At 37.3% G+C, this 72,089-nt stretch overlaps 1 pseudogene, besides 4 other annotated features; it reads right to left on the bottom strand.

The window, feature by feature from the left end:
- Positions 17,933-19,132: an enhancer, noted in NCBI's record as "MED14-independent group 3 enhancer chr1:199728370-199729569 (GRCh37/hg19 assembly coordinates)". NCBI's record gives its function as "activates an origin of replication core promoter dependent on BRD2, BRD4, P300/CBP and CDK7 cofactors, and independent of MED14, by STARR-seq in HCT116 cells {active_cell/tissue: HCT116}" and the evidence as "EXISTENCE:reporter gene assay evidence [ECO:0000049][PMID:35650434]".
- RIDAP1 (RIDA pseudogene 1) lies at positions 25,484-31,658 on the bottom strand (annotated as a pseudogene).
- Positions 29,129-29,304: a silencer, noted in NCBI's record as "fragment chr1:199718198-199718373 (GRCh37/hg19 assembly coordinates)". NCBI's record gives its function as "represses an EF-1alpha promoter that drives an FKBP-Casp9 reporter gene in an ReSE screen in K562 erythroleukemia cells {active_cell/tissue: K562}" and the evidence as "EXISTENCE:reporter gene assay evidence [ECO:0000049][PMID:32094911]".
- Positions 30,246-30,788: an enhancer, noted in NCBI's record as "H3K4me1 hESC enhancer chr1:199716714-199717256 (GRCh37/hg19 assembly coordinates)". NCBI's record gives its function as "activates a minimal SCP1, AML or CMV promoter by ChIP-STARR-seq in naive H9 embryonic stem cells {active_cell/tissue: H9 hESC(naive)}" and the evidence as "EXISTENCE:reporter gene assay evidence [ECO:0000049][PMID:30033119]".
- Positions 34,952-36,151: an enhancer, noted in NCBI's record as "CDK7 strongly-dependent group 2 enhancer chr1:199711351-199712550 (GRCh37/hg19 assembly coordinates)". NCBI's record gives its function as "activates an origin of replication core promoter dependent on BRD2, BRD4, P300/CBP, MED14 and CDK7 cofactors, with strong dependence on CDK7, by STARR-seq in HCT116 cells {active_cell/tissue: HCT116}" and the evidence as "EXISTENCE:reporter gene assay evidence [ECO:0000049][PMID:35650434]".

Raw genomic sequence — 72,089 nt, 5'->3', positions numbered from 1 at the left:
CTTTTGTGTTGGCACCTCCCTAGCTCTGTTTCTTTTCTTTTTTTTTTTTTGAGACGGAGTCTCACTGTCACCAGGCTGGAGTGCAGTGGCATGATCTCGGCTCACTGCAACCTCTGCCTCCTGGGTTCAAGCGATTCTCCTGCCTCAGTCTCCCAAGTAGCTGGGATTACAGGCGTGCACCACCACGCCCGGCTAATTTTTGTATTTTTAATAGAGACGGGGTTTTGCCATGTTGTCCAGGCTGGTCTTGAACTCCTGACCTCAGGTGATCTGCCTGCTTTGGCCTCCCAAAATGCTGGGATTACAGGTGTGAGCCACTGTGCCCAGCCCTTAGCTCTTTCTTAAGCAAACATTTCTCTGTAACGTGGAGTAGATCCATGAACAAATGTGGGCAATAACCTCTATCCATGCTTTACTAAGAGGCACAGAGATTTGTTCACCAAGTGGTCTCCACACAGCAGGAGGGCAGGAAGAGTTGCAGCAAATGTCTAGATAATGACAGGTACAGGCTGAGAGTGAAAAAGGAAAGGAACTGCCTTTTTTTATTTTTTATTTTTTTCAATTTGAATGATACATTTTTTTTCTGCTCTTGACTCTGCTTTGAAATAAAAATGTTTCATCTTTTTACTTGACTCCTGCCTGGTCTGGGATTATGAAGAAATTCTAATGACATGTAATTTTGCTTCTGTTGAGGTCAATTCTAGATGAAAATATAGCTTATTGATGCTGCCTGAATGACTTTTTCCCCTGGTTTTGGAAAATAATATAGTTTTAGATCTTTTCTTTTGAGTTGGGGGTCTCACTATGTTGCCCAGGCCAGTCTCAAACTTCTTGGCTCAAGAGATCTGCTAATCTCAGCCTCCCAAGTGGCTGGGACTATAGGGATATGCCATTGTGCCTGCCTAGACCCTTTATTCAAAGCTGATTATAGTTTGTGGGACTACTTTGAGATTTTTTTCAGAGTGGCAAGTAGAAAATTCCTTTAATACTGAAGCAGAAACACCATTGTGCTTACAATGGTGTTTCACACCTCTCAGCTTTGATATTCTATTTACTCTGGCTGGCTGCTCTTCCTTTTTTGTCCATTCAGCAAATTCCAACAGACACTTCAAACCCAGCTCAGAGGTGGATTCTTCTGACCATTTTCTTCTTCTCCCTCTTTAGATTGAGTTAGTTATTCTTTCATGCTACTTGTTTTTCATGTTTGTAATAATGCATTCTCCTTTTATTATAATTTATCTATTTATATTTCCAGCTATGCTGTAAGATTCATGAGTACAGAAACCCTGTCTTGGTTACTGTTGGATATTCAACATCTATTATAGCACAGACAGTGGCCAATAGTGATGGATGGAAGGATAGAAGGAAGAAAGGAAGTAAGAATGGAAGAGAGGAAGAAAGGAAGGAAGGGAGGAAGGGGGAAGGAAGGGAGGAAGGAAAGAAGGCAGGCAGGCAGGGAGGAAGGCAGGCAGGCAGGAAGGAAGGAAGAAAGGAAAGAAAGAAGGCAGACAGGCAGAACTTTCTAATCACATATGGCATCTTTGTGCAAAGCTACCACCTTGGAGAAAGATGCCCCTTCCTCTAGACCGATGGAGCCTTGGGCCAGGGTGCAGGTTTGGCTATTGGAAAAGTGGTTGGATTTCAGTCCCTGCTTTTTTTCTCTTAATGCCGAGAAAGAAAGGAATAAAGAGGGAGGAAGGAAGAGACAGATGGTGAGAGAGAGGGAGACAATAGTACTATCTTCACTCCTAGACTATGGACAAAGACTGTGTCTCTTTGAGTCCCTACAGCCTAGCAGAGTGCCTAGCACATAGTAGCACTTTACACATATTAACTAATTGAATTACTGATATTAAGAGATTGTGTCAGGTTGCTTTATATGTAGCAGGGAGCTGAAAGTGGAGAGAATCCCAAAGGAGGATAGTTGGAAAATGGAGAAAGATTTGCGTGGAAAATCCAGCCAGGACTGGAAGGCTGAGCTGAGTGGCCTCACAACACTGCAGTGAGTGCCAAGAATTGCTGTAGTTTTGTAGAAAACTGTTATTATTTTTTACAGGTTGTTTTCTAGAGACATAAATTACATTTTTAAAAATCAAAGACCATCCATAAAAAAATGGAGAATAAATTCTGAAAAGCAACTGGATGTGATGAAATATATGTAGGATATGAATTGGTTATCCTAAGAGGATGACATTCATTAGACTGGGTTCACATTTCAGATAGTTACTAACAGGAACTGGATTTATTGTTTAAGAATTTTAAGAGTATCTTTTTTTTTGGCCTGGATTATAATAATCTTTAAAAGCAAATAGAACTCATTTTGATAGAATAATCTGATCCTTTCAAAGTAATAATTAATCTATCACCTGGTTGCTAATCCCATTTCTGCTACATAATTGGACAATTTAACTCCTTTGGGAGTTGAGTTACTGAGCTCTAAAATAGGCATAAGAGTATCTACCTCAGATGTTGTTATATGGTCTAGATTAGATGATGTTGGTAGTATGCTTAGCAGAGCTTGGTATCAGAATCATTACCACAGCTTAATGACAAAATATTTTGTAAGTAACTTTTTTCATATGCTGTATATACTTTTGTTTTTGCTTACAGTGTTCATTTTCCTTTGAAGAAGCACATGTCCTCCATTCTCGGCTCACTGGAGCTGATATGTCCCTTGGCCACCATGGTGAACACATCACAAAGCCAACCTATTGGGAGTGAACACATCACAAAGCTAACCTATTGCGAGTGAACACAGTATCTGTCTGGGACTTGTGTGTGTGAAGTGTTCCCTTTAGCTGGAGCCACTGATGACCAATTTTTTTCACTTCATACAGTGGATCTGCCTTAGAAATTTGCCATTGCAAAGATAGCAGAACCAACTGTTGTAGAGAGAGATTGTAGGTGACATTGAGCACCTGGATCCAGTCCTGACTGAAGCTAGAGCTAGAGGCTAGAACCATCTTTGTACTTTTCAATCTGTGAACTCTAAGTTAGTTTTTTTTTATGATTTACAAATGAAAGATTTGTAAATTCTTTGTAAATTACCCTAATGAAATCACATTACTTGTGATTTCATTAGGGTAATTTATAATAGAGTATTAGCAGCAATTGACCCCACCCCACACAAATGCTTATTGATTACGGGACTGTTTGACTTCTCCCCGTTTAATGTCAATTAATAAATCTATCTTTAGCAAGTATCCTCTTTCTAGTTAAATTAGAGTTAGTATCCTTCACGAAAATAAAATTAAGCTATTATCAGTGATGATTTATCTAGAATAAGGTATTAACAATTAGATTGTGTAGCTTAAAAAAAAACACATTAAAACACATACTCGTGCTTACCAGACTTCTCCTGGGAAGCTGCTTTAGGGAAGGGACTGTGTCTTACTCACTTCAGTACATCTAGCTCTGGGCACAGTGCCTGCAATATCACAGGTGGTTACTGAACACTTGTTGATTTTAACTGACTTGCTTACCTCATAGGTGGAGGACAGGCCTGCCTGCCTGCCTGCCTTCCTTCCTTCCTTCCTTCCTTCCTTCCTTTTTTGAGGAAAATTTTAAAAATCTGAAAAAGTACAAAGCTTTATATAATAAGCATCTATATATCCACCTCACATTAACAATAATTAATGTTTTGCCCTGTTTGTTTCCAGCTTTAAGATATCTTCCTCCTTTGACCTCCTCCATCATTTTTGTCACACCCCCTCTTCTAGGCAACCACTGTCATCACTTTAGTATGTACCCTTCCTGCTTGTTTCCTATAACTTTACATACTCATACACATCTGCTAACAATATATGTCACTGCTTTATGTGTGTGTTTAATAAGCTACATTAATGGTATCTTGCTGTACACATTGTCCAACATGTATTTTTCAGTTAACACTGTGCTTTAGTGATCTATCCATTTTGATTCCTTTTAACTTAAGTATAATATTTAATTGAATTCACTACATTTCTTTATCTTTGGAATGGACACAATCACTTCTTTGTATGTAAAGACTTTTATAAAAATCTGGTTTTTCAAGCAAAGTCACTATACTGTGTTTAAAATTAATAATAAATGCAATTTAAATTTTCAAATAGAATCACTGGGAATTAATTAGAAAAAATTTAACGGAACTTCCGTATGGTCTTTTTTTTAAATCAAATGCAAGTTTTTAATTCTGCTTCTCTGATACATCTGTACTGAAACAGATATGTCTTTTCCTATTCTTTCTTTTAAAATGCTTGTCTTTGACTCATGAAAAAATGACATGACCATTTGCTGTAGCCTCATTGACCTCTTTGTTGTTTTATGAATGCTCAGGCACATCCCACCTCAGAGCCTTTGCTCCTGCTGTCCCCTCTGTCTGCCGTGCGTCCCCACATCTCCACATGGCACCCTGTTAAACTCCTAATGGAATCTATTCAAATGTCACTATCTGAGTGTGGCCTTTCTGACTCCTCCATTTAAAGTTGCACTCTTCTCTCATTGGCACTCCTGAATCCTCTTGTTTTGCTGTCTTTTTCTCTACAACATCTAATTACTTTCTCTCATACTATATATTCTAATTTTTAAATTTGTTTATTGTTTATCTTCTCAGTGAGGCTGAGGCTCCATGTAAGTAGAAATTTCATCTGTTTTATTTTTCCCATTGCTGTGTCCCCAGTGTCTAGAACAAGGAATGGCAAAAAAATGCTCGATAGTGTGTTGAATGGATAAATAAAAGGCAGGAAATATGAAAAATACAGAAAGTATGATGTAGAAGAAAGAAAAGCACTCTTAATTTTACATCTCATAAATAACAGTTTGTTAGATTGACTTTTAATGGTTTGAGCGATATATTTTTTACTTAGTTGAGATCATGTAACATATAAAAATTTTGGGCTGAGATGGGTGGATCACGAGGTCAGGAGATCAAGACCATCCTGGCGAACACGGTGAAACCCCGTCTCTACTAAAAATACAAAAAAAAAAAAAAGTTAGCTGGGTGTGGTGGCGGGCACCTGTAGTCCCAGCTACTCGGGAGGCTGAGGCAGGAGAACCCGGGGCAGGAGAACCCTGAGGCGTGAACCCGGGGGGCGGAGTTTGCAGTGAGCCGAGATCGCGCCACTGCATTCCAGCCTGGGTGACAGAGAGAGACTCCGTCTCAAAAAAAAAAAAATTTTTTTTTTGAACAAAGTATGGTTCTATTGTTTCAGCTGAATATTTTAAGCAATTCTTAAATTATCGAACTTTGTTGAAAGCATAATATTCTCTCATATGGATATACTATAGGCTAGATACTACCAATCTCTGTTGATTGGGATTTAAGCCATTTAAAATTTTGGATTTTGTCAATGACATGGTTATGAGTCTTGTTCATTAACTTTCACTTGTATATTTTAGTTTTAAAAACAATATATTTGTAGAACTACTGAATTTGAGTGAATGATATATATATTGCTAGGTATTTTCTCCCAAAGAGATTGTATCAGATTACTCTCCTATCCATGCTACATGAAAATATTCATTTAATTTCATTTTCATTATTTTCAAATAAAACTAATTTGCTATTTTGATAGGGAAAATGTAGTTTTCTTGTTTTATTTTGCCTTTCTTTGGCACATAAGTCAAATAAGAAGAGAAAAAATGTTTAGAAGATTGGAATAAAGAACTGATTTGTGGGCATACGGAGTATGAAGTGCCCATGAAATATCCAAGTAGAGGTGTTGAATAAGCAATAGGATACATGAACCTGAGCTTCAGAAGATAAATCTGCACTGTATATACACATTTAGAGCTATTGACATATGTATAATAAATAATGGCAAGAAAGTAGATTAGAAGGTCTAGAAAGAGAATGGAGAATGAGAAGAAGCCTTAGAACTGAATCTGGAGAAACTCCAACCGTTAAATTAATGAGAGAAAGCAAAGCAGTTTGAGGGGAAAAGGCCAAAGGGTTAGGAGAAAAGCTAAGAGGATGTGATGTCAAGAAATCCAAAAGAAGACTATTTAGAAGAGGAGGAAGTGGTCAACTATCAATTGCTGTTAAAAACGTTGGGAATCGTGAGCCCGTAGGATTTAACAACATAGAGGTCATTAGCCATCCAGAGGATGCTGTTGTGCCCCACCCAGATTCCCTTTACCAGGCAGTTGCATCTACGCTTCTGATACTTTGAATGTTGTTTGCTAAAGGCTCACAATGGCTATCTTTTCTAAAGAATCGTCCTCGTCCAAATGGGGGAAGTTGCATTCCCACCCCTACCTGCACAGTGTGCTGGTAAATGTTTAAAAACCAGCTTTCTGGGAAAAAATTATTTTGTATCTATCTATTTATTTCCTTCTTCCCTTCCCTTCCTTTCCCCTTCCTTTTCCCCTTCCCCTTCCCTTCTTCCTTTCTTTCCTTCTTCCCTTCTTCCCTTCCTTCTTCCTTTTATTATAAATGTTACTGGTATAAACGTTGTGTAGTATACAATTTACCAGTAATAACAAATTATCAAATACTTTATCGAAATTCTGTATAGCCAATTGATTTGCATAGAATGCTCTCCCCTTCTCCCAAACTCTTGTATTCATAGCTACTGATATATTCAATTGGTGAACAAACGCAGCTCTTACGCAAATCCTGGTTGATATTTTTGTTTATGTTAATGAGTAGTATAAAATGAAACAAGAAGATATATGTCAGAATTTTATTCATTCATTAATGATCTGAATAACTTTGCTGAACCAGATAATATTTTTAAATACCTACCAGAGTATTTCCTTAATTCTTTTTGTGCTATTCACAATGTAATTAGTTTAGTAACATTTTCTCCATCACCTTTTAAAGGCCAGATAGATGATCAATAAAACAATAAACCAAGCCCCAATTTGTAGTGTTTATCAATATTTATAGCATAAATATCCTCGTTATGTTTAATTTCAAGCTACCAACGTGATGTCACTAAATCTGGAGTTAGAGAAACTCACTGGTGCAGGACGCACCATTATATAGAATTTTTATCTATAGAATACAATAGATGTAATTAACCTCAAGAACATGAGTAAAATATAATAAAATAGGAAGTGATGAGTTTTGAGTATCTATTACCTATGTTTTTATATACTTTATTTAATTGTACATTTATGTACCTGTAATTTAATTACTAATAATGACTGTGTTTAACAGCCAGCTTGCACAATATTGAGAAATTTAAAAATTGGCTCTTGCTAGCTCTTGAAACAAGTCAGTTTTAGTATACTTCTCTTGTCCATTACATTCTCTCTGTTTTCTGCAGCCAATGCACGACATGTATAGATAGAAAAGTTTGCCTCTCTTGCTTCTGTAGGGCGATTCATAGAACTCCCTGTGGAGTTGGCTGAAGCTCGTCTCCAGTTGATAAGACATTCTTGCTTAGATTATTTTCTTCTCTGCCCTATTGTGTTTCTCTCACTCCTTTCTCTTGAGAGCATTCCATGAATAAATTATTTGCAGAAAAATACTCAACTCAGGCTCTACTTCTGGAGGGAATCCATCCAAGACATCATCTTATTAGGAATACTTTTGGCAGGGTAGAAATCTAACTGAGAGAGTGAGGAGTGAATCCTAAAGTGAAGACATGGAGACAGCTAGAGGACACAAATTATTTGAGAAGAGCAAAAACAGGTGAACGAGAAGCTCTGGAGAATGTGGTGGAACTACAAAGCTGATTGATGTTGCTGGACCATGAACACATAGAAGCTCTGTGAATGCAGGGACCCTTGTCTTTTTATTCTCTATTGAACAGCCAGTGCCAAAAATAGTGGACCTCCCAGAATAGTACTTATTAAATGAATAAATAAATAAATGAATAAATAACACATGGTCAGATGGAGTAACACAAGTTTATGTATTTTTGATCTAACATATTCAAAGTGAGTTTTTCAATGTAAAGCCAATTAAAACTGGGAGGAACCATCGTTCATATTTATCTATATATTTAGTTTTTTTGACATTCTTTATTTCTTTGTGTAAAGCTAAGTTTCCATCATGTGGCATTTTCTTTCTACCTGAACAACTTCCTTTAACATTTCTGACAATGCAGGTCTGCTGATATAAAATTTTCTCAGCTATTGCTTATCTGAATACATATTTATTTATTTATTTATTTTTGAGATGGACTTTTGTTCTTGTCGCCCAGGCTGGAGTGCAATGGCACGATCTTGGCTCACTGCAACCTCCACTTCCTGGGTTCTAGCGATTCTCCTGCTTCAGCTTTCTGAGTAGCTGGGATTACAGGCACCCGCCATCATGCCCAGCTAATTTTTGTATTTTTTAGTAGAGATGGGATTTCACCATGTTGGCCAGGCTGGTCTCAAACTCCTGACCTCAGGTAATCCACCCATCTCAGCCTCCCAAAGTGCTGGGATTATAAGCATGAGCTACAGTGCCCAGTCTACATCATTATTTAGCCTTTTTTTAATAATAGGAAAATATGTTTATGGTTTAATAAAAAAATTATACACTATTAAAATATGTTTCCATTATTGTTATTAAACCTATGAATGTGCAGAAAAAGATTTTACATAAAAATATAATTGTAGTAATCTTTAGATGAGAGGATTATAGCTAATTTTTTACTTGGTATTACTCATCCAAATTGTTTCATTTTTTCGTGTTCTTTATTGTTGTTTGGTTTTTGTTGTTGAGTTTTAGAAGTTATTTATATATTAATATTAATCTCTTGTGAAACATGTAATTTGCAAATATTTTTTTCTGTTCATTAGGTTGTTTTTTTCTCTTTCTTGATAGTACTCATTTATGCACAAAAGTTCTTAATTTTGATGAAGTCCAATGTATATATTGTTTTCTTTTGTTGCCTGTATTTTCGGTGTCAGATCCATGAAATTATTGCCAAATCCAGTGTCATAAAGATTTTCCCCATAGCCTTCATTTTTGAAAGTTATTTTTTTTTCTGGATATTGAATTCTAGGTTGTCTTCCACTACTGTAAATACATTGTTCCATTGTCCTATAGCTTGCATTATTTATAATGAGAAGAGTGAGATTATTTTTATCTTTGTTCTCCTATGTGTAATGTCTTTGTCTCTGCTTTTAAGATATTCTCTTATCACTGGCTTTCAGCAATTTGATTATGATATACCTTGGTGTGTTTGTTTGTTTGTTTACCCTGCTTGAGGTTCATTGAGATTTTTGAGCCTGTGGATTTATAGTATTCATCAAATTTGGAAACATTTCTTCCATTATTCCATCATACATTTTCTTTGTCTTTCCTTCCTTTTCTAATTATATACGGGCATACCCCAGGAGATATTGTGGGTTTGATTTATGACCACTGCAATAAAGCTGATATTCCAATAAAGCAAATCACACGAACTTTTTGGTTTCCCAGTGCATATAAAAGTTATGTTTACACTATAATATAGTCTATTAAGTGTATAATAGTATTATGTCTAAAAAATGATGTATATATCTTAATGAAAAAATACTTTATTGCTAAAATATGCTAAGAATTATCCAAGCCTTCAGAAAGTCATAATCTTTTTGCTGGTGGGGAGTCTTGCTTCAATGTTGATGGCAACTGACTGATCAGGGTAGTGGCTGCTGAAGGTTTGGGTGGCTGTGGCAGTTTTTAAAAATAAGACAAAAATGAAGTTTTCCACATTGTTGACTCTTTCTTTCACCGTAGATTTCTCTGTAGCATGCAATGCTGCTCGATAGTATTTTACTCATAGTAGAACTTCTTTCATTATTGGAGTCAATTCTCAAACCCTGCTGCTGCTTTATCAACTAAGTGTATGGAATCTTCTAAATCCTTTGTTGTTATTTCAACAGTGTTCACAGCCTTTTCGCCAGAAGTAGATTGCTTCACAAGAAACCCTAAGACACTTTGCTCCATAAGATACCATAAGAAGCCATTCCTCATCCATTCAAATTTTATCATTAGATTGCAGCAATTCAGTCTCATCTTCAGGCTCTACTTCTAGTTCTCTTGCTGTTTCCACCACATTTGCAGAGGCTTTCTCCACTGAGGTCTTGAACCCCTCAAAGTCATCCACGAGGATTGGAATCAACTTCTTTCAAACTCCCATTAATGTTGATCTTTTGATCGCCTATGAATCACAGATGTTCTTAATGACATCTAGAATGATGAATTCTTTCCAGAAGGTTTTCAATTAACTTTGCCTAGATCCATCAGAGAAATCACTATGGCAACTAATAGTCTTACAGCATGTATTTCCTAAATAATAAGATTTGATAGTTGAAATTACTCCTTGATTCATGGGTTACAGAATGGATTTTGTGTTAGCAGGCACGAAAACAACACTAATCTACATCAAAGCTCTTGGATGTCCAGGTGCATGGTTAATGAGCAGTACTATTTTGAAAGAATTCTTTTTTCTGAGAAGTAGGTCTCAACAGTTGGCTTAACATATTCAGTAAACCAAGCTGTAAACAGATGTGCTGTCATCCAGACTTTGTTGTTCCATTTATAGAGCACAGGCGGAGTAGATTTAGCATAGTTCTCAAGAGCCCTGGGATTTTCGGAATGGTAAATGAGCATTGGCTTCACTTTACATTCACCAGCTGCATTAGCCCTGAACAAGAGAGTCAGGTTGTCCTTTGAAGCTTTGAAGCCAAACATTGACTTCTCCTCTATAGTTGTGAAAGTCCTAGATGATGTCTTTCTTCAAGAGAAGGCTGTTTTGTTTATGTTAAAAATCTGTTGTTTAGTGTGGGCACCTTCATCAATTATCTTAGCTAGATCTTATGGATAACTTGCTGTAGCTTCTACATCAGCACTTGCTGCTTGTTTTATGTTATAGAGACACCTTCTTTCCTTAAACTTTATGAACCAACCTCTGCTAGCTTCAAACATTTCTTCTGCAGCTTCCTCACCTCTCTCAGCCTTCGCAGAATTGAAGAGAGTTACGGCCTTGCTCTGGATTAGGTTTTGGCTTAATGGGATTTTTTTTTTGGCTGGACTGATCATCTATCCAGACCACTCAAACTTTGTCCATCTCAGCAGTGAGGCTGTCTTGCTTTCTTACCATTCATGTGTTCACTGGAGTAGCACTTTTAATTTCCTTCAAGGACTTTTCCTTTGCATTCACAACTTGGCTAACTGGCACAATAGGCTTAGCTTTTGGCCTATCCTGGTTTTCAACATGCCTACCTCACTAAGCCTAATCATTTCTAGCTTTTGATTTAAAGTGGGAGATGTGGGGCTCTTCTTTTCAACTGAACATTTAGACATCGTTGTAGGGATATCAATTGGCCTAGTTTCAATACTGTTTTGTTTCAGGGAATAGGGAGGCCTAAAAAGAGAGAGAGAGGTGGAGAATAGCTTGTCTGCGAAACAGTCAGAACACACACATTTATCAGTTAAATTTGCTGTCTCATATGGGTACAGTTTGTGGTGCACAAACCACTTAGAAAAGTAACATAAAATAATCACTGATCACAAATCATAACATATATAATAATAATGAAAACATCTGAAATATTGTGAGATGTGTCAAAATGTGACATGGAGACAAGATGTGAGCACATGCCTTTGGAAAAATGACCCCAATAGACATACTTGACAAGGGGTTGCCACAGATCTTCAATTTGTAAAAAACATAATATTTGCAAAGCACAAAAAATGCAACAAAGTGAGTTATGCCTAAATACATTAGACCACTTAATATAATACTATTCCACAGGTTAATGAGGCTTAGTTAAGTATTTCTCTAGTGTTTTTTTTTTCTGTGACATAGTTTGAATAGAATTTACTGCTATATCTTTAAATTCATTAATCTTTTCTTCTGCAGTGTTTAACCTTCTGTTTAGTTTATGTAATTTTTCAATTTAGGTATTTTAATTTTCAGCACTTTAAGGTTTATTTAGTTCTCATATCTTCCATTTCTCTCTTAATTATATTCTTTTAAACATGTTGTTTTAAACATGTTTTCTTTTAAATCCTAGGACATATTTATAGTAGTTGCTTTAATGTCCCTGTCTGCTGATTTCATCATCTCTGTCATCTGAGGGTCTGCTTTTATTGACTGATATCTCTCCTGGTTATGGATTATAACTTTCTGTATCACTATATCTCTAGTTATTTTTTTAAATGCTGGACACAATAAATGTTGTTTATTTAGTACTTAATTTTGTGTCTTCTTTTAAAGAATGTTAAATTTTGCTTTGGCAGATTATCACAGTTCAGCTTGATTCTTTTGCTGTCTGGTTCTGTGCCCTTAAAACTCCAGCCACGTCAGCCTTTCTAAACTCTATTTTCTATCACCTCGACTCTGCAATACCACTTTGATCTGCTTGAGTTCCCCCTTTCTGTATTACAATTTGAAAAGAATACCTAGATAGAAATCTGGGGCAATCCTAGGGCTTATCATTTTTGTTTCTGTTCTCTCAGGGACACAGCCTTATGTTTTTTTGCTGTCCGGTGTCTGAAAACAGTTGTTTTGTGTATTTTGTCCAATTTTCTAATTTTTTTTTTTTTTACAGTGGAAAGGCAACTCCTGTTCCAGTTACTCCATCATGGCTTGAAGCAGAAAAGGAATTTTCAGTTTGGAAAATATAAATTACTTGAGAAGATCCTCAAACTGCCATGGTTAATCTGCATATTTCAGAGATATTTTAGGCATATAAATTATTGTTTTTGTTTTATACATTTCTGTGTCCACTTACTAGGGATTACATTGTCTTCCCATATGCATGTGGAATCAGGTATTCATTCCAGCTTCTTATCTTCCACCTTTCTTCCTTATTAGATTTTCTTGGGCTCTATGTTAATCCTCATATTTAGCTGCAATAAAAGTTCCCTTCTGTATTTGAATAGCATGTGAATATTATTCTACAAGCCTTACAACCTTTGTTTTGTAAACTCCTTTGCTACTGAAGTGTACTGCCATTTAGCACTCTACATATTTGTGAGCTCTTTCTGCATACTAGGTTTGATTGTCTTTAAGTTTTCACTTTATGCTACATTTTGTTCTTGGCCAATTGCCCTCTGAGGAGTCTTAAGTTTTGATTCCATCCATGATCAGAAGGCAGGAGCCTCAGCCTTTACTACTAATATTATTCTCTTTGAAGGTCTTTAAAGTATAATGGAAAAAACAAGAGCACTGGAGCTGGATAGATGTAAATTTAAATTATATATACATCACTTAATAGCTGTGTGACTTTTGGAGAATTATGCTCTAAACATCAGTTTTCTATTCTGTTAAATGGTATTTATTCTACCCACTTCATAAGGTTACTATGAATACATACTAGGTGTTTAGTAAATGCTAGTTCTTTTCTGCTTCCTCTGAAATTGTACATCTGGTTATGCCAACAGGTATACTTTCTCCAGCCTTATGGGCTAGTAGGTGCTTAGGTCTTCTCAGCTACTTTGATCATATATTGATTCTTATTCTTCTGCAAGTTTTAAAATTTCTCTGTGATTCCACTGAGTCAGTTAATATGGTGGACATAACAATTTACCCATTAAGTGAAGTGTATTTACCTTTCCAAAAGAAAAGTCACCTAAGTTTTAGGATCCCATTTGGAAGGTGGACCCCAGAAAACCTAGGCAGACCCTTTGTTCACTCAGTGAACATTTCTACATTTTTTTGCATTGCATAAATTCTACTACCCTCATAAGCATGGTCCTCCAACTAGGTGCTGAGACTGGTGGTAAAAAACAAAGCAAAACAATTTAACTGTTTCACACCCTGCAAGAAACTCAGGCTTCAAGGAGCTGGAAGAGCAGAACTTCACAGTGTTCCTTGGTTAAGAGTGAGGATAGCTTATGCCAAAAAAAAAAAAAAAGGTTTGATACCTAGTGATGTGAGCTGGGTCTCTGATTTCAAAGACCCTCTGTAGTAGTGCAGTCTACTGGAACTTTCTGTGAGGATAGACATATTCTATATTTGCGCTGTCCAATGCAGAAGGCACTAGTCAGCTATTGTGTGACTAGTGTGGCTGTTGAGCACTTGAAATATGGCTAGGCTAACTGAGGAACTGAATTTTCAGTTTTATAATTTTAATTAATTTACATTTAAATATCCACATGTGGCTAGTGGGTATCATATTAAACACTGAAGCTTATAGCAATTCTATTTTTATTATAGGAATAACTTGTGAGGGATCAGTATAACTACATATTGATGGTCCATCCCATCAATCAACTTTCTACTACAGATTTGAAAATGCTACATGTGAAAAAGGTATTTGGATGGTATATAAAACAAGAAAAAATATTTCAGATATTACATGTGAGGAAGTCCTATTAATACACAGAGTGCCTTGAATTAGAGAAAGAATTCAGGTCATGTTGCTTTGTCCCATGAAATTATGGGTGTTCACATTTTTAAGAGTAGTTAATGCCTTCTAAAGAGTATTTTGCACTGTCACTGATTTTTGCACCTCCATCTTGTCCTACCTTTTTTTAAACCTCAAATAAGTACTTTCAGGCTAAATTAAGTTATTGTAAACCACTTAGGAAAAATGGAGATTTGTGATATGTTAAAAAAAAATGTTTAGAATGTGTCACCCAAGGGGAAAAGGTCCTCCTTATCATTGCATTCTTTTTAAAAATCATTTTTTTCAAATATTAGGTTGATGCAAAAGTAATTGTGGTTTTTGCCACTGAAAGTAACGGCAAAAAAATATGTTATTGAAGTAAAATAATTTCAATAACATATTTGAATAGAACTGAATAATATTTGCAATCACTTTCATGCATTATCGCATTTATTTTATTAGCCCTATGAGTAAGTAGAGTGAGTGTTACTGTTTCTGCTTTACAGATGTGACTGTTGTGCCTTCAGAGAAGTTAAGTGACTTGCTCTTGGTTACTGGGGATTTGAACCCAAACATTTTTGTTCATTGTCTTTTCTTTCTCGCCATATGCAAGTTATATTAGTTAATGAGGCCACTTGATTTTTAAAATCGATAACCAGTTCTTTCAGTATCTATAAAACATCATGACTTCAATCTTGTGTGGCCTCATCCTTATAATTTTTGTGCTTCAAATAGGAGAAAGCTTCGATTTATGTCAGTTGTTTAAAATTAATGGTACACTCATATTTTATTTAATAAATATTAATGGTTGGATTTGGCAGAGGGCAGTGGGCTATTTTAGACCTTTACTGTAAAGAGGATCATTAGCACATCCCAAAATCTGATTTCTAGAGTGCTTATCTATCAATATTAGACACTTCAGTTGGTTCTAATTATGCCTCCTAGTTCACCCTGCAGAACCCCTTTCAGGCAGTGCCGCTTCAGCTAAGTGTGTTCCAGAGTGCACTTATTTAGCAATTTCGTCCTTCAGCACAGGTTTGTTCCATCTATGAGATGTAACTTGATTGTTGTTGTTTTTTCTGTCAGCACATGATACAATAGAAATCCTAAATCAATAGCACAGGTTTGTTCCATCTATGAGATGTAACTTGATTGTTGTTGTTTTTTCTGTCAGCACATGATACAATAGAAATCCTAAATCAATAACACTTTTTATTCCGACACAATTGATGCACAACAGCCTTCTTCACATCGAGGTTTAATGTGTAGTAAATTAATTATCTGGAAAGAATACAGGGTCAATGGACCTTGGTATGGCCGGGATGTGATGTTAGAGTGTTCCATTTCCTCCTCCACTTCACAGCATGCTTACTGTTTTTTTGTGCACGTCGGTTGTGTCATCTTCTGCAATAAACTTCCTAAGAGCAGTTAATGCCCTCTAGGGATTGATTGATAGAAAAAAAATTGCTTTATCATAAATTTGTTAAACATTTTCTGCCTCCAGGCAAAAAGTGGGGACACTTTTACTTGTAATACATTCAGTGGCACTATTTTTAAAAGGGAAATTTAATTGAAATTTGGAATTGCTAAAGTGAATAATGCATTTTCTCTTAATTCAGAGTATCTAAAAAAAATTGTGCAAATACATGTAGGTTTTATTATCTACTACTTCCTTTTGGAAATGAGAACAATGATTTATTTTCTAGAATTCAGTTCAAAAAAGATAACTCTATCTGTCCCATAATCTAAATGTAGATACGATGCCAGTCCCATTTCCAGTGATATAAAATCAGGTAGGGTAAAGTGGATTTTCCATCAGAAGCAGAGCAATTAAAAAGCAGAAATTCACTAAGTTTTAAAGTACTCAATTTTCTATTTTCTTTAAAATAAGAATAGGAGAGGCAAACTCCATTATAGTTTTGAGGGTAGCTCTGCTATTAGTAGCTATAGAAACAAGGTAACTAGGTAGTGACTAAGAGAGAAAGAGGGACAGAGGGAGGGAGAGAGAAATAGAATATGAATAGAGAAAAGAGAACCCACAAACCTAACTATAACAGTTAAATGCTCATATGATTTAGGGACTGGTGAGTAGGCCAACATCTTTGTCAGTCTGTCAGTACCAACACTTTGTTAATGCCTTCTCTGGGATTTAGGCATGGAATATAGCACCCAAACAAAATGAATACAATCATCTTCAAAGTAGAGGTAGTGAAGAAAAGAGATACAAATACACAAGCACCAAATTGTAGCAAGCATACTGGGGTCAGCTTCATTTTTTTTTTTTTTTTCAGGGGCCCTTTCCCTGCCGTCACATTTAGGGATGGAGAGTGGAACCAAATCTCCTTTACTTCCCTTGGCAACGAGGTCAATACCACTTGCAAATCCAACCTTCTCTCATTGCAACTATGTCAAAGGTGGGGAGCTCAGTGGGACACTGAAGTCATACAAGACAGAGCACATTTTCCAAACTACAACTTGCCACGTGCCTGGTGGAAATGCCTCTGATCCTAGTTTAAGTTCCCCAGGAATATTTTCAGCTTAGGCTTTATCCCCACATCTGTTCTGGATCATCAGAGTGTATTATATTGTTGCTTGATCTTTAGAAACAAATACCCTAACAACCAAGCTGGATGCTCTATGTGGGGCAGGATTTTGAGTCAACAGAGTGTGTTTTCTTGCTAGTCAACAGCCTTAGATGACTGAGCAGGTATAAAATATAGCCTCTGTGCTTCTATTTCTGAGAGATAAATGATGAGATGCCCCAACAGGTGATTGGTAAAACCTAAGCTTTCACAAAAGGAAGCCATACATTTTCAATACATCATCATCTTGGGCTACTTAACAGAATAACAAAGAGGTCAGTGTGTACTAAATAACAACCAACGTACAGAAGCAACCAAATAATTTCAGCTTGAAATTATATATAGTAAGAGGCAGTATCATATAATAATGGTCAATAGCTGGGGTTGACACACTAGGGCCAGGAGCCAAATCCAGGTAGCCAACTACCTGTTTTTGTAAGTAAAGTTTTATTGACATAGCCACACTCATTCATTGCCATATTGTCTGTCTACTTTCTCACTGCCATGGCAGAATTGAATGGCTGTGATCTGCAGGCTGTATGATCTGCAAAGCTAAAAATATTTATGATCTAGCCCTTTAATGAAAAAGTGACAGTATCTGTATTTGAATTCTGGCTTCAGCATTTACAGGCTATGGTATCTGGGCCAGATATTCATTATGCCTTGGTTTCCTAATCTATTAAATAGGTACGCTAATAGCATTTCTTTTAGATTACAGTGAAGATTACATGAGATAATGTATACGATCTTAGCAGTCTACCTGGCATGAAGTATCAGTCGTCTTCTGCTGATCCCATTCTCTGTGACTTCCCAGAAAGGGTTCTAGATCCCTAATAAAATTATGTTTGCTTTCTATTATGCAGAAGACAGCTTTATTTTTTTTTCTAAGAATATTGTTTGTAGAGGCTGGGCATGGTGGCTCACGCCTGTAATCCCAGCACTTTGGGAGGCTGAGGCGGGTGGATCACCTGAGGTCAGGAGTTTGATACCAGCCTGGCCAACATGGTGAAACCCCGTCTCTACTAAAACTACAAAAATTAGCCGGGCATAGTGGCACGTGCCTGTAATCACAGCTACTAACGGGGCTGAGGCAGGAGGATCGCTTGTACCTTGGAGGCGGAGGTTGTGGTGAGCCGAGATCATGCCACTGCACTCCAGCCTGGGCAACAGAGCGAGACTCCGTCTCAAAAAAAAAAAAGAATATTGTTTGTAGGTACTGATAAGAGAAAAACTTCAGCTGAATTAAATGTCGAGGAGTTTAATTGAGCAATGAACAATTTGCACATTGGGCAGCCCCCCCAGAATCACAGCAGATTCACAGAGACTCCAGCGAGCCACTAGGTGGAAGAAGATTTATAGACAAAAAGGGGAAATGATATACGGAAATTGGAAGTGAGGTACAGAACAGCTGGATTGGTTACAGCTCAGGTTTTGCCTTATTTGAACACAGTTTGAACACCCAGCAGTGTATAAGTGGTTGAAGTATGGCCGCTGGGATTGGCCAACACTCAGCTATTGTTACAGGTGCATACTACTATGTTAAATTTTCAATTTTGTCTGCCTATTAAGCTAGGTTATGGTTCATCCACAAGGACTCAAATGTAGAAGTATAGAGTCATTCTCAGGCCATATTTAGTTTGCTTTAACAGTACCAAGACTCTAATTTCTTAAACATATGCATGTAACCAGCCTACTCTTATTAGCCCAAAGAGGCTACAAGAACATCAGTCTCTTGAAGTTTTCACTTATTATTTTAAATCTTAGCATTCCTCAGATTTGGGCATCAAATTTGCTTAACAAAGAAATTTACTCATTTATTCTCAAAGTGCCTTGGTAAGAGTGGCAGGAGCAGGTCTCAATCATTCTACCTGGCAGAGGTACAGGATGAGTCAGGCAAAAGAAATGTGGCAAATGGACTACTCACACTGAGAAAGCCAAGCCCATGTCTTTGAACTCTTAACTTTGTGTTCTTTCAAACAGAATAAGAGTCAGTATCCTGCCACAATGGAGACCAAGGAATCACGGGGAATAATGTTCAATGCCCCCAGCCAGTTGTACTAGAAAATATTGCCTGGTTGATAAAGTACATCTCCCACGGTTTGACTCCCCTTCCTCTTCCTGGTGCCCCCTCTCATTGCTGCCCTGGGCTGTACACAGTCCCTTAAGCATTACATCCATCAGATCTGGCTGCCTTTAAAGTGACTCATGTTCCAAATGATCTTTCCTCCCATCACTCCACCAGTCCTATAGCAAAACTCCTCTCAGTTTCCGACTCATCCATATCAAGCCAGAAATTGAGCTGATCAAAGTAACTCCTCCTCGAGGAATATTTGTATTTTACAAGGAGAATGTTTAATGCAAATGAAACTCAAATCAGCGAGGTGTTTCTTAGCAAAGAGACCTTCTTTGTGCCTCTTGCTTTCTCTAGTTAAACTCCTTGTTTCCCCCAAGGCCAGTACTCAGCAATTTATCACTCCTCTCTTCTGAAAGATTGCCAAATCTTGCACTAGACCAGATTGCATTATACTGTACTATCTCATTTAAGAATATATCTGAAGCCATCATGTGTATGGTCCACTCTCCCCATGAATTGATCAAATGTGGTCATACATTCGCTTTAAAGAGTCCTCCCTTAAACCCCCAAAAGGCACAGAAGTGTGCCTAATACATCTTAAACACATCAGTGTGGCAACTAAAGAATATCACTTAAAGAGCACAAAGCAATCAAGTCTGTACTGGATTTCCTTTCTATTCCCCTGTAGGTTTGGAAATTCCCTATTTGATGAAGAAGTCAGAGTATGGTTTCTACTGGGAATCTAGAATTTCTGCCCTTAGGGATCCTTTCAAACATATTGCAATCTAGCCTATCCTAAAAATTTAAACCTCTATCAGGACACTTTTAAGTAATTTCAACTTGTTTTGAGATATAGGGACTCCATATACTACTTTTCATAAATTATCCTGGATGATGCTAGATACATTATTGATCTAATCTGTTTTTAATAACATCAATGAATACTTAATGATATTTGAATCCTGAGTTTACAGAGCTCTTTTCTTTCCTAGAGTCTTATTTTCTCAAAAGGTCATTGTGTTTTACATAAAACACCACTGTAAGCTAGAAGTCGGCATCCATTATTGTCAGCATTTTAAAGGAGAGGCTTGGTCCTGAGTAACTGACTTATCTAAGGTCCATCATTTTTCAGATATAGACTTGGGATGACAACCCGGGCTCCTTCCAGCTCCAACCAGTTCTTCACTGTAGGACATGCTACTTCAATGTTGTGTGATCTGGGAGTGCTTCTGCGGCACTGTGCTGTCAATTCATGCATGAATCACTTTTAAAGAAATCATTTAGTTTGATAACTAAGCCTTTTGGATTTGGTCACAGATGAACCAATTTTACACCGAATGCATCCTCATAGTGAGAGGAAAGGGTCATGGCTCCAAAGGAAGGCCTCCTTATCCTCAATTACCAGCTCTGAGCAAGTTTCTGACAAACTTGCTTCCATGTGGAGGGCCTTTTTTCTTCCCCAGCTACATACAACACAGGACAATAGCACCAATGCGAGAGAAGAACACAAAATGCCTGAATTGAGACTCTCTTTGGCATTACGATTAGGCATGAATTACTTGGGCAAGAAGGTGAACATCTTTGATTTTTTAAAGACTGGATTAGAAAGGCAGTTTTCTTCAAAAGAGCAACCAATGCTTGGGAAGGACCCTAGCAGGAATGGTGAGAAGAAGGCAACAGTCTAAGATGGTAGGAGCTCTTCTCTGCCTGTTACCTATACCACCTACTCAGAACTTTTATTTCAAAATGCATTGGTTTTACCTTTGAGAAAAGAGCACAGTTCCTTCAACATTGCTCTCTATCTTACACCCCACCTTGTGCCATCTTGAAATGATGCTGAGAAGCATGGTCCATTTGGTCACCATGTGGCTGCTTGTTGATTTGTGTGAGTCTGGCATCCCTACCTGGAGTGAGCAGAGCTGAAAAGCTGAAATAGATATTTCCCAGTTTGAACCCACTGAAACCTAACTTTTCCTGAGTATGCTTGGCTTAAGTTGGCAACTATATAAATTGCAAAATGCAAATAAAAATGTGTTAAAATGGCTTGGAGAGGAAAAAAGAGCTTTTATGGATGGTTCAAATAAGTTTTTTTCTATATATTTAGTTTTTCATTATGTGTTAATGTTGTCCTTACATTTGAGATGCTTTCTTGATGACAAAATTTATTGTGACATATTATGTCACAAGCAAGATGCTTCAAATAAAGAAAAGATGCAATAAAAGAATAAAAGAAGGATTTACTTTGAGACAGAAACCAATGGGCAGACTTGTTGCATGGTGTGGTTATCAGGAATGACATGAGATGAGAAGGTGGGTTCTGAGAAAATGTAAAAGGAAGAAGAAAATTACTGAAGTTTTGTGAAGAATAGCAACTGGTTTTAAGGAGAAGTGTGTTTGTGAAACATAAATGATAGTTTGGCTACTGTTCTTATGATTTTGAATGCAGTTGTTTATTTTCCTTACTCTTAACTCTGAACGTGATGGTAATTCAGGCCAATGCATCAGTAGCAAACAAAGCAGGAGGAAGAAGGCAGAAACTCAGAGTGCATACATGGGATGCCCAATGCTTAATAATTGAAAGATTGTGAACTGAACAAAAACCCTTGGGGAGCTTTGGAAATATACATTAGAAGTAACTTTTTTAAAAAGAGAAAGAGAAGAATGCTATAATGTTTGAGAAATGTTTTCTCAAAATTTAAAAACTAAATCTTCCCCTTATTCTGCTGTTCTCTCTCTTTCTCTTTTTATTATTCCTATTTTGCAGGTGAGAAAACTGAAATTCTGCAGGCAAAGTAGCTTAATTAAGATCACAGAGCTACCTGGTGGTGGAGCAGGAATTCAGGAAGGAGTCTGTTTCTGAAACCTTTGATTTTTAAAAACTGAAATAGAAAGGCAGTTTTCTTCAAAAGAGCAATCAATGCTTGGGAAGGACCCCAGCAGGAATGGTGAGAAGGCAATAGTCTAAGATGGTGGGAGCTCTTCTCTACCCATTACCTACAGCATCTATGAAGAACTTTTATTTCAAAATGTATTGGTTTTACCTTTAGGAAAGGAGCACGAAGTACTCTTTTTATAGTACCCTGTTGAGGGCAGGGAGGTAGGATTTGAGGGGAGAGGAGAGGCACATAACACATACAAGATATGTTATGGGGCAAGATGGAGGGGAAATTAGCCAATTCCAGAGACCATGAGGCTGTGGGCTTCCCGAGGGCAGAGGCTTAAAATGTCTTGGAACTTTTCCAACTTCCCCTAACTCCTGCAAATAAAGCAAGTTATTTACAAATGCAGTAGAAATTCATATAGTAGAACATATTAACTATTTAGGAGAAAATTAATTTCAAGAGAATCTGTTATAATAGCAATTATTTGTCTAATATAAAAATTAGAGTTTCCCATTATTCTGCTGTTTTCTAAGGAGTCTTAACATTAGGCTAAAGACAGATTTGAAAAATACAAACAAACGCACTGCTTATCTAGTACTTTTCTCACTGAAATATGCAATATGTTTTTTTCTCTATTTATCCTGCGTGCTCCCCCTTTTTTCTGTTTTATATGATTACTTAAGTGGAATTAAGACATTATACAGATACTTCATACTCCCTTTCCTCTCTCTTCCCCTCCTTTAACTACTTAGTATTGCAAGATGCAGTATTATTAAATATATCAATGTAATTCCTTTAGGAACTTTATATCATTAATTTACATCACAGAAAATATAGAGTGTAGTATACTCACCCCTTAAAATAACTCATCTATACTTTATGTTACGTGAAGAGAAAAAAAATAAATAATTTCCTTTTTTTTATCTATGCATTCCCAGATGAAGACAGCCTAGTAAAATATATATATATGAACTGGGAAATTCATTAACCTGACCATAAGTCTGCATTAAATGGTACACGTAACTGCAGGCTGTTTTTAAACAAAGGCTCTGCTTTCCTAAGTTCTGTTCTAACAGTAATAGCAAATGATATCACCACTATAGTTGGGTCTCCATATCTTCAATTTTATGAAATGTCTCAATGAGGTGGTTTAATTGTTAATAAATCTAAAGTATTCTACCAGGATGCTTCATTAATTAAGACAGGGAAATTTCATTTTACAATGTTTCTTACACTGCATCTCATGAAACATATGCTGTCCAAATTGTTTTAGAAGTGAACCATAAATAAAATACATAGGTAACTTGAGCTTATATTTAGGGAAACACTAGCGACATTTGCAGTGATGGAAGCTTGTTTGTTTTGCACTCAGTACAAAAAAGAGACAATCAGACAACCTGTCTGTGCTAGCTCTGGAGGGGAAATTGTTAAAGGACTAAAGTTCTAAGAAAGATTCCTGGCCTATAAATTTTAGTTCAAAATAGGAAAAAAGAGAAAATAGTTGAAATATTAAAATAAATTCACCTATATCTACCTATTAAATTTTTTAAGTTGAATTTTTTGCTTTTCTTTGGCTTGCAGACTAAGCCCAGAGAGAAGAAAACATTCTTTTGCAGTAGTTTTAAATGGCAGGCTGTGGCAGGTGCTGCAGACCTGTTTGTAACCCAATCCCAGGAGCTGCTTGCTGATGGGCAACATTGTTGGAGGCAGCTGGAGGAGCCTGGTGAGAAATGGTCCGTGCAGCTCAGTAAGAAAATGGCCCATTTTGGCTGTTTTCATGTTTAAAAGTGCCTATCAATTTTAAAAGCATTTAGAGAGACTGAATTTAAACTGGCACCTCTGAGAAATGAGAAATTAAACTTTTTGACTTATTACTGTACTACTCTAGGTTCCTCCTTTAAGCTCTCACTCCTTCATTTTCTTTGTCTTTCCTCCTTTTCACATCTCTTTTTGCTCCACTTCCTTTCCTGTACAGGTTCATGCTTACCTGTTGTGATACAGTTAGTAAAGCTGTCTACATGCTCTGATGTGTATGAAGTAACTGCGAACACTGATTCATTTACCAACACTGCTTAGAGTGAAGCATATCTCTGCTACTTATCAAACTCTTGACAAGTGGTTTCCATATTTCATATTCCATGTTGTGTATCTCCTATATTCCAAGTTCTCCATAGAGAACAGGATGAGAACTGGAAAAGTCTGATCAAGGTGACCAGTGGAAAGGGGGAGAATGTTGTTAATCACTAAAGGGGAGCCAGGGAGTTCTGTGGCGATACTGGGGCTTCTTGAATCCTTGTTGTGGTGGCTCAGGGGTTACTGCAAGGGTGCAAGTGACAATAGTACACAGCAGTATTTCCTAGACCTGTGAGCAGATCTAGGTATCACTTAGATAGTGATATCTAAGAGATTACTTCTTGGGTGTTTTTAAGTTTTTAAATAATGAGTTATGTGGCAAGAATTACACATTCTTACATATATTTTTATACAGGTGATCAAACATAATCATTAGGATATAGAGTTTAGAAGTAACATAAAATACAAGCAGTTAAAACAGTCTAATAAGTTGTTTGCACAGAGGCCTACAGATACAGTTGATCACTGCTTAGTTTTAAGTGAATAAATAGGAATGCTTTATTCTCTTCTAGTCATTTAACAAACATTTATTGAGTATCCACTGTGAACAGAAAATGTTTTACATACTGCAGATAAAGCAGTGAAAAAGATAGGCAAGGACTCTGTTTTAGCTGAGCTTATATTCCAAATGTGTGTGTTGAGGTAGGGAGAAGGTTGCCAAGAACTGTGAAGAGCCTGAGATTTTGCCATACTTGCAAGCTAACAAATTGGCCAGCTACAGTTTCATGACCTCTGGATTAGCGACAAAGTATAGTTTATTATTAACAGCCATGCAGTAGCCAAGTAGCCATTATTTTCCTTGTGCTGGTTCCATGAACCCCAATACTCACAGGGCAATGTGAAGCAGGCCAGTAAACACCTACATCTGCAGTGAGTTATGTTACAGGACCGTGATTTTAAGCTTAAGGAACCCTAATGTTTTATAATGGGCAGTAACTATGCATGTCCTTTACTTTTAGGGAGACACTCATTCTCTCTTCCTGTTTATAAGTAAACCTGCCCTTTGCCCTGGAGGGGGACACTGTGTCTAATTTCAAATTTTATTCACTGTTTTTTTTTAATCTGCATGTCTATTTTATTTCCATTAGAAAAATATTATCTGTCTACAATTTTGGTCCACTTTCTTCTTGACCTCTACCATTCCAATTTAAATACTTTAATTTTACCCAAATAAAAGCAGAGTCACACATCTGACATGAGAACAAAATGTTTCATGTCATTAAATTAGTTTGAATTAGGTGTGCTCGTTTATTTCTTAGAAAAAATAACTCATCTTTCCTACTTATTATTTTCCTTTTATTTATTTGAGTCGCTCTTTGGTAATGAGTATCTCTTTCCTACATTCAGTAATATGGGTGTAAATAATAATAATTTATTACATCAGTAACTGGATTAATCATCTAATCTTCAACTCGTGCTTAGCTCTCCATATTCTATGGTATTTCCATAATAACTTCAGATATTTTAGTCAAACTCACATTTTCATCAGTTCTAAAAATTAAGATGTTATATCAATTGTAAAAGTCAAGATGTGAAAAATTTCAGACTAAATAACACCGGGCCACTTATAGTCATGCCGTTGTGAGAGGTGCTTGGTCAGTTACTTCCTCAATTTCAGCTTGGCCTCCTTTGGGCAAAGCAGCAACCAGGTAAGCAGCACTTGCAGGAAAACTACTCTTGAAGTACTGTTTGTAGATTTCATTGACAGTAGGGAAGTCATTTATGTCAGCCAACAAAACAGTTGTTTTTACTGCATTAGTGAAGTCACAGCCTGCAGCTTTCAGAATTTTACTCATGTTCTTGCTTAGCTTCTTTTGCTAAACAAGCCCTCTTGGCACAAGCTGTCCACTTAAAGGGTTCATGCTTATCTGTCCTGAAATGTAAGTTTGTCCTGACTAACACAGCTTGACTGTAGGGCCCAATGGCCGCTGGGGCTTTCGTGGTGCTGATCGCCTTTCTGATTAAGGATGACCTGGCTAACCCTTCTCTCTTGTGGCCCCTCCAGGAGAACTCCCTGTACAATTCCTGCTTGCTTCTTGCCTGACTGACCTATTCACTGTTCTGAAAAGATTGTAGTGGCTCTGCTTGCAAGATGTGCAGAAACATGAGAGACCCTCCAACAGTGGACAGAGAGGAGATAGTCATATTTATACTGAAATATTTATGTGAACTACAAAGTATATTGAACTCAGGCAAATCTCAGTTTTGACTAGTGATTTACATCAGTGATACTGGTTCCCAGTATCAGTTTCTGCAGTCTTGTGAAAGAGCATGAACTCCGTATTACCTGGTGGACTGACCCAGTGCCATGTGAGCAATGTGGATCATGAGCAATGTGTGGATCAGGATTCACTTTTCCACTCTATGTCTCACTGTCTGTGTCACTTGGACTGATTGCATAGATTCTCTAAATCTGTTTCTTATAAACTGGGAGTAATAAAACCTGTCTGATGGAGTTATTGGAAGATTAAATAAATAACATTTATAAAATACTTAGCATAAAGTCTAGATACAATAAGCATTCAATAAAGGGTAGATAGTTTTGTTTACTATCATAGGTGTCATAGACTCTGCTTTTAAATTTAATCCTTATAACAACACTGTAATATGATCTTCATTTTATAAATTAGGAAATGGAGACTCAGAGATTTGTCTGAGGTTACCGGCTAATAGGAAGTAGAGCCACAATTCTAACACAGTTCAGTCAGTGTCAAAGTTCACATCATGTACTACCCAGTAGACTTTAGGGGTGAATCTCTCTACTTCCCAGTCGAATTTCCTCATTTAGAATCCACCTCTGCGAGTGCGATGGCTCATGCTTGTAATCCCAGCACTCTGGGAGGCCAAGGAGGGCAGATTGCTTGAACTCAGGAGTTTGAGACCAGCTTGGGCAACATGGAGTAACCCCATCTCTACAAAAAATACAAAAATTAGCCAGGCTTGGTGGTGTGCGTCTGTAGTCCCAGCTACTTGGGAGGCTGAAGTGGGAGGATCTCCTGAGCCCAGGGAGATGGAGGCTGAAGTGAGCCGATAGTGCCACTGCACTCCAGCCTGGGTGACGAGAGTGAGACCCCCATCCCAAAACAACAACAACAAACAGACAAAACCCCCAAATCTGCCTTTGCCATTTATTATCTGTTTGATTTTGAATAAAATCCTTTATATAAAAAATGGGGATAATAACAGCACCTACCAGGTAAGGTGGTTATCAGGATGAAATGAAATAATATCTGCATAATGCCTGACAAATAGTAATAAAAACACATTTATTGATATTATTATTAGTTTTTATTACTATTATTGTGACAGTAACACGGAGGCAAGCAACATTACTTATTCCAGATGACCATTCACCTTCCCAGAAACCTGGGCTGCAGTGTTTATAGCCTTCTGTGATGTAAATTTCCTATAAGCTATATATTACAATAGTTTTGAGGATCAATAAAGACATTGATTATAAAGTATGGTGAATGCTTCATACATAACCTTAGATTTGATTACAGGAAAGAGGAAAACATAATGTTACATTAGTATAAAGATAAATTTGCTTTTCTATTTTCTTTTCCATTCCCCTAATAATTTTGGTAAAATATACAGCAGTGCATATTGACCCCAAAAATGAATAAAACATCACTTAATTTACTTTAGCTCATACATTGGTTGTATGGGTTAACTCACCTTACATACATTTTATACAGTACTTAACATATATTTTAGAGAAAACATTAGCAATATGACTTTTCATTAATGCTTAGTAAATATTTGCCAATGCACTATATAATTTTAATTTTGATAAAAATAGCATTGTGGACAAGTCAATGGGACCAAAAATACCATCTTCATGATTCTTTAGCTTCTAAAGACAAATTGCTACATTTAAAGGTTATGCCAAATTTGAAAAGCAACATAGGATAGTGGGAAAGACCACGGATTCTACAGCCAGCATTCCTGGGTTTGAATCCCAGCTTTGGTACTTAACTACTTGTGTGAACATGGGCAAGCCCCTTAAGCTATTGGAGGCTCATCTCCTTATCCAGAAAATGGGGACGATAAAAGTATATACCTAATAGAGTTGTTGGCAGGGTCTGGGAGTGCATGAAGTAATATACATGAAATGCTTGAACAACCTCCTGGTCCACAGTAATATCATACAAGTGTTAGCTATTGCTATTGCTATCCTTTTAACCACTTCATGAATAATCTCCTATACCATGATTCTCCGAGCATCAGGATATGCAGGGACTGGGGACCAGTGCTGTGAATTATGGCTGCAGAAGACCCTAGAATACTGCCTTCAATAGCAGGACTTACAAGAAATCACTACTCTGATGGGAATATTTTGATTGAGCTTGTCAGAAGACCTGGTATTGTTGAATGCTTTTTGAAAATATGCTAACGAAATAGCTTCAGATTATATTTTCCTTTTCCAATATTCTTTGTCAATATATGAGTATTTCTGACTTTCACAGCATTTACCAATTACCAGTTTCGCTGTTTATGTTGATCAGCTATATTGGTAAAACAAGAGTTCATTTTTTAAACAAAGCATTATATTCAATGATGGTTATTTACCTTTTAATCAGCTTTCTGAATCTTAAAACATACACATTACATTTGAAAGCCAAAGATATCTAAAGTCAAAGAAGCTTTTTGTCTCTTATACTGTAGTGTTAGTCTTACATATTTACTTAATAACGAAGGCTGGCCTCCCAGTTCTGGAACCTCTCCCATCTTTCCTAACACATCACCCCAGCCCACCCTTGGTGTCCCTGCCCTTGCCAATTTCCTCTTCCCTATGCCATTTCCCATACTTTCAATATTTTCTTAAGCCTTCTTTAAAGAGGCTTAAGATTCACCCCCAATGCACCTCACCTATTTCTGACCTTCTCTGTAGCTACTGGAATGTTTCTATCTTGTCCTCTAAATTAATAATGGGAAAGCATAAATAATCCCATTTTTTTAAGGCATTTTTCTTGGAAGAGGAATAGGTGATAGCACTTCTATAACACCAAAAGGACACTGTAGGGTGAGAAAAAGGAGAAGGCCAAAAACTTGTTGAAAACCACATTCTTGGCCGGGCGCAGTGGCTCATGCCTGTAATCCCAGCACTTTGGGAGGCGGAGGTGGGCGGATCACGAGGTCAGGAGATTGAGACCATCCTGGCTAACACGGTGAAACCCCTTCTCTACTAAAAATACAAACAAATTATCCGGGCGTGGTGGCGGGCACCTGTAGTCCCAGCTACTCGGGAGGCTAAGGCAGGAGAATGGCGTGAACCTGGGAGGCAGAGCTTGCAGTGAGCCGAGATGGTGCCACTGCACTCCAACCTGGGAGACAGAGCGAGACTCTGTCTCAAAAAAAAAAAAAAAAAAGAAAACCACATTCTTCAGGAAATAATCATGGTAATAGTAACATATCATAGGAGCACTGATGAAGAAAATATTAAGGCAAAAGGTACTTTGTTTTTTTCAACCATTTTAATGATGAATGGTTAAGATAAGCGGATGTATTTCTAAGTGCTAATAGTTTAAAGCACTCCCTTCTTCACCAAAAGACATTGATCCTTTCTCTAGGGTACTCATGCCAAATGGAAATTTTGGTGGACAGAGTCTCTTTAATGTAACTCTCCTGAGAAAGGCGTGCTAAAACATCAAGAAAAGCGACCCGACCATTCAGAAAAAATAAAAATAAAAAACCAGAAATGAAAGTGAGGCTTACATTGTATCTATAAGATACAAACTGATTTTTTTCCTCCTACAGCCAGCTACAGTGATTTAAATAATAATTTACGTATTTACTAAATTCCCATAGAGATGTACCTGCTGTTTTGATCCTTTCTTAATAGCAATACATTGTGATATATGGAAGCCCTTTGAAGAATCTCAGCCTGTGCTAAAAATCATGTGTTGGCCGACTGGATCCATTCGAGGAATTTATGGTCCAAATTAGCGTGAAATAATCAGCAAACGCTGTGTTGTCACGCTGTGTCTCTTTACCAGATTCCCCAGTTCCCAGGTCAGCTAGAGCAATTATTGAAACACCCAATGGTCAGACAAATTTCTGCTAGCAGATGATTTTAAAGGAATGCTAGAGAATCAGTTTGGAAAGGCCTGCAACCAAACACCGCGTTCTCTAGGGAGTTCCCAGTACGGGGCAAGGTGCAGCATTGCCTCCCACTGCTTTCCGTTGTGCTAGCATATCAAAGAAGGAACCTAAAAGGCACGAGGACCTGCTACTGGGGGGAAGAAGGCCTCAGAAGGCGAGAGAAGTGCTGAGTGGTGGCACGCAGCGGCCAGTGCGCCCGTCTGTCTTCTGGGAGCTCATTGCAGCGCAGTAACTGGAGATCCTCACCCGCCCGCCGCGACAAACTCAAGCACATTTTAAAGCAAGGCGCCTGGGAAGAAAACATGCCAGAATAGAGTGGTGTTATTTTTAATGGAGCATGTGTTTGTCTTGCAAGTGTGTCGGAAGGAGGGGAGCAGGTGTCGGGTTCCTGACCAGCGCTTCTGATGCAGGATAAGAGGCCGAGGTTGGATTTCCCATGGCCTCACAAGATCTTTGATTTTGCAAATGGGATGTAGTCGTCCAAATTGAGTGTATAACGCTATCCCTTCTCGGTGCGTTTGTACTTGTTTTTAAAGCAAACTGGCCTCAGGGTGCGGATTTCATGAGCAATCCTAGGGATTGGGCCAGGTCTTGTTAGGTGAAGATTAACAGCCCAATAAATAGAATTGGTGCACCACCGTAAGATTAACACAAGGCAGTGGCAGAGTCGATCTAAGATCTTGGAAGGCAAAGATGTGCAACCCCCCTCTTTTTTTTTTTTTAAGAGTAAGAACATGAGTTTGTCAGTAATAAATTAATAACCCTCATGTAAGAGAGTTGTCAATATGAGAGACTCTATCTCCCATGTTCAGTAATAAAGCTACCTACTATTTTGGTAAGAAATGCCTAAATTGAAATTCCAAAGGGTATTATGAACTTGAATTAAAAAGGTAATGGATTTTTTAATAAGTTCTGGGTCAAGATGTATTATCAAACTATTTTCCATAGGGCATAGAATATACCGTCTATCCTTTTAATAATGCCAGATCTAGTCTTACATCCAGTGGCCAGCTGAGGCTGCTTGTCTATTATAGCTCTCCCACCATCCCTAACAATGAACAAATAACTAGATGGCCTATGAAACATTTAAAATAGAACTGTCTCCTAGAGAAACTGTTACTAGCAGAGACAGGTTTGATCCAGACCAGGATAACCTGCTTTGGGAAAGAGCAGATCAATATTGTTTGGGAGTAAGTAGTGGAAGTAAATATTATGGTGAATTAAGTTAATCATAAAACAAATGATCTGTGCACTGACATGCAGCCTGATTCTACCTAATTGTTCTGATGCAGTACTATGTGAAGGATAATTCTGTGTGCTCTGAAATTCAGAGGGCTTTCAAAAAACAGTTTTAATTATACAAACCATTTGTTAGTCATGAAAGCGCTATGTCTGCAAATGCTTAAAGACTGGCAAAGAACTTGACCATGCATTTGAAAAGTGGTCTGCATATTCTAAGTTATAGGAGATGAGTTTTCTTCTTTCCTGATTTATGGCTTGGGTCCAAAGCCAAAGTTATGTCTTTAAACCATTCTTTCTGTCATGCCTAACTGTCTGACTCTGCGGTACTCTACAAACTTACCTCTTTTTGTGTGCTCTCATAGAGTATTTTCTTGCTGCATCCCTCATCCTTCTTTCCATCTTTGCTGGGTCTGGAGGCAGGTAGTATTTCTATATGTAGCCATGGTGAAAAAGGAGGGTAAACTTGTTGGCTAAAAGGTAGCTGAACTCAACAGACATAAGTGTACTCTAAATGAAAAAGTAAATTATTGAGTTATAAATGGACAGAAAAAACTGCTTCATTACATGTTTGGATAACTTCTGGTCAGGCATGAGTTAGTATAGGACGTTGTCATAGCTATCTTCATAGTTGCATTAATTTTTAGATGGTTTTAGATTAATGCAGGAATTTATACTGTAGCTTAATATTGGAAGCATTAAATTCATTGTTACAAATTGTCTTCTGTTTTTTATGTCTTCTATAAAACAAAAATCTCCGTAAGATAAAAGAATGCCTGCCTCTCTCATCATGGACACATGTAGAGAGAGAGAGTGGATCTGGAAAACAAATTTATACTTTTTCTGGAAATGGGAACCATTCATAAACCATTTAATGAGTTCAAGGTCTCCTTGTTCTCATTCTGCCTCCTATTCATATAGACTGTTGGCAACCAGAGGTAGCTGGGCTAGTGACGCATTATTGGATGAATCTGCTTCAAACTTGAAGATTTATGAAAACTCTGAATGACAGACAAAAATATACATTTTCCTTTTAAAAAGGGTGAGATTAATATTCAGCAGTCACAATATATAATTAAAGAGAAAAATGAAATGAACTGTTTATGCAGGCACAAATAGTTGGTTTAATATTACAAGAGACCAGAAAGTCTGAGGCAAAATTTTTAAATTTTGCTCAAGGGTTTAAAGCCCCTCTGAGGTGTTCCCGCAGGTATAACCCTATTGCCATTTTTATGCATGTCATGAACTTGTTTAGCAGCTGCATTCATGTGAGATGCTCAGTTGTCTCCCGATGCTGCCTGCCTCCCTGTGTGCATCTTTATGTACTATATGCCCTCATTAATTTTGGAAAGAATTTTAAAGAGTGCTCAAATAAGACTTCCAAATAGTAGCCGGTATTTTTTTTCTTTAGGTGTTGGAGTGCAAAGCTCATTGAAGCAACCCCCAGATGGCTGAATTGTATCCTAAACACAGTCCTAGATAAGATAAAAGACTAACTGATGCCTAGAGGTCTCAATAAACCTTCTAACTCGGTTAAAATTTTGTTCCTGCTTCCTTCCTGCAGCTCTAGGTCCCAGTTTTAAGTTCTGTTCTTCATCTCCAAACTTTAGACATTGGGCAAACTGCTGGTTTCCTTTATGTGAAAACTTCATCAACTTGTGTTTGATTGTCACAGAGTAGTAGCTTGGCTAAATTTGTCTCCACGGTTTTTTCCCCCTAAAGGAAGTCTACAGTAATCTTGTAGGGTGGGGTTAGGGAGGTTCTGTATTGTTTGGATACTGTGTATAGGATAATGCTGTGTCTAGGATAATGTGTATAGGATAATGCTGTGTAAAGGAGGATGTAAAAAAATGATAGTCACTGATCATTTCTATATTCTCAGGAGGTTTCCTGGAATGGAGTAGAGAAATACAAAATCTAGGGTTTCCTCGTCCATGCTATGTAACACAGGCCATCAGAAAGGGAGTTATTGAGGCATCTAGGGTATGCAAAGATGACTGAGAGTTAAGAAATGAATAGTTGAGAGTAGGGAATGAATTAGAAGTTGTCTTGATTGCTGCTGTTTCTTGTTCTCTCCCATGAAGATGGGCATCTTTTCATATCCAAGTCTTTCCACCACCAGGATGCTCTGACCTCTAGGTGTCTACCTTGGGATCCCTATTCCCCAACAGCCTACCGTCACTCCACTCACAGGTGGCTCAGCACATGGCCCTGCAGAGTGAGATATAAGATTCTTCTTCCCATTTTGGTCTTTTCATTGCTTCTGCTCCCTGGACCCCATGCCTGCTCATTGTGCCCTGCCTCTTCATCAACCACAGCCCAAGAACCTCCCCTCCCCTGCCCTTCGATATTTATGGGGGTGACACTTTTGCTTTCCTTTAAAAAAGGAAGTCTGTCTCTTCATTTGCTCTTTGAAAAAGTAATTCACATTATCAGGAAAATTGGGGGTAACTATAAAGGCCATTTTTTGTTTCTGGTAAAGAATATTTAATAATTAATGGACACATAATTGAACAATACAGATATTATATGGAGAGAAGTATTCCCTTTTTAAGTCTCTTCTACTCTTTTGGGTAAATCAAAGAGAAAATTCCAGTTTGGTGTTCATATGACTTTAAGTTCTCCCTCACTCTGACTAATATCCCTTTTTAATGCAAAAAGTAGACCTCAGGCTCAAAGCCCTGTTGTTGGTAGTACCTGCCCCACTCTGACCCAGACAAGACTCTCAATGATAAGAATTTTAAGTCAGAAGTGAAAGGAGAAAAAAAAAATCTCAAGTGTCTTGGTGAGAAAGGATGTCACTCCCTTATGTTAGGCCCAGGCCCAGTTGGAAAGAAGACCCAGAGAGAAGTGGCTCTCTCATTCATTTGTGTCTATTATTTCATTGATTTCTGAGCAAATTAGAGGCTCTGTGGAAAAGGACTGGCAAGGAAATATGGAACAGCGTGAATGTAGCATTCTACTTAGCACGAGGAAATGTGTTATGCATATATTAAACACGGGCTCTTTCAGAGAAAATTGTGAAAATAGCTCTATGTGAAGTTCTTTGTATTGATTTGTAAGTTATTAAGGTAAAACCATTTTTCCCTCCTGAAATTCTACAAAAATCAGTTGGTTAAAATACAGATCATGTTCTAGAAGGAAGTTTATAGGGATGTAAAATGCTGAGACAACCAGAAATCCCACATTTTAGATGTCAGGGCATTTGATTCATTCCTGTTAAGCCTTGGACATCAATAAATAAAATCCTGGCTGACTGAATGTGTAACCTTATAAATTTAAGTGCTCTTTACTCTGAAGACCTGAAGTTCTTCTTTTTAAAAATCTTTTAAAGAAACTGAGAATCCCCTGAGTTTCTTGACTCTAGATGAAGTCCACAGGGCAAGCCAGGTTCTAACTTTCACTCTATACATGTTAAATTTATACCAACTTTATGTTACGGGTGAGTCTATGAATAATACAATTTAGGGATTCTGAATTTATGAATGAACAGGCAGCTTTTAACTCCTTCTGGGAGCAGGCACCATATGCCATTCAAAGGTAACTTCCCTTAGATTTACATTTCATTTATTCATCTTGCGCCTCTAATGTCAAGTGCTGTGTCAGGCCTTGAAAGGAAACGTAACAGTGAATAGCAGTCCAGAGAAAGAACGATAAAGCTGACAAACGGTAGCCTCCTCCATAAATCAGAGATTCCACTGAGAGAAGTTGACGGTTGAGCCTATACATTAGAAAAAGAAATGTAGAAGGAGGAAAAGAAAACAATAGTATGAAACTTGCTATGACTCAGTGAATGAGAAAAATGAATCACAAGGAAACCTGGCAGAATAAAAATTATCTGATTATTGTATGAAGCAAAATCTTCAAGAAATAAACTTGTTAACTAGTTCTGAAGAAAAATGAAAATGAGAATTATTATGTGTAATCATAAGAAAAGAGATGAAAACCAATCTAAATTTAGAAAATGTCAAGGTCAGACCTTTCTAAACAAGGTAGAATTGAAGTAGAAGGATGAACACAGATATGGCCAAGCAGGTAAGAGGTCAGAAGGTGACAAGTACAGGCACCTTCCAAAGCAGGATGGGTGACATTTGCTTTTTTCAGTTTGTATTAGGAAAATTCCCACTTCAACCAGGTTTTTAGAGTTTTAAGATGAGTAGATTTAGTAATTGTGGATAAATGGTTAAGCATGGAGCTTTAGAAGATGTCTGAAATTGAGGAGCCCTCTTACTTAAACTTCGTTAGCCTCACAGTAAATCTACCTCTGGTCCCCTTGCAGAATCATGCCTCATGTGATGGAGGAGAAGAAGTGGGCTTTGGGCTGCTGTGTTGGGCAAGAGACTATGATTCATCTTCCTGCATGGATTGCCTTGAGTCATGCTGTCCTCATCATTAGAATGGTAAGCTAGAGAGAGAGAGAGTTGTGATTAGGGAGTGGGTTTAAAAGATAAAGAAGTTATTTCTGGCTAAAGTAATGAAGACCGTATTGCTACTGTGTTTCAGAAGTGTATATGCCTCAGTGAAACCACTTTTGTCTCTTTTTGAATGGCAAGATATACCAGAGACTGTGCCGGATGCTTGAGATATACAGATGAAGAATGAATGATGAATGAAACTTGGTTTTTGCTGTTAGAAAGCTTATAAGTTGGAGATGCAAGCGTAGGAGGTAGGAGGATAGAGGCAGAAGGAACCCAGAGTATCCATTTGGGATGGAACCTCACATTCATTTTTTTTTTTTTTTTTTTTTAGACAGGGTCTTGCTCTGTCACCCAGGCTGAAGTGCTGTGGCACAATCTCAGCTCATTGCAATTTCCACCTCCTTGGGCTCAAGCGATCCTCTCACTTCAACATCCTGAGTAGCTGGGACTACAGGTGTGCACCACCATGCCCTACTAATTTTTCTCTTTTATGTAGAGACAGGGTTTCGCCATGTTGGCCAGCCGGGTCTTGAACTCCTGAGCTCAAGTGTTCTGCCCACTGCAGCCTCATAAAGTGCTGGGATTATGGGCACAAGCCACCGCACCCAGCGGCATTCATTCATTTAACAAGTATTTGTTGAGTATTGTATTATTTTAAGAGCTGTGGATCTGGTAGCAAACAAAATAGCTCAAAATGCCAGTATACATGGCACTTTTATTCTAGTGGTGAGAAACAGACAGTAGATAAACTACTAGTGTAGATATAGATGTATACATACACATACATATACAGGCAGATGATGGTGAAAACTGTGGTAAAATAAAGCAGGTTACAGGAGATAGTCAGCTGTTTCTTTTCTTTCTCTGTACGTGTGCATCCATGTGCATCTGTGTGTGTGTGCCCGTGCGCATGCGTACACGTGCAGGGAGCTATTGCTGTTTTATACAGAGTGGACCAGAAGTCAACAATAAGATGACATTTCAAAAGGGATCTGAAAGAAATGAGAAAGAGGCACGATGGGAAGCACTCTCTGGGCAGAGAGAATAGCAAGTGAATGCGTCTGGAAGCAGTGGTGTGAGAGGTGTGTCTGAGGAACAGCAAGGGAGGGCTGGTGAGGCTGGAGTGGAGTCAGCAATGCGTAGAGGGGAAGGCGATAAGGTCAGAGAGGTAGCAGGGGCCAAGGCAAGAGTCGTCTCAGGCCATGGTAAGGACTCTGGGCTTTAAGCGTGGTGGGGAGCCCCTGGGAGGAGCCATGTGGGCAGAATCAGCTCTAGAAGGGCAAGCCTACAAGCAGGGGGCTCAGTTGGGAGACTGCTGGAATAATCTAGGTGAGAGATGATAGTTGCTCTAACTGGGTTGGTAGCAATGGAGGTGAGAAACTTTTGGTTTCTTGTTATATTTCAGAAAGGAGCCAGCAAGATATCCTGATAGGTCAGGTAAGGAGATGAGAGGCAATGTTTTTTCTTGAGCAACTAGAAGGTTGGAGTTTTAATTTAATGAGATGAGAAGAACAGTAGGAGGAACAGTTTGGGAGGTGGTGATGGGATTTCTGTATTGGACTTAAGTTTGAGGTCTTCATTCGACATCTGATTGGGAATATCAAGTAGGCATTTGGATGTGTTTGGAGTTCAGGGAACAGGGTGAGGCTGGAGATGAATATGTGGGAGTTAAGACCATACGTATGGTATTTAAGGTCATAAGATTAAACACAATCACCTAGGGAATAAATATAAATAGAGGAAAAATAAATATGGCATGTTTCTTTTCATGAACTTTTGGACATACTTTTGTTGAACCTCTGGAGGTGGGATTGGGCATTTGTGAGTGTAGGTTCCTGCTATTTCTCTCTTTCTCTAAAAATACATGACATGATTTATACATCCCAACATTTCATACAATGCTTTTCATAATCTGATGCATACCTACTCACTTCTCCAGTTTCAGTTCCACCAAACAGCAAAAGCATCACACTGTTTCATGTCTGTGTGTGCCTTTTGCTCATGCATTTCTACTTTGCGGAAAAGCCCACCCTGCTCCCAACCCCAGCTTATATCCACACAAACACACACATACACTTCACACTTCTGGGTAATATCTATTCATTTCTAAGACCCTAAGTGTCATGTCCTTCAAAATACCTTCCCCTCAGCTTGTCTCCAGGTGGGTTGAGCCCATCTTCTATGCTTTATCAGCCCGTGCTTGGGAATAATTCCTTATCTCATTGCTTTATAATTATTGTCTCTTACTGTCTGCCTAATCCTTGGTACAGGGAATACTCAAAGCATTTATGAAAGTTTACCAACATGTTAACAGACAAGATAGAGAAAAGTGATGAGTGAAATAAACCTCTTAATCCCACAACAGCAGAACAACGGCAAAATAAACCCCACTTCAACCAGTAGCTACTGAGCTAAAATTCCTCAATGTCCTCTGCAGGGTACGCTCTGCACTCACCTAGGTCTTAATGAATGTGAAATAACAGGCCCTAAATGATCAATCATGGGAAAAAGAGGAAACAAATTAGAAAATAAATCTTTGCAGGAAGAAGGATGAAAAAGGAAAAAATGGGCTAGAGGATTTCATTCTGAAACAAATGAGAATATTCCTAACTGCAATCTGTCTCTCATTTGGCGAATGAGAGTGACAGTCTCAACTGGAGCTTTAAAATGAAACTCTTTGAGTCAAAGAGATAATTAACCATTTATAAACAGATATGATAAACCCTTTAAACTGCACTACTTGATCCAATCAAATAATTAATTCCATAATTTTAAAATTATTTTAAAAAGCTGCTCTCTAAAGAAATTTAAATTAGATTTTATTAATATTTTCTCTGTGTTACAAAAGCCATCATTTGTAAAATGCTGGTAGGCCAGATTTCAATTAGACAATACCATGTACACTAGTTGTTTTCTTAATGCAAATGAACCTTGACATCTTTTTTTGATTACATCACTCAATTGTAAATTCCTTAAAAGCAGGAACTATAGATCCTCAACTAATGTGTGTTACATTTAAATTTGAGAATGTAATTGCGTGATTTCAGTACTTTTTTGTCTTCTTGTATAGAGCATATACACCATTCCATAATAATATACTCTAATAATGGTACAGTCACGATTTATTAACACTTACATGTTGTACTTGCTTTATCTCCATTTTATTCTTACCACATCCCTATGGGAGAATATGTTTTTTCAGTTGAAAAGAAGTAGAACTTATATGGAATTTTAAGCAGTTCACCCAGGCTCAGAAACACAATTTTGTCTAATAAAAATAACTAAGTTTTTTTTTTTTTAACTATGCCTTAACATACTTAAGGAAACCCTAAAAGCTTGTGTATTTGTGCTACACATATTTAAGAATGCCATTAATTGGGAACATCTAAATATATAAGTGGATTTGAAAATCTTTATTAAAATGTCATTCTGATTTTTTCATTACTAAATAAAAGCGATACACTAGAGTTATTACCTCAAATGTGTATCAAATTTATAATGATCACAAAGTAGCAGTTATCATTGAATTAAGGAAATATCTGCTTCAGATCATTTACTGAGTAATAGAATTTTAGAGTTGTTTAAATTAACTAGGATAACTAACATATGTAAATGTGCAATACAAATATGAAATATGTAAGTTTGGTGACATACTTTATCTCTGAGAAATAAATTAATAATACATAAAATTGCCAGGCGCAGTGGCTCACGCCTGTAAACCCAGCACTTTGGGAGGCCGAGGTGGGTGGATCACCTGAGATCAGGAGTTTGAGAACCGCCTGGCCAACATGGCGAAACCTCATCTCTACTAAAAATACAAAAAATTAGCCGGACATGGTGGCGCATGACTGTAATCCCAGCTACGTAGGAGGCTGAGGGACGAGAATCGCTTGAACCAGGGCGGCAGAGGTTGGCAGTGAGCTGAGATCGCGCCACTGCACTCCAGCCTGGGCAACAGAGTGAGACTCCGTCTCCTTAAAAAATAAATAAATAAATAAAATCATAATTTAATGTTTCATTCTAGCCAATCAGGTTTCTAATGCTTTATTATTTCCTCTCTTCACCTAGGAAATACATCTAATGCTTCTATCATGATGAAATCTAAAATAAGTCAATAAGGATGTTCTTTTAGTCAAATTGATGTCTTTGCCTGGGATGCCCTTCCATCTTAGTCGACCTAGACAATATTCCGCATCTTTCAAGAATCATTTGGTGACTCATAAATCTATATCTCAAGCCCAGACCTCTGTCCTCAGGTCCTAGGTCAGGTATCCCACTGCTCACTAATCACAGCTACTGGAATTCTTCTGGGGCATCTTGACTCATCATGAGATATTTCTTCCATGGCTCAACAAAGAGAATGGGTTCCTCTTTTTTTGGTGCCTCCACTGTTCTTTGTGTAAGCTTCTCTAACACTGTCTGTAATAGTTTATTCAAGGTCTTTATGTAATCGTTTATTCAAGGTCTTCAAATACTGGGCACACAGAACACCCTCCCCCCTCTTCACTTTTGGAAACTTATTACTATGATAATAACAATAACAGCTATTGTTAATAGTATTATTTGCTGAACTGGTATGAGTATGGTAGGCAGCTAATGCCAACAGATTGGAAGCTATTGACCAGATAAAACCTATAAACCATTCCTGCAAATAGAAATTTTTATATTCGTTTTAATAAATCATGTTAATTTCTCATGGCACTTGTAGATAAATTAATGAATCCATAAATAAATAAATGTATAAATGTATGCATTAATAAACAAGTCATATCATTTTCTTAGATAGGATTTTTGGTAGCAAAAGTGAGTCATTTTAGAAAACTCAAAGTCTGTCTCATCAGCTTCTAGGTAACAAATTTCATATTTGATGACAGCCAATCTAACAATCCAGTTTATGTTCTTAAGCAGTGAATCAAATTAACCTACCAAAGTTTAATGCCAAAAAGTTTCTCTCCTGTGAGTCCAGGGAAAAGATGCACAATAACTACCTGTGACAAGTATGTAATATTAATTAGGTAGCTAATTAATTTTTAATATCATGCCTGTTTAATTAGTAACCAAAGAGCCAAAGAATGATGGCTGCCTCATACAGTTAGAGCTTAGATTGTATATTTTGCAGGTGTGAAAGCTTAAACTGCAGTATGCTTGATAACTTCACATGCAGTTCAAGATTTATGAGGCCTATATGATACTTTAAAAGTTTTCTCCAGCCAGATTATGATTATTAAGTCGTTAGAATTTTAATTACATAATATATTTCCTCTTTATAAAGGGAGATGTTATCTAAGATAATTTTGACTTTGGGAGGCTAATAGGATCAGGGCCTTTATGGAATTTTGTTTTTCCATGTACTACAAACATATTTTAAAAATGCCTCTAAAAGAGAAAAAATAATTAATCACTAATCAGTGAATTGCTTTGGTCTTCATATCCACAGAACAATCTTGGTTCTGTCCTGGAAAGTCCTGAGTTCATTTTATTTATTTGTCTAAATGTTTCGAGATGATAGAGTTGGTAACTCCTCTGTCTCTATTATTTCCTGTTTCCTATGTTATGGAGCCTCTATATCATTCTGTAAAGTCAGGTGGAAGAAAAAAAGGGAAGCATTGTTAAACTGATTTTCAAAAAGCAAGAGAAAATAACTCTTCCATTTTATATCTTCTAAAGAGAAATTGGCTAATAGACTTCAAACATAACTTTTTGCAGTGTTTTTGTAATTATGCTCTTAGAATATATGATGTGTTTTTATTTTCATAATTAACAGGAAATACATGTTATACATTAAATGTGACACAAGAGATATGAATTATGCAGTCAACTCGGTATGTGCTGATGAGCACAAAGCCCAAGGCACGTTCAGTCGAGTTTCTATGAAGATCTATAATGAGTTTCAAGTACATCATTTCCTGATGGAGGATAAGAAAACATCCATCAATGCAAATTTCTGCACATTTTTTCAGCTTTTATGAATACTTTACAAATTCTAAAAAGAATGAATTTCCAAAGTGCAACTGAGCTAAGTCTGCTAGTAATCTTATTTAGATGGTTTAGGTTCAGTGGTAAAATCTAGTCTTTTACAACTAGATTTTACAAGTCAAGCAATAGGGCACATTCTACTAATGCTTACTAATATCGTCCTATTCAAATCCCAAAGGGATTCTCAAAGATGTGTACATATATATATACACATACATTTATTTAAACTGGTTATAGAATGCTATCAATGAAGATAACTAGTGTAAGATAATTTGATACTGTACAACTTAATAAAGGTCCTAGTCAATATCTAAACCTATGATATTAGTTTTATGTTGGAAAATAAATTATACAATGGAACAGGAAGGAAACAAGTGTTTATATAGTTTTTAAATTCAAAATCAAGACTTCCCTAACATATGCAAAGTAAACATGCATATTTTATTCATTTAATTACTTTAGAATAGTTGAGAGCACCATAAATATCTTAAAGTTTATGTTGAATTTTTTTATTAGGATAGCATTTAAACATATACTAATGAGGAGTGAAGGAAAATACTTAGGAGTAAAATTGTGTTGAATATTAAATAAACATTAAAAGTTACAACACTTTGTGGTCCTTAGAGACACTTTACAGAATAACATATAGTTATTGTAAAAGAAAGCCCAATAATGCAACAGCCTCCTAATTGGTTCTCTTAACACGTCTCTCCCTCCACAGTCCATTTTCCACAATAAAGAGTTATCATCCTGAAAAGCTGATCTGATCACATGCCTTCCCTTCTTAAAGACCTCTGCTGGCTCTCTGATGCCAGAGGATGAAGGCTAATCTCCCCAGTCTGGCCGGAGCCTGCTCCTCCGGCCTCATTTCCTGACAAACTCCTCCGCACACCTTAACCTCTGGTCCCTGAACTGCAGAAGCAGGGCAGAGTGGGGCAGGCAGGGCTGAGGAGGCAGGGAAGACGTTTCATGAACACCACCTGATCAGTGCTTCTCTCTTTGGGGTGCCTTGTCCCCTTTTTAGTAACCAAAATGATCTGCAGTTTCGTTATCCACTCTACCCTTTTACTTCTTCATTTGGCCCATTCACTATACTCCAGCAGAGAAATGACAGAGCAACAAGAAATCAAAACATTCTCACAATATAGTGCAAAATGTAAGGAGAAAATATACTCTCGCTCCCTTCTCTTGCTGTAAATTACCTCATGGGTATGGAAAATGACAGATACCAATTCCCTATGGAAGTGGAAAAAGGACGCATCGCCACGAAGAAAGTGTCCAGAAAGCCCCTTCGATCTGCTGAGTAAGGGATGTTCAAGGGTCTCCAAGCACAGCTCCAGCTTCTTGAGCTGAGTTAGGCACCTAAGTGCTCAATAGATGTTTGTTAGTAAAATGAGTTTAATTGACTAATAGATGTTAGTAGGTTGAAGGAAGGGGAATCATTTTAAGGATACCATATATAAATTTATTTCAGATACTGTATTTCTTTTTCTACCAATACACCGACACTTTCCTTGATAAGAAATTTTGTTTTTAGTTTAAGCGAAAAAAAGAATGCAGATTGAGCACCTGTTTATTAGTAGGAGCTACAAATTCTTAAGGGCCCGAATGTGTTGGGTCGTTATGGGCATTTTCTTCTTTTTGCCTCCACACAACCCTGGAAGTTGGTATTATGAACCATATTTGTACACACACAGGGATGTAGTAAAATCTCTCAAAACATGCAGATATATAAGTGATGGAGTGGGGATTCGAGCTCATGTTTATCTGATCCAAAGGAAATGATCTTTCTATTATGCTTCCTATTTATATAGACCAGAGGCTTTAAAAAAATTTCTTTCAAGCTCAGGAAGTCATTGATCTGAGGCCCCTTACTAAGAAGACATTTTTCTCAATTCCCTGAAGTTTAACATTAAGGACCACTATTTCAGTTGTTGTGAGTGGGCAAGGGGGAAATAGATGATTTCCTATGTAATCTGAGCCCGTCCCCTTCAAGATCTTTATATATTGTGTTGCAGACTCAAAAATGAAAGTAACCTTCTTAATATCTTATTTTATCATTCTTATAATCTTATTTTATCATTCTTATAATTGAAAGAAATATTACAAAAGTATATTGAAAATTAATTGACACAGGGACAAGGCACTAGTACAAATGAAATTTCCATGTAACTGTCGTTTGTTTATGCAAGGAATATCACTTCACAAACTATTAAACCCAAACTATGGCAGAGCATAAAAGAGCTTGTACATCAAGCACTTAGTTGAAAGTTACGTTATGCTAACTAGCTGAAGAGCTTGTCAACATCTCCTGGGTTAAGTATGCCACCTCTTTGATCATCCAAAAAGGTTTCCAACACTGTAGGTGGTCCTAATTAACAGGAAACTGTGATCTTCTTTTACGACTAGATTTTACAAGTCAGGCAATAGAGCACGTTCTATTAATGCTTACTAATATCGTCCTATTCAAATCCAAATATCTCCCCAGATACACAACTGATTATGAATGTGTGTCCTGTTTTAATAGTATCTTTTAAGAGAAAGTTTGATGCTGCTTATCTAAATATCCTCAGGGTTCCTGTAGTCAATTATATTTTCTCATCATGGACTAAGAATGCCCACCCTTAGAGTAAGCTTCATATCTGAATAATCCACATCTGAATTCTACCTTTGATTTAATTTACATGATCTTCCTGGGAAGGAGGAGGATGTGAGGGTGTGTGTATGTGTGTATGTGTGTGTGGTGTGTATGTATAGATGGTGTGGTTTTATCTGTATTTAAGACCTTCTATTTTAACAGCCACAGGAAAGAAACTGTTTGCTTTACATACATAAATCACTTTTAATAGTTATGCCAACCACACAAGATAGTTATTTTGATGTTCATTTTATTTATTATTTATTTTTTTAAATATTTGTATACTTTATTCATGCTATAGTAGTAAAAAAAAGAAGCTTTCAAATTATATACATAAGGAATGAAATTTTAGTAACTTCCTTAGAGAAATATGACTCTGAGGAAGTCACATTAAGTCTCTATTTTCTCATCTCCAAAATCGTTATCATGATAAATATCTCATAGTGGTGCCTTTGTAAAGGACTTGGTCCACATTAGTCACTCAAAATTGGCAATGTTATATTAATTTTTGTTTATGAATTCCCAGTTTATCCTAAATTGGTTTGCACCAACAGAGAGCAATTAAATCCGATTACATGATCTTTTACATTCAGAATCCCTTGTTTTCACTAGCCCTAACCATGTAAGCAGATTTTCCAGGGAGCATTAGGTGAGGTATATGTATCTCAAATATTTTCTATTAATAATAGTAGGTGATTTGGTAATTAGAAATACCAGCCTCACATTACAGAAACAAAGCACTATTTTTAAAAAGTAATTTGGCCTTTGGCTCACACAACCTGCTGAATGTTTTACTGATTACTCATGGACATGCATTTTTTTCGTTTGTTTTGTTTAAGAGTTCCAGGTGTTCTTTTTTTTTTCCTTTTTTTTTTATTATACTTTAAGTTCTAGGGTACATGTGCACAATGTGCAGGTTTGTTACATATGTATACATGTGCCATGTTGGTGTGCTGCACCCATTAACTCGTCATTTACATTAGGTATATCTCCTAATGCTTTCCCTCTCCCATCCCCCCGCCCCACAACAGGCCCTGGTATGTGATGTTCCCCTTCCTATGTCCAAGTGTTCTCATTGTTCAATTCCCACCTATAAGTGTGAACATGTGGTGTTTGGTTTTTTTTTGTCCTTCCGATAGTTTGCTGAGAATGATGGTTTCCAGCTTCATCCATGTCCCTACAAAGGACATGAACTCATCATTTTTTATGGCTGCATAGTATTCCATGGTGTATATGTGCCACAATTTCTTAATCCAGTCTATCATTGATGGACATTTGGGTTGGTTTCAAGTCTTTGCTATTGTGAATAGTACTGCAATAAATATACATGTGCATGTGCCTTTATAGTAGCATGATTTATAATCCTTTGGGTATATACCAAGTAATGGGTTGGCTGGGTCAAATGGTATTTCTAGTTCTAGATCCTTGAGGAATCACCACACTATCTTCCACAGTGGTTGAACTAGTTTACAGTCCCACCAACAGTGTAAACGTGTTCCTATTTCTCCACATCCTCTCCAGCACCTGTTGTTTCCTGACTTTTTAATGATCGCCATTCTAACTGGTGTGAGATGGTATCTCATTGTGGTTTTGATTTGCATTTCTCTGATGGCCAGTGATGATGAGCATTTTTTCATGTGTCTGTTGGCTACATAAATGTCTTCTTTTGAGAAGTGTCTGTTCATATCCTTTGCCTACTTGTTGATGGGGTTGTTTGTTTTTTTCTTGTAAATTTGTTTGAGTTCTTTGTAGATTCTGGATATTAGCCCTTTGTCAGATGAGTAAATTGCAAAAATTTTCTCCCATTCTGTAGGTTGCCTGTTCACTCTGATGGTAGTTTCTTTTGCTGTGCAGAAGCTCTTTAGTTTAATTAGATCCTATTTGTCAATTTTGGCTTTTGTTGCCATTGCTTTTGGTGTTTTAGACATGAAGCCCTTGCCCTTGCCTATGTCCTGAATGGTATTGCCTAGGTTTTCTTCTAGGGTTTTTATGATTTTAGGTCTAACATTTAAGTCTTTAATCCATCTCGAATTAATATTTGTATAAGGTGTAAGGAAGGGATCCAGCTTCAGCTTTCTACATATGGCTAGCCAGTTTTCCCAGCACCATTTATTAGATAGGGAATCCTTTCCCCATTTCTTGTTTTTGTCAGGTTTGTCAAAGATCAGATACTTGTAGATGTGTGGTATTATTTCTGAGGGCTCTGTTTTGTTCCATTGGTCTAGATCTCTGTTTTGGTACCAGTACCATGCTGTTTTGGTTACTGTAGCCTTGTAGTATAGTTTGAAGTCAGGTAGCATGATGCCTCCAGCTTTGTTCTTTTGGCTTAGGATTGTCTTAGCAATGCGGGCTCTTTTTCGGTTCCATATGAACTTTAAAGTAGTTTTTTCCAATTCTGTGAAGAAAGTCATTGGTAGCTTGATGGGGATGGCATTGAATCTATAAATTACCTTGGGCAGTATGGCCATTTTCACGGTATTGATTCTTCCTATCCATGAGCATGGAATGTTCTTCCATTTGTTTGTGTCCTCTTTTATTTCATTGAGCAGTGGTTTGTAGTTCTCCTTGAAGAGGTCCTTCACATCCCTTGTAAGTTGGATTCCTAGGTATTTTATTCTCTTTGAAGCAATTGTGAATGGGAGTTCACTCATGATTTGGCTCTCTGTTTGTCTGTTATTGGTGTATAGGAATGCTTGTGATTTTTGCACATTGATTTTGTATCCTGAGACTTCGCTGAAGTTGCTTATCAGCTTAAGGAGATTTTGGGCTGAGACAATGGGGTTTTCTAAATATACAATCATGTCGTCTGCAAACAGGGACAATTTGACTTCCTCTTTTCCTAATTGAATACCCTTTATTTCTTTCTCCTGCCTGATTGCCCTTGATGTTCATTTTAGAGATTAAGAAATCAAACTCCATCTGTGGAAAGATGGTAGATTGAATACATGCATCTAATTTTATTTCTTTTGAAACCTCAGTGAAAAATACAATAAAGAGATTTGTAAAAAATATAACCAACAAGATGGAGGGATGAGAGTAGGCAGAGTCTGTGTGAATGTTACAAAGCAAACAGATGAGGGACAACTGACTTACACCAGAGGAAGCCAAATCTTACTCAAAATATGGAAGCTCAGACCCAGTTACAGGTAGAATTCCCAAAAGGCTCAGAAATGCTCAGTGCTGGGTATAAGGTGGAAATAACAGGGCGTAGAGAGCTAAAGTAAGAATTTACTGAACACTGTTTAAGAAGTAGATTCGAAGATGCCTTTTTCTGCCCTTTGCTGCTGGGTAACTGTTCATTTTCAACTCCCAGAATTCTAGTAGTCCAGGTGTCACCCCTCAGGCAGGAGGTTGGAAGAGTCTTTGCTGGAGAACCAGAGCAGCCCCAGAGGAAAGACCTAAAGATCCTACGTAACAGGGTGTCTCCAAAATGGACCAGCAAATCACTCCAGAGTAAAGCTCATAAATGACAAGTGGCACCCACCGAACAGTGCTTATTAAGTCTCCACACTTTTTTTTTAACCTTATTTTCCTCTGAAAATTGCATAACAGTATAGAATACATATTATAAGTAAACAGCTGAAACAATTATAAAACAAACAATTATCAGAAAGTTGCCAGCATTCTAAAGCTCCCTGCGTGTTCCTTCCTAATCCCAATACATTCCTTTCCACTAAAGGAAACCAGTGATTCCAACTTTTATAGTACTTGCTTATTTGCTTTTCTTTGCCAACTAAATGAGGATGCCTAAATACTGATATATATGTTAATTAGTTTGATTTAACCATCCCACAATGAATACTTATTTTAAAATGTCATGTATACCATAAATATATGCCATTTTTGTCAATGTAAAAATAATTTTTCAAAGCCTTATAAAGTAATCATAGGAAGGCAGTGTGGTATTAGAGCAAGGATAGACAAAACAAAACAACAACTGATTCAGTGTTACCTGCCTTTGGACTTTTTATAAATGGACTCATAAAGTATGAATTATTTTGTGTTTAAATTTTGTTATGTGATTTACTCATATATATTGTTAGTAATAACTGAAGTTTGTACATTATTATTGCTGTATAGTATTCTAATATTTACATGAGTATCCCACGATTTATTTATCCATTCTACTCTTGGATAGTGGATGCTGGAGTTGCTTCTAGTTTGGGGCTATTAAGAAAAATGTTGAGTGACATGTTTGCTCAATCTTCTGTTGCATATATATGCACATGCATTTCTTTAGGGCATGGGTTGGCAAGCTTTTTCTGTAGAGGGCCCCAGAGAGTAAATATTTTAGACTTTGCAGGTCCTATGGCTTTTTTTGTTACAACTACCCAAATTTGTGAAGAAGCACCCATACCTAAGGGAATAGGCAAGGCTGTTCCAATAAAACTTTATTTACTAAAACAGGTTGTAGACTGGATTTGACTTGAGGGCTTTAGTTTGCTAACTCTTATTTTAGGGAATCTGCTAGGAATGGAATTGTTGATTATAAAGTAAGTATATTTTCAATAAAACCAAGCTGGTTTTCAAAGTACCACAAACAAAGTATGAGATTAATTATTGCTCTGTATCTTCTACTTCAACTCTTGGTATTGTCAGCCATTTTAATTTTAGCCATTCTGGTGGACCTGTAGTATTATCTTATTGTTGTTTTAAGTCTCAAATCAGTGATCAGTTTTGAAGTTTTCATGTCAATTGACCAGTAGGATATTTTTTCTTTTGAGCAGTACCTGACAAGGGGTTTTTTTTTTTTTTTTTGGTGGAGGTTTGAGGGGAGAATTTTTCTATTAGGTTGTCTGTTATTTTCTTATTAATTTATAAAATTTGTTTAAATATTCTGGATAGGAACTTTTAAAAGTTATTCATGTTATAAATACCTTCTCCAACTTTGTGGCATGTTTTTACACTCTTTTACTGTTTTTTTTTAAATGAATAAATGTTCTTTATTTAATTGGTGTCATTTATTAAATTTTCTTTAATACTGGTATTTTTGTGTTCTATTTAAAATAAATATTTCTCTGCTCTAACATCTTGAAAATATTCTACATTTCGTTTTATATATGTTTTGCCCTTCATATTCATGTCTGGAATCCATTTGAAATCACTTTTTAAAAATATATGATTAGCTGTTAAGTTAGCTGTCAAGTTTTAATTGTTTTCCATAAGAATACCTAATTGACCCAGCACCATGAATTGAAGACATCGTTCTTTCCATGCTGCTCTGCAATGCTAATTTTATAATAAATTAAGCAGCTATAGCATATGTGTTAGTCTGTCTCTGGTTTCTCTTGTCTGTTTCATTTTTTTTTTTTTTTTGGCTATCCTTGCTCTAATATCACACTGCCTTCATATTATTACTTTATAAGTCTTTGAAAAATTATTTTTTAAGTTGACAAATAAAAATAGTGTGTATTTATGATATACAACACGACATTTTAAAATATGTATTCATTGTGGGATGGTTAAATTAAGCTAATTAACATATGTAACCTCACATGCTTATTATTTATTTTATGGTGAGAATGCTTAAAAAAATCTACTGTCTCAGCAATTTTTAAGAATACAGTACATTATTATTAACGATGGTCACCATGTTTGTATCCTTCTCAAAATTCATATGTTGGAACCTAATACCTAGTGTGATAGTAGTAAGAGGTAGGGCCTTTGGGAGGTGATTAATTTGGCTCCATTAAGCACTATTAATATATAATACAATATTTTATTAATAATTAATGTGAATTCCCTGGCACTTTAGGCCTGTCTTGTGCATGAGCAGAGCAGCCTTCCAGTGTCGGAGGGATGCCATCAGGCATGAAGATGTGACAGGCACTGGCAGTTGGAAGTCAGAAAACACTGAGAGGCCCAAGGAACATGAGAGGGGACACGACAGTATCTGCTACACTGTACATGCATTAAGGAGGGCAGTTCACTTGTGGTCAGGAGTTCGAGACCAGCTGGGCCAACATGGTGAAACCCCATCTCTACTGAAACTGCAAAAATTAGCTGGGCATGGTGATGTACACCTGTAACCCCACTCAAGAGGCTGAGGTAGGAGAATTGCTTGAATCCGGGAGGTGGAGGTTGCAGTGAGCTGATGTTGTGCCAATACACTCCAGCCTGGGCGATGGAGAGAGACTCTTTCTCAAAAAAAAAAGTCACTTAATATCTTTCATTTGTTTTAATAAATAAAATAATTATTAATAAACAATAATTAATATTAATAATTCTGACTAATAATTTTCCTGAGCATAGAAATTTTTCCTCAAATTCTATTTTTTGTATCTTTTTCTGTTTGTTTTATTCTCTATTGGTAACACTAATTATGTATAATTTATCTCTTCTGTCTCTCATAGTGATTGTTTCTCTCCATTTTTTAAAAATGATGTCTTTATTTCCATCTGATTTTGCACACTTAAGGAATATTTGGTGGCCAGGTATGGTGGCTCACCCAGCACTTTGGGAGGCTGAGGCAGGCGGATCACCTGAGGTCGGGAGTTCGAGATCAGCCTGGCCAACGTGGCGAAACCCCATCTCTACTAAAAATGAAAAATTAGCTGGGCATGGTGGTGCATGCCTGTGGTCCCAGCTACTTGGGAGGCTGAGCCAGGAGAATTGCTTGAACCCAGGAGGAGGAGGTTGCAGTGAGCCAAGATCGTGCCACTGCACTCCAGCCTGGGCGACAGCAAGACTCCATCTCAAAAAAAACATTTGGTACCCCACTACCCCTACCGTGTTCTATGCGGTGCATATTCTTCTACCTTTTGTTTCCATCATGACTTTCATTTACGTGATGAATGTTTTCCTTCCAATTTTTCCTGAGTGCTCTAAGTGCTCATCTTTCGTCTTCTCTATGTGTCTTTTCTGAACCCTGCTTTAGTTCTTGTTTTCCAGAAGTATTTTTTTTCTTTTGTTCTTAGTGAATAGAAATACATTGGGTCTCAATTTTCATCTGTGACATGGCAACATTTTTCTGATGTATTTTCTTTCTTCACTATTTATTTTTTCTGCTCCTTTTTTACCTTTTTTTTTCTTGTATTATCTGTGTGGAGATATTACTATGGTCTGAATGTTGGTGTCCCTCCCAAAATTCATATGTTGGAACCTAATACCTAGTGTGATAGTATTAACAGGGAGGGCCTTTGGGAAGTGATTAAGTCAAGGGGGCTCCACCCTGATAAATGGGATTAATACCCTTATAAAAAAAGGCTGAAGAGAGCCATCATTCGAGCAGTGAGTGAGCCCTCACCAGACACTGAATCCACCAATGCCTTCATCTTGGACTTTTCACACTCCAGAACTGTGAGCAATAAATTCTGTTGTTTGTACATTACCAGTCTAAGATATTTTTGTTATAGCAGGCTGAAAGGACAAAGACAGATCTTTGCCTGTCCCATTCTTATCATTAATCTTTAAATGAAAATAATTCTTCCTGATCCAACTCTTTTTAGATTTGTGGGGAACGTTCTGGGGCAGTGTCCTAAGCTAGTAGTACTCTCCGTGGTTCTTAAGAAAGTTTCTTATGGCACAAGTGTATGTGGTTGAGTGAGTTCTTAAACTGATTTCCCCACCATTGAAGGAGATCTACACTTACATGGAGGCTCTCTATAAAGAGTACCTCACCTCATACCCTATCTAGTGGCAGGTGCCCTTCAGCAAAGAAAAGCATCTATGTGTTCCTTGTTCAGCTCCACACTCTCAGCTTCTTCGCATTGCCAAATTGATCCTAAGAGGTTCTCTATACCAGTCCCCCCAAATTCTCATTCAAAGACAGGGCTTATTGGATTAACCCTTCAGCTTAGATCACCTACTTTGAGCACTAGGTTCTATAGGCTTTCTTTGACATCTGCAGCCACAGATATCTTCTCTTGGTGTCTTCCCACATACATGATAGATCCTTGCTGACTTTCCTCATGTATTGTGGTTTGGGGATATGGCAGCTCATAGTTTTACCAATGATGGAATTTACATTTCAGTTTCTCATTTTTGGTATTGTTTTAAGATGATTGCTGAGAGAAGGGAGCATAAATGTCTTTTTCCTGCTATCTTAAAGATACAAGTTGATAGTTTATTGGAAGAGAAGTCTTCCTCTTGCCTCTCTGCTTCTCACAAATATTTTGTCTCTGCTGTAGGCCAGCACTGTCCAGTATAGCATGTATGATGATGAAGGTGTTCTATATCTGTGCTGATCGATACAAGTAGCCAATAGCCACAAGTGACTATTGAACACTTGGAATGTGGCTGGTGTGGCTGAGGACCACATTTTAAAATTTATCCAAGTTAATTTACTTAAAATTAAATTTAACTAGCCTAAATCTAGTTCTTTAGGTCTCCCTAAAGATATATATATTTAGAAGGCATATTCCTTCCTAGGTTTTATTTTTTTCTCCTGCTTGTCATATCCCTTCCCTGAGGCAAAGAGCACAGAGCCCAAACTGCTTGGAGGTAAAAGAAAAACTGCTGGGGAAAAAACATAAGCCAATAGCTCAGAAATCTTATTCCCTATTAGTTGGTGTCTGATTTGCCTTCTTAGATGGCACTAAAGTCCAGTGATTAGTTGGAGGCATCCAGCAGCTTTTCTGGATACAGATGCCCAGCACCTTTTAGCCTCAGCTGTCACATTTGGTACCTAAGGCAAATACTACTGCAGTGATCTTTGGAATTTCTAATCATTTACGATGAAAACAGCTCATGGCTGGGCTGCTAAGTCCAAAGGAACACAATGATAAGGGAGAGACAAGATATAAGTCAAGTGTGTCCTCATTCCCAGGGAGCAGATGGCCAGCAAAGCCATGCATTGGCCACTATCTGTATCTGTAGTATCTTCTTGAAACTTTCACTTTTCTTCTTTGTGGTCCGGCTTCCTCTCAGACTCTAAGAATGTGCCATGTTCCTGCTCACTACAGGACTTTTGCAGATCTTGTTCTCTGTATCTGGAAATCCCCACCACTCCTTTGTCATCTTTTACTTTTAACTCCTACTCATTGTTGACATCGTGACTATCACTTCTTCAGGGAAGCCTATTTTGGTTCCTTAGTCCAGGTCAGTTACACCTTAATAAATAAAGTGGCTTAGATGTCTGCCCCAGGTATTTGAAAGTTGGCTGCAGATGGGAACACATCTGAATCTCTCCAGGAGCTGAGGATACTCCCAGGATATGGAGCTCCCACTGTCCATCTCTAAGATGCATTGATATATTGGGTTTATCATTTTACGGTGCTTGAATGAATGGATTCTGGCTTCAAAGTGCTTGTCTAAAAGCATAGGATAAAATTTCCTATTTCCATCCTATGCTGTACACTATTACCCAGCTGTAAACATATTAAATAAATTCTCCTCTCATGCAGTATAAAACACTGAACATTCTAGGTGATTTGAAACTGAACTCATAGACTCTTTAGTCATAGTATAAAAAAAGAATAAATATTTTTATTCATAGAACTCACAGAGAAGGAACATTGCTTTAGATTTAGATATTTTCTAGAAATGCAGGCTGGAATAATAGAGTCATGGCACAGTTTTCTCCAAGGAGGAAAGGTAGCGCTTTTACTTAATGAGTAAGGTTATTTCCTAGTTTGCTTGGCCTACAAAGTATGTTCATTGTTCTCTGCCAATTTAGTGCTTTGCTATTCATGGAGATAGGCCTGGATAGTGGCTGAACAGAAAGCAGGGCAGTAAAGAAAAGGGAAAATAAGAGAGTAAGATTGGCTTAGGATAGAGTGAAGAAAGCCCCTAAGACTAATTTTCTCAATGTAATAGAGCTTGTAAAAGCAATTTCTCCCTTTCAAAAGCTACACTGATTATGCTGAGTCAGGTGAATTCTAGGTTAATATCTAAGCCATTTTGTATTGTTGTCTGCAGTGCTTATAGAATTATTCATTGACAAAGGCAACTTACTGACTACATAACGTGACTTCTTTGAGTTTCCCAATATATCTGGAGTGAGTTGTTCATTAGCAACTATAGTGTGAAAGGCCAAATGTTACTCCCCAATTGGAGTTAACTCAGGCTACATCAGGGGAAAGCAGGATAGTCAGAAGGAGGTTGCTAGGGTATTAGGCCATTTCCAAATGAGACGTGAGTCAAAATCAGCTTCATTTTTCTCTATAGACTAAATTTAATTTCAAATTTATAAATGCACTCAAATTTCTGAGACTTTGGTTGTGCACTAATTTATATTAACTTACCAGTAGCAGATCCACAGAAAAATCCCAAAGGTCAAGCATCAACCTATAGTGGCAGAATTCTCAACTCCTTCACATAGGCTATGATCCAGAGGAAAGCAGGATTAGCAGGGCTGCCTCTTTACACATGAAAACTTGGTCTGAGATTTCTCTGAGATGACTAATATGAATTAGTTATGTAACCGTTTCAAAGTAGCCTGAAAAAATTAAATTCAGATGAAGTTATTATGCAGGCTTAACAGCCTTCTGAGAGCCCAGGCCGGAGGCTAAGAAAATAAAAGTGGACCTTATTTGTATTTAATCAACAAATGAATTAATTAGCTCCTTAAAAAGCTTTAAAATTGTCATGTTTAACTAGACTTGCTCAGTTAGAATTGGAGAGGCTATTTTGTGAGTGAATTACAGTCAGTATCCTGTGAAAATAGAAGTCCGATATCATACACATGTAGATTTTTTATTCTCTCTTCCTGTTTATCTGTCTGAGCAACTTGCTGCTTTTCATTGTTCAACAAAGGATACATATTCAATAAAGGAGACATTCTGTAGCTAAGTGTGGCTTTTTTCTTTTTTTTCTTTTTGGTTGATCTGTGGCCCCTTTGATAAAGGGCAGAGGGGAGACAGAATAGGAGAGACTCCTCATCGGTGGTATCACAATGCTGGGTGAAAATTCACAAACTCACAGAGGGGGTCTCCAAGAGTCTCTCGGAAATGTGAACGTAATCATTTATTGTCATGGACACAACGTCATTAATGTGTCAATAAGACAGCATTACAATATAGATTATTTTTGTTTTGATTGTGGATTTTGCAGTATAAGTATACAATGATACTCAAAGTAATGAACTTTAAACCATGAAGGTGTTTTTATATAGAACTAAAATGTACATTGTTTAACATATACTTAATGAAATTTATAAATGCCATTGTAATAACTTATAAATTAGTGTAAATTAAACACTATGTGGTGGGAATCACCACAGAATCTTAGAGGCTAACTGGGTTCAAATAGCTCTCATTTTCTTGGAGTCCCAGAGAAGATAAATTTTTGCCTGAGAATGCACAGCTGCTAAAAGGCTTACACCTCCTCTCCTCCAACAAACCACCTCTTGTTGTTCTTTATATGATGTAACATTACCCAAGTTCTGAAGTAAATGTTTTTAATTAGAATATAAGATTCCCCACCCCACTTTGTGTGGGAAGCTGAATTAGATAATTTCTACAATTTTTTCAAAATAAAAAAACGAAATTGTGAAAATTTTACACAGTCACATTGTCACTATGTAGATTTTTCTTCATAATCCAACAACATTTTCCAAATAACCTGTTCTATTTCATCCTCACTTCCACCATGACTGCCACTCAGGTATATTTTGTGTGTACTTTTTTGGGTAAAATTTTTATATTACTCTTCCACAACAGGGGCTACTTTGACCTCAAATACCTTTTTATGATCTGAGGTGTGAACTTGTCTGTCTCCATCTTACAAATCTTCTCCTAGGAGCCTCTGCCCACAAATGAGAAGTTTTTGAGCAGATCCCAGGTTTTCTCTTTCTTTTTTCCCTACCTTGATCTACGGATTCATTGAGCTCTAGGGCATTCGAAAGAGAAGGAAAGCTGCGTGATAAAATATGAAGGTGAAGCTGAGAGTTACAATGCAGACTCTGCTGTAGGAGAAGCAAGACCCTTGTCCGGATGGCCCCTGGAGCGGCGAGTTAGCATGAAGAAGCAAACTGGGGAATAACGGGGAAAGGGAGGGGTTAAGATTTGCTTCATAAAAGGATTTAGGGAGCCTCTCTTTATGATTTTGCTCCTCTAGTTCCCTAAAAGAAGCAATGCTTGTCTACTTTGCTTTCTGAAGTCAGAAAGGAATGCTTGATTTCTCAGCAGAACTATGGTTTGTTTTTCCTCTCTAAATACTGGCACCGTTTTAAAAGAAAGCAAAGCTTTTTATTTCACAGAATTAAAAGTCTTAACACATCTAGAAGAGTTTAACATCTTAGTATAAAGGGATACGTGTGGGAAAGTAAATACAGGTATCAGATTTGTCCTAGTTTTGATAGGGGCAAGGCTCTGGGAACAGAGAGGCACAGCTCTTCTGCAGTGAGAGGAGAAGGTACCATTCTGGGAAGCGTGGAGCAGGAATAAGACAAGGCCATCAAAGACCGATTCCCTTATTTTATGATTTGCTTGGAGCTGTTGTAACTATCTTCATCTGAGTACAGACAAAGCTGTGTGCAAAGGTTTTACAGCTCTTGACCTTACTCAATATCCACACCTAGGTGAGAATCATGAAGCATTTTGTAACACCCTTAGCATTTTGCCATCTTTCAAAATGCACCTTTGAGTCTTTTACTTTATTTTCTCAAAACGTAATCTTCCCCAGCTCTACCCAGCACATTTAAATCATGATAGGACAGATGACTGTAAAGATAATTAACCTTTGCTAAGGTTTCACTTAGAAGACTCTCCTTGATGCTTTATTTTTCTAAGATTGACCATTAGCTAGTGCACTCTGTCACAGAATAGAAATTTGTAGCATTGGTTGTGTCAAAATAGCACAAGTATGAACCCACAGTTTAAGAGGTTGTATTTCTTGATCTAGTTAACAAATCATGTCATGTTGTTCTTTAAAACATATAGTACTACCCAAGTGTTTCTGGCTAATGTTAGGATCAGACAGAGGGTTGATGAGCTGTAATGTCGATAGTGCAGATGCCATAAAACAACATCTACTGCCTTCTAAAACAGAGGAGGGGGAGCAGGGGATGGGGAGAGGCTTGAGAAGTTCTCTAGTGCCACCATTGATTTAATTCCCTCAACAACATGCAAAAAAAAACTTGTGAAAACTTTGTATGCTACAAAATGATGGACAAAAATTCCAACTGTTTGATTGTTGGTTTATAGAACATAATGGACAGCATGACATGATATTTTGGGAGTCTGATTGTGTTACCTGAAACCAAGAGAAGATGAACATCCTGGTTTTGGCTATAAATTTTCTAGCCAGAAATAGCATGGCTAAAAGGTGTTGATACCAAAGAAGGGCAATAGGAAAAGAAATTACTTATGTGTTTCTGATATGACTCTATTTGGTTTCCTATCAATAATGACGTTTTGAAATTCCTCAGGAATTTTCACACTGCCGTGGCTTTTAATTTGCAAGTGCTTAGGATGTGCAAACAGAAAGGGGTGGGGCTTTCTGTTTCCTGGAGGTAGCACACCCCCAGCAGCCAGTTAGAGTACAATTGCTTCCCACTTTAAACATGTTTCCTCTTCCCTTTTTATGGGATTGGAAGTGAACTCAACTCAAATACTTCAGACTCAGGAAGTAGGATGTGGCAGATTAAGGGAAAAAACATTAATGAATTTATTCAGCTGTGGTTAACCTCCCTGAGGTGAGCAGTTCTGGATTGAGTGGTCTAAATTATGCAATGTCTAATGTGATCACTTAAAATATCTATGGCTTTGTCTGTGATTTAATTTTTTTTAAATTTTAGCTTTTCATTTTGAAGTTTGAAATAATTTTAGACTTATACAACTGTTGCAAAAATGGTACAAAGAATTCTCATATACCCTTTACCTAGCTTTTCCAGATGTTAACATCTTACTTAAGCCTAGTACAATTATCAAAATCAGGGAATTCACATTGATTTAATTCTATGACTCATCTTCAGATCTCAATTAAATTTGCTGCTTGTCTCACTAATGTCCATTTTCAGGTCCAGCATCAAGTCTAAGACACCTTACATTTAGCTGTTGGATAATGACTTTTTAACATTGCTGTACCAGGCCAGGCATGGTGGCTCACACCTGTAATCTCAGCACTTTGGGAGGCTGAGGCTTGCAGATCACCTGAGGTCAGGAGTTCAAGACCAGCCTGGCCAACATGGTGAAACCTCTACTCTACTAAAAATAAAAAAAAATAGCTGGGTATGATGGTGGGTGCCTGTAATCCCAGCTACTCAGGAGGCTGAGACAGGAGACTCTCGAACCCAGGTGGCAGAGGTTGCAGTGAGCCGAGATTGCATGACTGCACTCCAGCCTGGGCAGCAGAGTAAGACATAGTATACCATCTGTTTTTGTTGTTGTTGTAGTTGTTTTGTGTTTGTTCGTTGTTTTTTTGTTTTGTTTCCTTCCTTCTTTCCTTTGTTTCCTTCCTTCCTTCTTCCTTTCCTTAAACCCTTTCCCTTCCCCTCCCCTCCCCTCCTCTCTCCTCTCCTTTCTTTTCTTTTCCTTCCTTTCTTTTTTTTTTTTAAATTAGCAACTTTGAATATAATGATGTCATAATTATAAGATTAGCCCAGTAAAAATTCACACTTAAAGAGAATACAGTATGTGTAAACATCATTTTATATGCACTGGGAAACCAAAAAAAATTGTGTGACTCACTTTATTACCCAGTGTTCACTTTATTATGGTGATGTAGAACTGAACCTGCAATATCTTTGAGATATGTCTGTAACTGCTTGATGTACTTATTCTAGGTATAATAGAAAGTAAAAGGGTCAAAATTTTCCCAGGCACATTTCCTTCTTACCCATTTCAAACAGGAAATGTTATTATAGTCTTAGAAGCATTTTACTAGGATAGCACTTCTTATGGTCGACTGGGTCGGAAGCCAAATTAGAATATTTTTAACCCCTCTTTATAGGATTCTAATATCAACTGCCAACTTTATCTAAAATTAGCCTTTGCTTTTTCCCATCTAAAAGCTTTTTAATCCCTTTTATTTTGACATATCAGCTGTTGAAATTCTCATTGTAAATCAATGTATTTGGTTTTTTTTTTTTTGGTGCCAAATGTATGAATAACACTGAGCTAATTAATATCCTAAGAAGTATAAGAATGGTTCCAGCCTCAAAGGGCTTATAACCTTATTGGAGAAGTAGTACATATATTTTGCTAAACGTTAATTAAGGTATGTATATTAGGGTTTTCCAAGGGAAGCAGAACCAACAGAATGTGTGTGTGTGCACGCATGAGTGTGTATACATATATAAGTATATATACATACACATTTATAATAAGGAATTGGCTCACATGATTATGGAGGCTATGAAGTCTTTAAGAGCTATAGTTTAGGGCTAGGGGCAGTGATACACACCTACTCAGGAGGCTGAGGCAAGAGGATCGCTTGAGCTCAGGCATTCAAGACCAGTCTGTTGTCTATAACAACAACCAAAAAGATCTGCAGTTGGCAAGCTGGGCATGCAGGAGGAGAGCCAATGGTAAAAGTTTCAGTCAGAGTCTGAATTACCAGGAGAGCTGAAAGCTGGCAGACTCGAGATCCAAGAAGAGCCAATGTTTCTAACTCTGCAAGCCAGAAAAGGCGAATTTGTAACTCAAGCAAGTCAGGCAGGAGGAATTCTTTCTTATTCACCTTTTTCTTCTATTAGGGCCTTCAATTGAATGGATAAGGCTCATCAGTAATTAGGAAGGCAATCTGCTGTACTCAGTCTACCAATCCAAATGTTAATCTCATCCCCCTCAGAGACACACCCAGAATAATGTTAGATCAAATGTGTGGGCACCATGTGGTCCAGTCAAGTTAACACATAAGAGGCAGACCAATGTGGATTGGAATAGTGAACCTGACCTTAGCCTTAAAGAGTAGGCAATATTAGAATAGGAGTGGAGGTACTTAGAGAGAAGAGGAGGAATTGAGTCAAGGTAGAAGAGATCAACAACAGCAGCAAAACTCTAGAGGCTAAAGCAGAGGGTTTGAGATGAGCAGTGTTGGCACACAGCATGAGATAGGGTAGTATCACCCATTAGAGAGTGAAATTTTAGAGTAGTGAGCTGAAATGCGATGTAATGATGTGAAAAGCAATGGGATTTAATGTTAGGAGTTTTAAAAATGACTCAAAATGAGTGATGATTTTGAAGATCAATCTGGTGGTAGTATGAATTTGAGCGGATTGAGAAATGGAAACTGGTTAAAGACAATATTAACAGTGATTCAGACAAGACATGATATCTTAGAAGGAAAGAAAGTGGTTAAGAAAGAGGAAAAATCCAAGAAAAATGACTGTTGCTAGGTAGCTGATGGAATAAAGGAGATGAAGAAAAGAAAGGGGCCAAAAATCCCAATCAAAATCATTTATGTATTTCTTACTGTGTACTCGGGTAGTGCTAAAACTTTAACCTGAATTAGTTATCACAATAATCCTTGTCAAGTATCCCACATCTATATAGAGCAAAATCTATAGAGCATGGCACACAGCCCATCACTCTAAAATTTCACTTTCAAATGGATGATATCACCCTACCAATTGCTGTGTGTCAACACTGCTCATCTTAAACCTTCTGCTTAAGCCTCTAGAGTTTTGCTGCTGTTGTTGATCTCTTCTACCTTGACTCAATCCCTTCTGTTCTCTCTAAGCACCTCCACTCCTATCCTAATACTGCCCACTATTTAAGGTGTGGGTTAAGTTCACTATTCCAATCCACATTGGTCTGTCTCTTATGTGTTAACTTAACGGGACCACAGGGTGATCACACATTTAATCTAACGTTGTTCTGGGTGTGTCTCTGAGGGTGTTTCTGAATGAGATTAACATTTAGGTTGGTAGACTGAGTACAGCAGACTACCTCCTTAATATAGATGAGCCATATCCATACGCTCATCTGTTTATGTGTAGACCTTGTATAACTGGTTAAACTCATCTCTGTCCAGTAGCTCCTCCAATGTTAGCTTTCAGCTTTTGGACTTATTTGTAGTTGTATGCACAGGCTGACTTCTCTTATAATGTATTTCTTTGCCAGTTTGCAAACTCCTAGTTTGTTCCCTTGAAAAGTTATTTATCTTTCAAAATTTAGTGTGTACATTGCTTTCTCTGGGGTATCTTTCCTGCATTTTTCCAGCTGGCTGAGGTGTTGTTGGCTCCTTGTCTCTCTTATTGGATTACTGGATAATTCAATAAGAGAGCCGTGCTTTTCATATTGCATTTTCAGGTTCTAACAGTGTCATGTAAAGTAGGGTTGGTCTAGATTAATTAGCATTGTAGATGAATGAATGACTGAATGAATGGTGAGTGTGTTGGTCAATATTGCACCACTACCCTTCTGTTAAATGATTTTGTGAGTTGATTACTTAAGCCCCTTTGTTCCAATTGCTTTTTCCAGTGTCTAGAAATCATCCTTTATTTTGCTATAAATTTCTTGTTTGTTAGGACCTTTCCAAATGCTATCTGGAATAACCATATTACTAGCAAAATAGTTTCAATTTCACCACCTCACTGTCAACTCAGACACAGTCTTATGTCCTGCTTCCACTTTTTGGTAAATGTTGAGAATAGGATATTTTTTTCCCCATTTTAAGACTGTCTGTTAGAAAAGAATTAATTTTAAAACTTTTAAGTTGGCCAGGCACAGTGGCTCATGCCTGTAATCCCAGCACTTTGGGAGGCTGAGGTGGGTGGATCATGAGGTCAGGAGATCAAGACCATCCAGACTAACACTCCATCTCTACTAAAAATAAAAAAAATAAAAAAATAAAACATTAGCCGGGAGTGGTGGCGGGTGCCTGTGGTCCCAGCTACTCAGGAGGCTGAGGCAGGAGAATGGCATGAACCTGGGAGATGGAGCTTGCAGTGAGCCGAGATCATGCCACTGCACTGCAGCCTGGGTGGCAGAGCAAGACTCCATCTCAAAAAAAAAAAAAAAAAAAAACCTTTAAGTTATTTATTGTCAGGAGAAGATATTTCTGCAAACAGGAGGACATCAAAGCAAATTTTCTCCACCCTTTATATAACAATAGTTGTCATTTATTGAGCTCTTACTGTATGCTAGATGATTTTATTTTCATTTGTTTCACAAAGATTTATTGAGCACATACTAAATGCTAAATACTGTTTTCAGTGCTAGAGTTTTTAAGTGTAATTAACAAAATGGCCCAAAATTTACCTGCCAGATATTTTGCTATATTAGTTGCCTTAAGTCACATAATTAAAGTAATATAATCCTTAGAACAACTCTTTAAGATAGGTTGTATTTTCCCTGTTTTATAAAGAGGACACAGGAAAATAGAGAGGTTAAGTTGCTAACCCATGGTCTTGTGGTTAGTGAGTTTCAAACCCAGATTTGGATCCAGAACTACCTTACTTCATAGTTAATATACTCTTGTTTATTCCATATTCCTCTTCAGTATAACATTGTAGAGAAGCTCTGGACTCACGGTAGAAGATCTGGGGGAGAAAATTCCAGTTCACTGACTTGTTCTGTGCATGACTTTTGATGTATTACTGGACTTCACCAGACTTCTTCTGGGTAATAATAAGACTGACACAGTGTTATTCTGCAGATGGCATAAAATACTCTAAATGAAAACTCTTAGCACCATTCCTGGCATAAAGTAGGCACCCAGTACATGTTGGTTTCATTTGAATTGCAAATTACAAAAATTACAATCTTTTTACTCCATGTTGAAGATTCTCCTTTTAATTTTTTTAACTTTTATTTTAAGCTCAGGGGTACATGTGCAGGTTTGTGGTGTATGGAAAATTCACATAACAGGGGTTTGTTGTACAGATTATTTTGCCACTCAGGTATTAAGTCTAGTATGCATTAATTATTTTTCATGATCCTCTCCCTCCTTCCACCCTCCACCCCCCAGTAGTGGGCCTCAGTGTGTGTTGTTCCCCTCTATGAGTCCATGTGTTCTCATCATTTAGCTCCCACTTGTAAGTGAGAACATGCAGTATTTGGTTTCTGTTCCTGTGTAAGTCTGATAAGGATAATGACCTCCAGCTCCATTAATGTTCCTGAAAAGGACATGATCTCATTCTTTTTTTAAGGCTGCATAGTATTCCATGGTGTATACGTATCACATTTTTTTTAAATCCAATCTACCATTGATGGGTGTTTAGGTTGATTCCATGTCTTTACTATTGTGAATAGTGCTGCATTGAACATACTTGTGTATGGGTCTTTATGACAGGAAAATTTATATCCCTTTGGGTATATACTTAGCAATGGAATTGCTAGGTCAAATGACATTTCTGTTTTTAGGTCTTTGAGGAATTGCCATACTCTTTTCCATAATGGTTGTCCTAATTTACACTTGCACCAACAGAGTATAAGCATTCTTTTTTCTCCCACAACCTTGCAGGCATCTGTTATTTTTTGACTTTTTAATAATAGCCATTTTGACTGGTGTGAGTTGGTATCTTATTGTGATTTTGATTTGCATTTATTTAATGATCAGTGATCTTGCACTTTCTTTCATATGCTGGTTGGCCACATGTATGTCTTCTTTTGAAAAGTGTCTGTTCATGTCCTTGACCACATTTTTATGTTTTGTTTTGTTTTGTTTTGTTTTGTTTTTCTTGTAGAGTTGTTTAAGTTTCTTATAGATGCTGGATATTAGACCTTTGTTAGATGTATAGTTTGAAAAAATTTTCTTTCATTCTGTAGGTTGTCTGTTTACTCTGTTGATAGTTTCTTTTGCTGTGCAGAAGCTCTTTAGTTTAATTAGATACAATTTGTCAATTTTTCCTTTGTTGCAATTGCTTTTGGCATCTTTGTTATGAAATCTTTGCCCATTCCTGTGTCCAGAATGGTATTGCCTAGGTTGTCTTCCAGGGCTTTTATTGTTTTTGGGTTTTATATTTAAGTCTTTGATCCATGTTGAGTAGATTTTTGTATATGGTGTAAGGAAGGGGTCCAATTTCAATCTTCTGCATACAGTTGCCAGTTACCCCAGCACCATTTATTGAATAGAGAGTCATTTCTCCATTGCTTGTTTTTGTCAACTTTGTCAAAAAACAGATTTGTAGGTGTGTGGACTTATTTCTGGACTCTCTATCCTGTTCCATTGGTCTATGTGTCTGTTTTTTCTTTTTATAAAACCAGTATCATGCTGTTTTGGTTACTGTAGCCCTGTAGTATAGTTTGAAGTTGGGTAGCATGATGCCTCCAGCTTTATTCTTTTTGCTTAGGATTGCCTTGGCTATTTGAGCTCTTTTTTGGTTCCATATTAATTTTAAAATAGTTTTTTTTCTAGTTCGGTGAAGGATGTTATTGGTAGTTTGATAGGAATAGCATTGAATCTATAAATTGTTTTGGCCAGTATGGCCATTTTAATGATATTGATTCTTTTTATTCATGAGCATGGAATGTTTTTCCATTGGCTTGTGTCATCTCTGATTTCTTTGAGCAGTGTTTTGTAGTTCTCATTGTAGAGATCCTTCACCTCTCTGGTTAGCTGTATTCCTAGGCATTTTATTCTTTCTGTGGCAGTTGTGAATGGGATTGCATTCTTGAGTTGGCTCTTGGCTTGATGGTTGTTGGTGCATAGGAATGCTGGTGACTTTTGTACATTGATTTTGTATCCTGAGCCTTTACTAAAGTTGTTTATCAGCTTAAGGAGCTTTTGGGTTGAGATTCGGGTTTTCTAGATACAGAATCATGTAGTCTGAAAACAGATAGTTTGACTCCCTCTCTTCCTATTTGGATGCCCTTTATTTCTTTGTCTTGCTTGATTGCTCTGGCTAGGACTTCCAATATCATGTTGAATATGAGAGGGGGCATCCTTGTTTTGTGCTGGCTCTCCAGGGGAATGCTTCCAGCTTTTACCCACTCAGTATGATGTTGGCTGTGAGTTTGTCATAGATGGCTCTTATTATTTTGAGGTATGTTCCTTCAGTATCTAGTTTATTGAGAGTTTTTAACATAAAACGAAGTTGAATTTTATCAAAAGCCTTTTCTGTATCTATTGAGATGATCATGTCATTTTTGCCTTTAGTTCTGTTTATTTGAGGAATCATGTTTATTGATTTGCATATGTGGAACCAACCTTGCATCCCAGCGATGAAGTCTTCTTCATCATGGTGGACATGTTTTTTGATGTGCTGCTGGATTTGGTTTGCCAGTATTTTGTTGAGGATTTTTGCATTGATATTCATCAAGGATATTGGAATGAAGTTTTCTTTTTTAGTTATGTCTTTGCCAAGTTTTGGTGTCAGGATGATGCTGGCTTTGTAGAATGAACTGGGGAGGAATCCCTTCTCTTTAATTTTTTGAAACAGTTTCAGTAGGAATGGTACCAGTTCTTTGTACATCTGGTAGAATTTGGCAGTGAATCCATCTGGTCCTGGGCTTGTATTGGTTGATAGGCTATATATTACTGATTCAATTTTGGAGCTCATTATTGGTCTGTTCAGGGATTCAATTTCTTTCTGGCTCAGTTTTGGGATGGTATGTGTATCCAGGAATTTAACCATTTCTTCCAGATTTTCTATTTTGTGAGCATAAAGTGTTCGTAGTATTCTCTGATTATTATTTGTATTTCTTTTTTCCTTTTTTTTTTTTCTTTTTTGAAACCAAGTCTCACTCAGTCACCCAGGCTGGAATGCAGTGGCATGATCTGGCTCACTGCAGCCTCCACCTCCTGGGTTCAAGTGATTCTCCTGGTTCAGCCTCCTGAGTAGCTGGGATTACAAGCGCCCACCACCACAACCTGCTAATTTTTGTATTTTTAGTAAAGACATGTTTTCACCATGTTAGCCAGGCTAGTCTCGAACTCCTGACCTCAGGCGATGCACCCACCTCAGCCTCCCAAAGTGTCGGGATTACAGGCATGAGCCACCGCACCCGGCCAATTATTTGTATTTCTGTGGAGTTGGTGGTAATATCCCATTGTCATTTCTAATTGTTTTCACTTGGATCTTCTGTCTTTTCTTATTTATTAGTCTAGCTAGTGGCTTATTTTATTAATTTTTTTCAAAAAAAACCCCACAACTCTTGTATTTGTTGATCTTTTGAATGGTTTTTTTGGTGTCTCAATCTCCTTTAGTTCAGCTCTAATTTTGGTTATTTCTTGTCTTCTGCTAGATTTAAGGTTCATTTACTCTTGTTTTTCTAGTCCTTTTAGTTGTGATGTTAGGTTGTTAACTTGAGATCTTTCTAACTTTTTGATGTGGACATTTAGTGCTATAAATTTTCCTCTTAACACTGCCTTGGCTGCATCCCAGGGATTCTGGTATTTGTATCTTTGTTCTCATTAGTTTCAAAGAACTTCTTGATTTCTGCCTAAATTGCATTATTTGCTCAGAAGTCAATCAGGAGCAAGCTATTCAATTTCTATGTAATCATATGATTTTGAGTAAATTTCTTAGTCTTGTTTTCTAATTTTATTGCACTGTGGTCCAACAGAGTGGCTGTTATGATTTCAGTTCTTTTGCATTTGCTGAGGAGTGTTTTATGTCTGATTATGTTGTTGATTTTTGAGTATGTGCCATGCATCAATGAGAAGAATGTATATTCTGTTGTTTTTGGGTGAAGAATTCTCTAGGTGTCTACCAGGTCCATTTGATACAGTGCTGAATTTAGGTCTTGAATATCTTTGTTAATTTTCTGTTTTGATAGTCTGTCTAATACTCTCTGTAGGGCATTGAAGTCTCCCTCTATTATTGTGTGGTAGTCTAAGTCTTTTTGAAGGTCTCTAAGAACTTGCTTTATGAATCTACGTGCTCCTGTGTTGGGTGCATATATACTTAGGATAGTCAGGTCTTCTTGTTGAATTGAATCCTTTACCATTATGTAATGCATTGTATTTTTTAACCTTTTTTGGTGTAAAGTCTGTTTTGTCTGACGTTAAGATTGCAACCCTTGCTTTTTTCTGTTTTCCATTTGCTTGGTAGATTTTTCTCCACCGCTTTATTTTGAGCTGATGTGTGTCATTGCATGCAAGATGGGTTTCTTGCAGGCAGCATACCATTGGGTCTTGCTTCTTTATCCAGCTTGCAACTCTGTGCCTTTTAAATGGGGCATTTAGCCCATTTACATTCAAGGTTAGTATTGATATGGGTGGATTTCATCCCATTGTTTTGCATTAGCTGGTTATTATGCAGCTAACATATTTTGTTAGCTGCATATTATTGTAACCATATTTTGGTTATTGTTGGTTATTGTTTGTGTGGTTGCTTTATAGTGTCATTGGTCTGTGTACTTAAGTGTGTTTTTGTAGTGGTTGGTAATGATCTTTCTATATAAAGTTCCTTTTTAAGAGTATAATAAAGTCAATCATTTCCAGCATCTGTGTGATGAATTAAATTTCGCAAGTGATCTCTCCTAATGCTGTATTTTATCATCTGAATAAAATCAATCAGGGAACTCAGTAGGAGGGCAGAAAGATGGCAAGAATACAGTTAAATTTCCTGGGCAATGAAGTAGCTGTCTTCTAAGTAATGTATGTCTTTAAAGTAGCTCACGGATACTCCAGAAGCTATAGGCAGCAAAGCGACCCTCCATCCTCCTCCCTCACTGAGGAACCCTTCTCCACAGAGCTGTTGCATGTTCTGGTGCTCTGACACTGCTTGTCTTCTCTTCCAGGGTCTGTGGTTTGGAACACCCACTACTGATGTACATATACTGTTTTACTGCAACTAGTGGTGTCCTTGTTGTTGCAGCCAATCCCAGAAGCATTGCTGATACATGAAATGATATTGTTTTGGCAGCTGAAGTAAGAATGTGACTATGGGAAAGCCACTAACTGGATCTAATTTCCTATTGTCTGAAAAATGAGGGAACTAGAGGAGATGATCTCTCAGATGAAGTCTCAGACGTCTTCTAGTTCTATAATTCTGTGATTTTTCTTTTCTCATCTCTTTGGCCTCTTCTGTGTTTTGTCCATTATCCTACTAGCTTTGATAGTTTTGGGTCCCACTGAAAAAACTGTTTTTGTGAGAATAGATACTGATTGTAGTGACAACTCATTCTTCTTCCCCCAGAGCAAACTGACCAAACTGTGTTTCAGAGAAATACCTCCTGTCATGTCCTCCCTGTTTATGCCAGCTTTTAAAAAATTTTTATATATTTAGGGGGTACAACTGCAGTTTTGTTACATAGGTATATTAAATAGTGGTGAAGTCTGGGCTTTTAGTGTAACCATCATCTGAACAGTGTACATTGTACCCTTTAGGTAATTTCTCACCCCTCCTCTCCACTCTTCTGTGTTTCCAATGTCTATTATTTATTCCACACTCTATATTCATGTGTACACATTATTTAGTTCCCACTTATAAATAAGAACATGAAGTATTTGACTTTCTGTTTCTGACCTATTTCACTTAATGGCCTCCAGTTCTGTCCATGTTGCTGCCAAAGACATGATCACATTCTTTTTTTATGGCTGAGTACAATTCCTTTGTGTATGTATACCACATTTTAAAAACCCAATAATCTGCTAATGTTAGGTTGGTTCCATGTCTTTGCTATTGCAAATAGTACTGCAATAAACATACGAGTACAAATATATTTTTGATATAATCATTTCTTTTCCTTTGGGTAAATACCCAGTAGTTGGATTTTTTTTTTAAGTTCATTAATTGTTGGATGTTTGGGGGTTAATTTGCCACAAAGAGATTCTTTTTCTGGGGGAAATTTTTTTAAAGTTCTTCTGGAGCTTTGGGGTTCAATAATATTAAGCTCTAGAAAGATAAAGATATGGTTTTACAACAATGACAATAACAAACAATATTTTTCAAGGCATTTTTCATGTATTTCTTTCCACTTTATGAAATTAAAAGTTATTTGTAGGAAAAAGAAAGGAAGAACGAACATGGTACATTTTATTCAGAATTACAGGATAGCATTTTTCTGAAGCTTCCCCAGAGGAATTTTAAAGCTGTTAGTGTCATCCTCTCACTTCTTAAAGTGGTTAACTCAGCTCATAAACTGGACTCAAGTAAATTTTTTAAATGCCTATACAATTTTAAAAAATTTAAAAATCTATTTGTCAGCATCTATTAACAAAATGTTAATTTTTCTTTAAGACTAATTTGTTAAATTTCATAAAAAGAGAAATAGCTTGACTAATAAAAGCCACAGTGTCTGTCTTCTGCAGTAAGCACAGAGGCACTGACAAAAGGATCTTAACTGTCAAGGATCATTTAAAACCAATGAATTAAAAATCAGGAGGTCAGGGAGAGCTGTACAGAGATGATAAGGCTCTCTGTATTTGTCTTAACAAAGGGAGTATTAAACCAGAGTGATTTTCTCCTTCATTCTTTCCCCCCACCAGGAAGAAATGTGAAACTCAATTTTACCCTTGGTTGAAAAGGTGCTAATTTGTCTGACAAGTTGTAGGAATCTGAGGATGCCCAAGGTATCCTTGATGTCTCAAACCTTCATGCTGAGTGAAGCATGCCTCTAAAGTGTCAATATTTAGGAGATATTTTATATCTCATTAGGTAAGAACAATATGAACCACCAGAATGCAGATGGGGCAGGAACTTGTCCCCTGTCAAAGAGAAAACCTTCAGCTCAATATAACCAAGGCAATTTTTGAATCACCCTCATTCAACTAAATACTTGATTAGAAATTAACTTTATGCTTTTACATTGTAGAGAACTTAGGTGAACTTTCTCCCCATTTTCTGCCTTTTTTTGGCAGGTGTGATCTCCAAATCCTTCCCTTTATTGATTGCAGTATCAATGAGTATTTATCAAGAAGGCTCCTAAGAGAGATGGAAATGGAAATATGAAAACTCTAATTCCTTTTCTTTTTAATTGTGTATTTATTGATTTTTTTCATATACTTTCTAAAGCCAAGAATTAGCTGTATGAATGACCTTTGCATGTTAACTAAAGCCTAATTGGTAAGCTGATGTATCACTGAGAGGAAATTTCTATTGGAGAAAAAGACATTTTCCTAGCACATAAGTCACCCCAGGTTGCATGGCTGTTAATAATGGCTAACACATATAACTCTTCCTATGGGCTAGATACTGTGCTGTGTGCTTTTACCCATATCAACTCTGGTAATTCTCTTAATAACCCTGTGAGGTGAGCATTATTATTTTAGCTTTACAGAAGCAGAAAAGTGACTTGGCAAAAATTGCATGGCTAGAAAGCGATGGAGTCAGATTCAAACTCAGAGTCCAGCTTCTAACTTCTATGCTGGACTGCTGCTAGATGGAACCTTATCTAGCAGTGATGAAGTGTGCTAGATGGGACTGCATTGTCAATGCAGGAAAAATGCTCCTATAGTCAATAAAACATTTTGTGAGATCTGCTTGTAGCTGAGCTGAGTTTTTCAAAAGAAAAAACTACAAAATAAATGTTAATATTTGCAATAACATTTACTGGTTCCTCTTCAGATTAGCATTATATAAATATATAACTTGTTTCCTTAGCAACTTTGAGATAAAATGTAGGCTATCCATGTACAATATAATTGCTTGATTCAGATGATGTTGACATGGAGAGTAAATAAAGGCAAACTGGCAAGGTTCATGTAGTAATTTTAATTTATTAAATGGTTCAGTTAACTAACCATACGGTTAATTGCCTTATGATTAATTTTGAAGAGGACAAATATCTTACTGAGTAAACAGGAACAATAAGATCATATTGTAAAAGGCTGATAAGAAGACCACCTGTTAGTTATCATTATGGACTAAATCAGTGGCTCTCAGTCTTGATTGCACATTAGACTCTACTGGGGAACATCTAGAACTTCTGTTGCCCAGGCTAGAATTCAGACCAGTTAGAACAGACTTTCCAGGCCTGGGTCCCAGGCATCAGTAATTTCGAAAGCTTCCCAGGTGATTTCATTGTGTAACCAAGTTTATAATTCACTGACCTAAACGGAAGTTTTCATGTAAAACTCTGTTTCAACCTATTTCAAAAACCCTTCAAACCATTAAAATAAATACCAAATGACTTTTCTTTTTTTTTTTATTATACTTTAAGTTTTAGGGTACATGTGCACAATGTGCAGGTTAGTTATATATGTATACATGTGCCATGCTGGTGCGCTGCACCCACTAACTCGTCATCTAGCATTAGGTATATCTCCCAATGCTATCCCTCCCCCCTCCCCCAACCCCACCACAGTCCCCAGAGAGTTTCTTTTGTCTGAATCAAGAGTTACAACATAATTACTTGAATATCTGAGTACCTGGGGCGTATATTTACTCTGAAAGTATAAAAAGTCATTTGTTAAGGTGTATTTACTAAGTTCAAGTGATCTTCTATAACAATCTAAAAGATTCCATATGAGTCAGGGGCATATTTTAATGATGATTTAAATCATTTATTCCTGAAAAGCTGACAATGTGCAGAACAAAATTGTATGTAGATGTACTAATATCTTCCTTCTGCCCTTCTGACCTGCTGACTTACAGAGACAACAACCATGGTGCTTATGCCATATGGTTTCTGGTTTGCTTAGGCCAATAGGAAGTCCAGCCCCAAACACCTAGGTTTAAAGGTGGGGGAAAAATCAGGTGTTCCCTTATTCCCTTGGCTCCTTTCAAGTGTCTGTTTCCTTCCACTGAAGGTCACTGTTGTCCTCAGGGTCGCCTCCTCTACTGGCTCTTCTTCATTCTGGGTTCTTCACCTCTCCCTTTCCTCATGCCTTTATGCAAAGGGGGATGGAATACTCCATTGCTGTTAGTCCAGGTTTCTGCACTGTCCCTAGTGGTTCCTCCACACTCTACCCACAACTTTATAATAGTTTTTATGAAAACAAACTCTTCTCAAGCCATCCCATTTTGACTGCGCCATTTATTTTTTGTTGGGACCTTGACTGATATGGTGCATAATAAAAACTGAGGCAAGAAAATCTGTCCCAAGAGTATACCAGTGACAATGACGATGACTGGAAGACACTGGA

The sequence above is a fragment of the Homo sapiens genome, chromosome 1 (genome assembly GCF_000001405.40).
Source record: "Homo sapiens chromosome 1, GRCh38.p14 Primary Assembly".
NCBI lineage: Eukaryota > Metazoa > Chordata > Mammalia > Primates > Hominidae > Homo > Homo sapiens.
The sequence above is the reverse complement of the archived record's forward strand: the minus strand, read 5'-3'. Positions and strand labels throughout refer to the sequence as shown.